Below are 72,089 nucleotides of genomic sequence, written 5' to 3' on the forward strand. Positions count from 1 at the left end.
GCAATTACCTGCTGTATTCACACATCAGCTTAATCGCACATTTGAGTTGTCATGTACAGCTCCGCCAGCTGATGTCTGGAAAAAGTCCAGAGTGCACTGCATGTGTGAAAGGGGCTTCAGTGTAGCTGAGGCAGTAAGAGATGGTCAGGAAATTTAAACTAATGAAGAAAGTGATGAGAGCAAGAAGAGGAGTTGGTGTGCCTCCTTATGTTTATGCACACAAACAACTGATATGCAGACACCTACCATCCAAAAGTAGCTCCAAATCACAGTCCACCTTCGAAACGTTCGTACGTGGATCTCCTGGAAACTTTCGGACACTGACATCGAGGTGTTTGTTATTGAGGTGGAGAACGATTTTATGGGACAGCAGTGATGTCACTAATGAAGAAAATACACTGATACTCTGCCGCTGCTGTCCTCTTCGTCCTTCCATTCGCATGCACACATCACGCTGAACCCTGCACCACTGTCACGGCAGTATTTATTTATTTAGAGCATCAGACCGATTCCATCACATCAGTGGATCCTAACCTCCACTCTGGGATATTATTTGGAAAGTCTCTGCATTTCTTGTAATTGATCTCCTGTGGCCTCTGTGCGCTGGGTCGCTCTGTGCGCTCCTTTTGCTCTGTGCGCCTGATGGGACAGTCATGTTCACTGCAGCGATTTGATGATACACGCACAGTGTTAGAAGATATTATTAAAAACTATTAATGACTCGGCTCTGTAACGCCGCTTTTAAATCGAATCTGAACGTAATTAGCTGTAAGTTGTTTTATATATTTTTTAATCAAAACTAAGCTGTTGGTTTTAATGTAAATGATGAATTGAATCAATAATCTGGCTTCGGTTCAACACCTAACGTCTGTGTCGCCACTTTCCCGTCTCCAAAATGTTCTTACGCGTGTGTCAGAGTTTGCGTGGAAATACGCACATTTTCCCGTCAAGTTTTTTTTTTATAAATCTCAACGTTTGCGTGAGAAGTGGTGTATGCAAGTTTCAGGCCCCGTTTGGAAGTACGCAACGGTTATAAATTAGACCCCTGATGTGGATGGTACCTCACCATGTTGGACATCACAAGACGTCCCTCTAGATTTCTGGAGATTTTCATAACAATATATTGTATCAGTGTCTTGTGTGTCTGTATGTGGCAGTATATTTGTTTTTTACTACCTTTATGACCTGAGTACCTTACTTCTCCTCAGCCAGTCTGAGTCACCATAATGATAGGTGATCTCCTCTCCTGGACCTATGTTGCGTATTGCAAACAAACACAAATGGGGTTTCCCTTGCACAGTTAAGTACTTCATCTTGGCATTAGGGTTGATAAGGTCATCATTTACAAGTCTTTGAGTGACCCATCCTCTTTGCTGCATCAACACTACAAAAACAGTAACCATTAATTATAAATCTTTTAATTTATTCACATACAAGAGCAGTCTATATTAACCTGACTTAAGCGCCCTCTATCAATAATTAGTATATGTTCAGCAACAACAGCAATGTGCCATGGTATTTGGGTTAAGACGAGTTAGCACTGAAATAAGATACTTATAGGGCACCACAACTTATCATTAAAATGGAACTCAAACATGAACACCTTAAGGCTGTTATGGTAAAGTCTCTGTCTCATTTCACATTCCTCCTTGGTTATTAGTTCACCCGATATTCCAACAGACTCTCCAGACGGAGCAGTAATTCCTTAACAACATATTCCTTGAAATGAACCGGCTGTCTCACAGCTCTCCCAGAACGGGACACAACTTGGAGTGGCTCTCTCGTGCCGGTGTCACTACCCGCCAGCGGTTCTTCGGCCTCGCAGCCTCCTTCGGGTGACCCCTGGTCCTGTAGCGATGGAGCATGAAGAGGAGAAGCCGGGGGACTACACGCAGAACCCACCGGCAGTGTATTAATAAGAGTCACTAAATAAAATGGTTTAAAGAAGCTCTCCAAAGACATCTGTTTTTTTACTCGTTTTCGCTAGTTTGGGCGAGTAACGTTTCATGGGACTGAGACAAGCGTCTTGACGTGTCAAGAGGCTCAGGCGATTGTTACGTCAGAGGAAATCCGGTCGTTTTTCAAAATAAAACGAAAGACTCTAATAATCAATTATACAGGAAATTATATAAATCATTTATTCTTTCTGTGCGGCCCGGTAACAAATGCCTCACGGTCCGGTACCGGGCCATGGCCCGGAGGTTGGGGACCACTGATCTACCCTGTTTGCCTTATGGGTTCCATGTCAGTGTCTGTTTTGTTATTGCTGTTGTGTTTATTCGTAGTGTGTGACCAATCCAGCTCCATTTTCACCTTAACAGCTGTACATCTACTGTTTCTTGTTTTGTGCTTTCCCACAGGTTGATGTTGCTAATTGTGTTTGGCCAGAAGACTCCAAGGATGTGTCTTAGGCAGTGGTTTATGAAGGTTTGCAGTTTGTTTGTGATGTCAGTGGTGGTTCTCCAGGTTTCCGAGCCATAGAGCAGCATGGTTTTACTGTTGGAGTTGAAGCTTCGTCTTGAGGGAGATTTTTTTTACTTTTCCAAATTTAGTTTAACCCTTGTTTTGTCCTTGCTTCCCCCGGCATATTATGATACACACGTAGGGCAATAGAAACGTGAGCAGCCCTTGCAGACGTATTTGTTACACCGGCAGCCCACGGTGCAAGTATTACAGTCTTTTTTCGTGGAGCATATCTGACGCCTCTTCCTCTTATTCGCCCTGAGCAGGACTGCTACTAGGGCCGTGGAAGAGGCCGGACCCTAGGGTCAAGCGTCTTTGTGGACTATAGCTCCCGGTGCGGCGGCGGCTTTTACAGCTTTCACAACCAATGAAAAGAGAAACAAGAGCCTTTCCCAGCTGATCTAGGAACATCCTCCGTTTGTTTAGCTTGCCCAGCATCCAATCTGGGTTGATCTCTCTCCATATCACAAAGGCGTTGTAGGAGGAGATGTCGATAATGTTGTGAAAGAAAACCAGGGGCCAGCGAGCTGTCATCCTCCTGCAGCTGTATGTTCTGATCACCTTGTCTAGGTTGTCCACGCCACCCTTGCTGCGGTTGTAGTCCAGGACAATGACCGGTTTCCCATCCGGGTGGTCGCTGACGTCGGCCTTGGTGTGCAGCGTGCTCAGGAGCAACACGTTCCTGTTTTCTTTGGGATGTAAGACACCAGAGTGGCGGTGGGCGTGAATGCAAACTTGGATGAGAACACTCTCTTCCCCTGACAGTGAGCAGCCAGAGCTCGGGCTTGTTCTTCCGAACTGTGCCGATCATGGTGATCTTCCTCTCTAGCAGTTGCCGTGCGAGTTCGTAGGAGGTGAAGTAATTATCGCATGTGACTTTACGACGTTGTAGTCCCTCCGTTACATCAAGCACTACCCGCAACCCCAAGTTCCATTCTTGGAGTCCGTTGCCTGGCTTTCCGGTGACACTTGCATCTTCCAAGCATATCTGGATTTGCATCGCAGCTCACCCACGACTTGATCCCATATTTCGCCGGCTTGCTGGGCATGTACTGACTGAAAGGACACCGGCCTATTGAGAAGAAGGAGAGGAGAGGAGAGGAGATGAGGACGAGGAATAGCAGCTGCTATGTACATGACATAGTAACATAACAAAATAATATAATAATAATATAATATAAAGACTAACCTCTGAACGGAACCAGTTGCTCATTTACGGTCACTTCGGCTCCCAGGGTTGAAGAGACACAGTAGCTGCGCCACCCACATGTCCCAGACTTCTCGCACCATGTCCATGGCTCGTCTCCAGCGTCTCGTCTCGCGGTCATCGAAGCGCTGCAGTCTGGAGTACGTGTGCTGCTGGCGGCGGCCTCACCCCGGAACCTGTATACGCCTGCTAAGATCAACAGCCCTACGTAGGCATGCTGGTCGGTCTCATACATCCCTTTCCATTCGTCACCGTATTTTTGACGACCCTCCCGGTTCGTCATCTCAAGGATGATGTCCTCTACTGTCGGCATGATGAACAGGCGGAACGTTGAGGCTATGTCACCGGCGCGTGCGTCGTGCCACGGGCACGGGCGTGCATCATGCCACGGGCACTTTGCGTGCATCGTTGGGCCTGGACAGACCCCGCTTAGAGCCGCATCAACGGCGGAGGACGAGCAGCGGCTCCCCTCTCGGCCGTACGCCTGCGATGCCCGTATCATTTTCCAGTTTCTTGACTTGAAGGTCTCTCTTTCCGTGAGTCCAGTGGGGGTGGTGCTGCAGCCGTGGTCTTGTCCCTCTTCTTCTTCGTCCAAGGTTGGCAAATCTGCAGAAGCATCACCCACTGGGTTGTATTCCTTTTCGTCTCCGTTGGTCTTCTACCTCATCATCCAAGTTATCCTCCACGTTGTCCTCATACTCAGAGAATTGCTGTTTCAATCGGGGAAACACGCCGACGTGATATCGAGGCATGGTCAGGCAGGGTGATACACGGTGTTAGGGTTGATATGGTCTTCATTTACAAGTGTTCGAGTGACCCCTCCTCTTTTGCTGCATCAACACTACAAAAAAAGTAACCATTAATTATAATAATTTAATTTATACACATACAAGAGCAGTATATATTAACCTGACTTAAGCGCCCTCTATCAATAATTAGTATATGTTCAGCAACAAAAACATTTCACATTCCTCCTTGGTTATTTGTTCACCTGATATTCCAACAGAGTCTCCTTTTTTAAACGGAGCAGTTATTCCTAAACAACATATTCCTTGAAATGAACCAGCTGTCTCACAGCTCTCCAAGAACGGGACACAATTTGGCGAGGCTCTCTCGGGCCTGTGTCACTACCCACTACCTCTTCAGCCACGCATCCTCCTTCGGGTGAACCCTCATCCTGTAGTGAAGGAGCATGAAGAGGAGAAGCCAGGGGGCCTACGCGCAAAAAACACCGGCAGTGTGTAAATAAGAGTAACTTAATAAAATAGCTTTGTCATCTACAGGATGATGTTCTCTACCGTCGGCGTGATGAACAGGCGGAATGTCAAGGCTATGTCACCGGAGCATGACTTTGCGTGCATCGTGGGGCCTGGACAGACCCCCCTTAGAGCCGCATCAACAGCGAAGGAGGAGAAAAAATCTTGGATCTTGAGTCCTTGGTGGTGAGGAGTCGTCCCTCTATGTCCCTGATCTAAGTGTTTGTCTGCCTAAACTTTCAAGCTTGTTTCATGGTGGTCATATGGAGGTCTTTGAGGTTGTTCTTTCCAGCTGCTTCCTCTGCCAAATTCTCGTTCCGCTTGTCTCATTTTGCTCTTTTCTTCACCTCTCTATTTGCGGTTTCATATTCTTAGTGAGCTGCTGCCTTTTTTGCTCGGGTTTTGCTTTTGTTTTGTGTGTCTTTTTTGGCCCTCCTTTCTTAAATTTTCTTCAGTGTGTTTGTTGATAACCAAGGTTTTCCTCTTTAGCTTGTAATGTTGGAGTGGCTTCATCTCCCAGGTTGCGGGGTTTCTTTTTTTTCATAAATTTTTCTGTAATCATTTGTATCCACTTCGCAGGTGATTGGCCTATGAGCTTCACCAGTGCCCTATTGGTCAGCATTACCTGCTTCCACCTCTCACAACAAGGATGTTAGGCTTGGTCTTCTAGAGGCCCAGAGTAACATAATAAAATAATAAAAAGAAGATTGTTGTTAGGATTATTATGTACTAGAATTCTATGTACATGTGGCATCTGAGCAGAAGCCATATTCTGTGCTCATATTTAATACAAAAGTTTTCATTTTTTACTGAAAATCATTTATTTACGTATGCAAAAATGAAGGGAGATTACTATTTAAAGTCTCTTCGTTAAGAAACTCATTAAATCACTAGGTGTGGAATCATCTAACTATAAATGAAGGGGTACTGTCTATTTGTCCATCCTTCTCATCTTAAAGGTAAATGTTTACTATCAAAACCAAAATCATCGGTAAAGAGATGCAAATACAGCAGGTGATGATTCTCAAAGGGTTTGATGTCAGTGACTTTCAATTGATATGTTCTCTGCTTCTCCTTTCCCAACACATTTTCAAGCTCTTCCACATACTTTTCCACCTCTCTCTCAGCTTGTAGTTGTTGGATATCATTTGAAGACATTTGTACCACAAGTCAGAAGCCTGTCACTTAGAGAGCAGAAAGACTGGTGTGCTTGATGTTCATATGTTAGGCCACATATGTAAGATCCAGTCTGACAAGAGGTGGCACTGGATCTTACATATATATATGGAAGAAAGTGGCAGAGATTCTAGGTTGAGCAAACACTACCACCCTGTGGACAGTCGGCTGTGTGTGTGTATGTGTGTGTTTGCTCTTGTACAGCTATCTTTTTTAGGATAAGTTTGAGCCTACAAGTCCATTTTGTCCTCACTTTCTGACCCACCTTTAAGGGACGGTTAAGGGGGTTAAGGCTTGGTTAGTTTAGTGTAAGGGTTAGAGTTAGGTTAAGGGTTAAGGTTAGTTATTTAGCTTGGATGGTTACGGTTAGGTTAAGGGGCTAGGGAATTTATAATGCCAATGAGTATCCACACTAAGATGTAAGTACAAACATGTGCATGTGTGTGTGTAAGCATGCACTTTTGCACATGTGTGTGGGATGGCTGCTCAGAATGAGTAATGACTAAACCACTGCTTGGTTAGATGGGTTTTTAATATCCTAGAGAGACAGGAGGGTGTGTGAACAGTAGTGACCAATTGAAAACAAAAAAAGACAAGAAAAGGTAAAACACTGCTACGGCGTCATCACTGGCATCAACAACCTGCTCTTTTTACAACAGGATTAACAATTGCCCCTGCCTTCCCTGTGTCTGTACATAGGCCTCTGTGTCAGGAACTTGGGAGTGATCTTTGATCCTGATTTATCCTTTAATAGTCACTTAAAACAAATTTCTAGGACCGCTTTTTTCCACTCACAAAAAGATGCAGAAAAACTAGTCCACGCCTTTGTTACATCGAGACTGGACTATTGTAATTCATTATTATCAGGCTCCAGCAGTAAGTCGTTAAAGACTCTACAGCTTGTCCAAAATGCCGCAGCACGTGTCCTGACGAGAACAAAGAGAAGAGAGCACATTTCTCCAATATTAGCATCGCTACACTGGCTTCCAGTTAAATCTAGAATAGAATTTAAAATTCTCCTCCTTACCTTCAAGGCCCTTAATAATATAGCGCCTTTATACCTTAAAGAGCTGTTAGTACCTTATAAACCCACTAGAGCACTCCGCTCCCAGAATTCAAGCCTACTTGTCGTCCCTAAATTCTCTAAAAGTACAGTAGGAGCCAGAGCTTTTAACCATCAAGCCCCTCGGTTGTGGAATAATCTACCACTTTCAGTTCGGGAGGCAGTCACCATCTTTTCGTTTAAAAGTAGGCTCAAAACCTTCCTTTTTGATAAAGCTTATAGTAAGAGCTAATTAGTGCGCCAGATCGTTACTTGTTGTATTTTATGACACATGACACACGGAGTTTCTCTTTCCAGCTTCTCCTCCCTCTTCTCCATCCCTATCCCCCTTCCCCGGAATCCCTTTGCTTCATCACCCGCAGATCCAGGGCCTCTGTGGCCGCACCATGGATTGCAGTTTGTGGATCGCGCACCGGGGGTCGCGGTGTTGGATCGCGCACCGGGGGTCGCGGTGTTGGATCCAGCGTGCCGGATTCTGAGTCATGTGGGCTGATCGTGGTGCTGGTGGCGGACCCTGTGTCGCGTTGGCATTGGGCACGGGCGGTGGACCAGGACCGCGGTGGTGGCTTGTGATGGGTCCTGGTGCGCGGCGGTGGACGGTGACTGAGGACTGGAGTGGCGTCTGGTCTGGATGGTGGATCGTGGTCGGATGGTTGCTGAGCATGGACTGTGCTTGCAGCGGGACTGCTTGGCATGTCATGTTGGGGTTGTCCTTCGGGATGTCTACCCTCATCAAATGCTGCTAGAGACTTTTTGATGGTGTTTTCCTGCACGTGGCATCTATTGCACTTCTGTCCGTCCTGGAAGAGGGATCCCTCACATGTGGCTCTCTCTGAGGTTTCTACATATTTTTACCCTGTTAAAAGGTTTTTTTGTAGTTTTTCCTTACTCTTGCTGAGGGTTAAGGACAGAGGATGTCACACCCTGTTAAAGCCCTATGAGATGAATTGTAATTTGTGAATATAGGCTATACAAATGAAATTTGATTGCTTGATTGATTGATTTCCCTTTGTCCTCGTCGGAATGTTTGTTGTACCATGGTGATGTCCTGTCCTTCTCTCTTGTCATGGGCATCTGCATCTCTGCATCTCCTGTGTAAGCTTCTGGTGTTTTCTCCTGTGTTTTCTCCAGTGTGTTTAGTGTTTATCCTATTTTCTCCTTTAGTGCTTTAGTTGTCTTGTCTGATAAGAAACTTGTTTCATTAAAATCACTATTTTAGTTTATACTCTGGGTCCTACTGAGTCACCTCACCCCTCACCCCTGACAATAAAGATTGAATTGTGTTTTGAATAAGTATGACGTAATAGCTGCTCTCTGAAGGAACCAACTGATCAATATATTTTTGTAAAAGCTGGGTGTTATATATGCTGCTGGCAAACCCAAAGTGCAGAACACAAACAAAGTAATAGATGTATAGACTGAGGAAAAGTGGAGTTGACGAGGAGATGAAGCTCAGCTTCAGAGATAGACACGCACAGGAAGAGAGACGGACCACAAACACTGGGTTAAGGGAAAACAACGGGAGAACAGAAGACAAGAACATGGAGGTAGAAGTCCACTTAATTAGACTTGCACTCTCTGTTTCACTCAAACTCAATCGGTACATAAATCCAAGATCATTTACACTGAGCTTGTTTCTCAAAGTCTCTGACTCAATGATTTCCAACCATTTGTATTTCTGTCAAAAAGAGAGGTGCAGATTTATAGAAGATGCTCCAGAGAGATACTCCGAGAAGATGGATTTTAGGACAGGGTATTATAATCTATGTTTAATACCTACCTAGGTAATACTACTAATAATAGAGTGATATAGACTTAAAGAATACAATGAATATTTACCGATTGAGTTCTATGTTTATAAAGAAAATTATTTGGAGGTATCAGGAGTATTTAGTTGAGTATTTGTGGCTTTGTATTGGGAATTGAGATTTCAACTTTTTTTGTGACACTTCTTTTAATAGTAATAATATAAAACTAAATCCAACATCACTATTTAGAGGATTTAGAAGGATTTAGTAAAACATATTTATCTATGACTAATCTTTTGCCCCAAACGCAAATATGTATCGCTTTTGGGGCAAAATTATGTTAAAGTAGTCAGAATACAACACAAAACTCAAGACAACGTTTCATTATTTCAAACACATTAAAAGAGAGGTGATATGTTGTTAATCTGAAACCTTCCCTTCTTCTTGCCATGTCTAACCTATTCACTATGTACAGTCTATCATCACCCCCATCCGACCACACACACCAACAAACAACATTGTCTACATAATTGATCTTCATCATCCTTTTCTTTATTCTCATGATGCTGGAGAGGTCAGACAGACCATGTTGTGAAAGGAGACACTGAATCTTTCATGATCTTTTGATTGGCTAGTGCAATGCTTTTATTTCACACAGGCATGGTGTCTGGTCACTGTGTGTATGTATGGCCAGTCTAAACACACATAGTCTACAGAGGTTGGACAGGGCCTGAACAACTCTGTGTTTCATATGGCTCAAAGGGAAACCTTGCTTTGGTCCGCTAATTGGAAATATGTCTATTATGTTTACACAATGATTATGCTAAAATACTTTGCTTCAAAGACACAATTAACATGGTCCGCAGCCTCTGGTACTAAGTGTTCTAGCAATTAGACATAAAAGAAGATTGCCAACGGCCTTAGCAACAGACGTTAGATAGTTAGGAGCACACAAAACTTGAGATGGCTGCTCATTATTTGCTCTAGAATCGAATGGACATTTGTATCACTGGACTTAGTAAGCGAAGCAGGCAGTTACATGCAAGCTTATATGAACCATGTTTTACTTTGTAGCCACACTAACAGAGTGACTGATGTTGGGACATGGTTTTTGTGCAAACCACAGGCCTCCTTTCAGTCAAACTTGTAACAAACATGCCGCATGTGCTGGAGTGGACTCAATCCCCCAAGATGCAACAGGTTCCATTGATCTTTGAAAGTCAAGGAACTCAGTCTCCCAGAGGATGTAACAGGATGCTGCATGTCCTGGGGTCTGGGCAATGTCACACAAAGGTGTCAAGAACCACCAGGGTCAACTCCTATTGGTCACTCTGGTCCAAGACCTGTGAGGTCACCGGGGCCAATATAAGGAGAAGTCTCCCCAAGCTCTCTCTCTTTCTACAATCCTTCGAAGGCCAGCAGGCTGTCCAGCCTCTCTTCTCCTACATCGCCAAGGGGGGGGGGGGGGGGGGGGGGGGGCCTGGCTGATCCAGCTTCCTTCTCTATCCAACCCACAACCGGAGGTCAGAGGTGCAGCTCCCCTGCTCACCCTTCAAGGAAATCTCCTCGCCCTTCAAGCTCTACAAAACTCCTCGTAGCGACGCGATGTCCTGCAGGAAAACTTCAACCAGCATCTGAGCACACGGCTCGACAGAATCGCGAATGCAGAACTCTACGACCACAAAGCCAGGAGACGTCACAGAACTTCAAACTGAACAGCTACTTCTTTTCCTCTTTCCCTCGGACTGGTAACATAATCTGGGCTTAATAATTATACATGCTAAGCAAGACTGTTTACTCAATTCTGTGTGTTTACAAGTTTGATATATATGCTGTGATGTTGTAGGTATAAGTTAAATGAAGGTTAATGGCAGTTAGGCTCGCCACAGGCTTTGTCCCTGACTATCATTATCTGATTAACATACATACAGACACGCATAGCATCTCACCAAGTTAAACCTTCCCCCTAAAGCGTAAAGCGACGGCCATAAAGCAACCTCAGAAGAAGGGGGGGGGGGGGGGGGGGGGCTCTTACCTTAGGGACCATTCTTTAAAGCATGCTAATTTACATTCACACACACACTTACACACCTCCTAGTTAGTTAGTTTGATTGTTTATTAATTTGTGTTTTTATACTTTATTATGTTTATAACAAATTATCTTTCACAAATGTTCTGTCATTAATATTGCATAAGTGAATCTTGCCAACCGTTACACTGTTAAGAACTCCATAACCTTCATTGTTCATTATATAATCTTTAATGGTAAAATATTGAGATTTCTAATTGAACTAGATCTAAATGAGACTGATCTTAATCAATAAATTGGCTATCTTTTCCCTTCTATGAAGGGTGGTGCCTCGCGATAACTTTAACCAGTTAAAGTTATCCAGTTAAAGTTATGATTTAATATTAATATTTTAAATATTCATGTTTTACATTTTATTTTGATAACCAAATTTATTGAGTGCCTAAAGGCACACAATTCTATGGTAACTCTTTTTAAGCACTATTGCACAACACTGAAAGGAAGTCAGTCGGACCAATAACCTTGGTCCGGACTAAAATATCTCAACAGCTATTAAAAGGACTGCCATTAGTATGAACTGACTTGTAACCCCTTCTTACTTTGGTTTATGACTGAATACTGCAAAACTAAAAACATTCCCATCAGCCTCAGATGTACTTTCTGTTCAGAAAGTATCGAGATAGCATGTCAGCATGTGGCACTGGGCCTGTACTGTCGCTGCTATCGTAGGGGGGAGATTTTACAGAATAACATCAACACGGACAACTCTGTAACCAGGTTTCAATCCAATAACCAAATTTTTATACCAAATTGAGACATTCAAATAACTCAAAAAACTCAAACAATCAGAAACAATATAGAACACATGATGCAAATACAGTATACATGTTTTTCATGCAAGCTATTTCATCTTTGGACATTTGTGATGTTGTTTGCTGCTGCTATTATTTGTTTATGCAGCACAAAATAACCTTCAGTGGATGTATTGAGATCACATGGAGAGAAGAGGCCATGCAACTACTGTCAGAAGAGACTTGGGAGGTGAATTTGTGATGGTGAAATTTTTTACTTTTGGCCTCAGTTGAAGGCAGCTTTGTGCATGTTACAGGTGACTGGCTCAGAACAGAAGGGCACTTAACTTCAGACAGTGGTTAAAGGGGACATATTATGAAAATTCCACTTATGTAGTGGTTCTACACGTTAATTTGGGTATCTGGTATGTCTAATATCCCAAAAACTCTTGAAAAAAACAACTCCCGCGATTTGTTGTCGTTCCTCTATGTCAGAAACAAAATAAACGTCATAGTCACATAATGCCCATGTAGGAGTCTCTATACATGGCCTTGGACGAGCGAGCTAATGCTAGCCAGGCTCAACCGGCCCGGTTAGCTCGCAATCTCGCGAGCTAACCAGGCTGGTGGAGCCCAGCTAGCGTTAGCTCGCAGCTGCTACCCGTCAGACATTTAAGTGGCCGCATAAACAAGGGACCCCCGGGACACCTCTAATCGTTGACTCAACAGTGTGGAAGGATGCTGCTGCTGCGCCAGCTCAAGCTCCCACTGCTCCAACTGCTCCCACTGCAGGGCTGTGCTGGGGAGCTGGGGCTCTGGCAGCCTGGCTCACGAGGTTGAGGGGGGCGGGGCAATCACAACAGGTCAATCTGAGGAGGGCTGTTTTAGACAGGGTAAAAAGGGTGCTGTTTTAAATGATCCTTGTGGTATTTTGATCAAAATATGTTACAGACATTTCATTAACACCCCATGGAACCATATGAACTGTGGTAAAATGGGCATAATATGTCCCCTTTAACATCCACAGATAAGTGCTAAATCTGAGCCTTTTGGGACAACCAAACATGGACCAGATCTGAAGTTAGAAATGTTATCACAAAAGCAGCCGACAAATGGGATGAACACCACATATTTAACATTAAATTACAATCAAAGTCAAGATGTTTTTATTTAGTGATAATCAAGGTTTTTGGTTGACTCATCATTATGAAGTAAATGTTATTGATGCACATTGCAATGACTGTAGAACAATGATACCGTCTGTTTTTACATTGGTTCACTGTCAGCCCCATTCTCGCTATAAACCTCTGTCACTAGGCACAAAAAACTGTATTTTGGGAAAGTGAATTAAGGCTAGTTTTACTGGCCCTATACACAATGTACAACTGGAGAAAAAAAGGAATCTCACAAATAGTGTGTAGAATTGATTGTATCAGTCATTTATTTTGTGTAAATGGAGTAATACACACAAACACATTTAATTGAATTGGGATGAAACTTTATTCTTCCATTTGTATTTCAGTACAATGAATAACATGGTTATATTAGTTATCCAGGTAATTTTGCAGTCACTGTGATTTGCTGGCAGTTATTTACTTTGAATGGACAAAACTGGCCATTTAAATGGCTTTTCAAATTTGTTCTACTTTTCAGACCTTCTTCTCCTCGGTGAGTTTATCAATTCAATTTTATATGTATAGCGTCAAATCACATGATCCATTGTCTTAGGGCACTTTACATCGTACTTCCAATTCAACATTATTTAAGTGTGTAAGCCTGCCAGCAGATATAGTATTTTGCTGTATATTTCTCAATCATCTTGTATCTTTTTTTTTACAATTTTTTTTCAGCCCTGTGTAGTTAAGTCTGAAAACTAGATTACATTTTGCCAATTGAAATACAGATTCAACTTAAAGGGCTACTGTGTTGGACTTAGGGCCGTCTAGTGTTAACATTGCAGATTGCAACCAGCTATTGTAAGTCACTTTGGATAAATGAGTCAGCTAAATGTAATGTAATGTAAAGCTGAATACACCTTGTTTTTTAAGCGTGCAAAGCATACGGTGACCTTTAGGTCAGTGATAGTTTGCAGTTTGGCTGAGTTGCAACATGGCGGACTCCATTGAAGAGGACCTGCTCCGGATGTAGAGATGAATGGCTCATTCTAAGGTAGCAATATACAAAAATAGTTTACACTAGCGAGAACTATTAAAATGATATTCCATTTCTGCCAATAGATCCCCTGAAATCATACACACTGACCCTTTAATAGGGGCAGTAACTGAAAGGTGCATGTCTGAGCTAATTTTGTGTTGTAGCTGCCTGAAAAATCAATGTGAGACCATACACAAACCAGAAATTAGTCAGAACTGGTAAACTTGAGAGATTGTGGACACTTCCAATCCCTATCATTTCGCAGAATTAAAAAACACAACAAATTTGTGAGCAAAAAGAGAAGGGAAGAAATATTGACACGCTTGCTGAGCTTAAAGTTAACACATATATTCCCGAAAAATTACAGCAGAATAAGTATGAGGACATTGAACCGTAAATGCAAAAAAAATAATGATTTCCTGTTGAGAAATGGTTCTTAGCAGAAAACATCATCCAAATACAAACTCAAGCTAAGTAAAGTCAAACAACCTAAAGATTTTTCTTCTTTGTTCCTGTAAAGCTGATATGTTGCAGGCTTTCATTAGTGAAAATACTTTTATGGAAATAATAAATAGCTTAATGATACCAACAAGAATATTAACTGTGAACCTGAAAGTTTGACGGCATGTTTGAAGTTTCTGTCTAGAGTTCAACTATTAAGAACATATACAAATAACTAATAATCTCTTCAGCTCATTTCCTTAGTCCTGTGTGTAGATCCACTGCTGCTGTGCATTCTGGAAAACCTTTTCGTCCAATCAAATATATCTCATGTCAGGCGATTCCTTTGTCAAAGTCCCGGTAGAGAGCAGCGCATTTTCAGTCTTTCTCGGTAAAGAAATGCAAATTCCTGTTGAAGAGCAGTGTCCAGGGCTGCATAAGCACACCGAGGAGGCAGAAAATACATCAACAGACTCAATCGTCTATCTCGTTGGTTACAGATAAAATCTCAAACAAAGAATAGCAGAAACACAGGAAGGAAGACAGACTAACGCTTTAGTCAAGAAAGACATCAGCTAAAACAAACAAACAAAACCAGAACAAACTCTATATTCACTCCTACAAGCCTTACTGCTATTTACTGTATATGTAAAGCATAGTGTCCATGAGAAGTAAGGATAGTTTCCACTGAAAACACATCTAAATCTGTATATCTGCACCACCTCAGTGAAGTCGCGTTCCACTGTGGTCATGTGTTGTGCAGTGGAAGAGAGTGAAGCCAGAGAGGCCTGCACACCCGACTGGGTGCTGTCTTTACTCAGATTCAGTCCAGTTTCCTCTCAAGACAGTGGCGATAAACCTCAGACCCTCCGGTCCTGATGCTGAATAGGTGGGCTTTCCTGACCGTTCAGCTTGTGCTCAGGTCAGATTTGGGCGGTGGCTCGAGGGTCTCAGCGACTTCACCCAGCTCATCCAGCAGCTCTGTGAAGGCTGGCCGTCTGAAAGGCTCCAACTGAGACAGGAGAAAAGACAAGTGTTTGAGGATGCCCATGCCAGCTACATAATTAACACGGTGCACACTATGGTTTCATATTATTAAACTGATCAACAGGTTGCAGTTATATCCAATGATATTTGGCAATGCCCAGCAAAAAAAGGCAAGAAGAAGACCAGTAAGCATACCACAAATTCAAAATACTTAAATCCAAGTATCCACTAGGGAACACAATTGAAGTATAAAAAGGCAAAACAACATGTACCCAATATAGTGTTGAACATCATCGACCATCCTAACCTTCACATATCTCCTCTTTCCTCGAAATAACTAGTTTAAATGATCATGGTGATATACAGTACAGGTTTAAACTTAGACTATTATTGATGATTCACCAACAAAAACTTAGAATACATCTTATGGAGTGCAAATTATACTCATCAATGCTGTGGCCTTGTTTCTTTGTTAACCTGTTTCCATGAATGTAATCCATCCTCTATCCACCTACCATACAGCAGCTGGCTGCCAGGTCCAGGAGTCGCTGAGGACAGTCGCTCACTATCTCCTTGAATGTGTTCACATTCAGCCCATAGTCCTGAAAAACACAGACATCATCAGACAATGCAGTGTGGACACAGTATAACACACATTTACTGGGCATCTGTGCTGTAAGTGGAACAATGAACATTTGTGTCCCTTCCACAGCGTGGGACTAGCTGAGAACAACACAACATATGCTGCTGCTCACACACTGATTCTGTGAGCTCTGACTCAGAGGTGTTTTTGGATCAATACATGAGATTAAAAAAGGCTAAGGACTTGATTAAACTCAGACAAAACAGAGGTTATAATACTTGGCCCCAAACACCTTAGAGATGCATTATCTAATGATATAGCTGCGCTAGACGACATTGCCCTTGCTTCCAATGAAACAGTCAGGAACTTGGGAGTGATCTTCGATCCTGATTTATCCTTTAATAGTCACTTAAAACAAATTTCTACGACCGCTTTTTTCCACTTGCGTAATATTTCAAAAATTAGACATGTCCTTTCACAAAAAGATGCAGAAAAACTAGTCCACGCCTTTGTTACATCGAGACTGGACTATTGTAATTCATTATTATCAGGCTCCAGCAGGAAGTCGTTAAAGACTCTACAGCTTGTCCAAAATGCTGCAGCACGTGTCCTGACGAGAACAAAGAGAAGAGAGCACATTTCTCCAATATTAGCATCGCTACACTGGCTTCCAGTTAAATCTATAATAGAATTTAAAATTCTCCTCCTCACCTTCAAGGCCCTTAATAATATAGCGCCTTTATACCTTAAAGAACTGTTAATACCTTATAAACCCACTAGAGCACTCCGCTCCCAGAATTCAAGCCTACTTGTCGTCCCTAAATTCTCTAAAAGTAGAGTAGGAGCCAGAGCTTTTAGCCATCAAGCCCCTCGGCTGTGGAATAATCTACCACTTTCAGTTCGGGAGGCAGTCACCATCTGTTCGTTTAAAAGTAGGCTCAAAACCTTCCTTTTTGATAAAGCTTATAGTTAGAGCTAATTAGTGCGCCAGAACGTTACTTGTTCTATTTTATGACACATGACACACGGAGCTTCTCTTTCCAGCTTCTCCTTCCTCTTCTCCATCCCTATCCCCCTTCCCCGGAATCCCTTTGCTTTATCACCCGCAGATCCAGGGCCTCTGTGGCCGCACCATGGATTACGGTTTGTGGATCGCGCACCGGGGGTCGCGGTGTTGGATCCAGTGTGGCGGATTCTGAGTCATGTGGGCTGATCGTGGTGCTGGTGGCGGACCCTGTGTCGCGTTGGCATTGGGCACGGGCGGTGGACCAGGACCGCAGTGGTGGCTTGTGATGGGTCCTCCTGGTGGGCGGCGGTGGACGGTGACTGAGGACTGAAGTGGCGTCTGGTCTGGATGGTGGATCGTGGTCTAGATGGTTGCTGAGCATGGACTGTGCTTCATCATTGCTGCTAGAGACTTTGATTATTGATGATGTTCTCCTGCACGTGGCATCTATTGCACTTCTGTCCGTCCTGGGAGAGGGATCCCTCACATGTGGCTCTCTCTGAGGTTTCTACGTATTTTTACCCTGTTAAAAGGTTTTTTTGTAGTTTTTCCTTAAGCCTGAAACATGCTTCTGCGACTGCGTCTGCGTCTTTTCACGCCGCTGTGGCGCAAGACTCGTTTTCATTCATGCTTCCCCAACCGTTGCGCGTCTTACAAAGCAATTCCGCGCCAGAACACTAGGCGGAGTAATGCTTTTTGTCGAGACGACCTTAGAGACGCCTTCTTTCTTCTTCGTCGATTGTTTATTTACATAGCCACTGCGGCTCCTCGTAGCCTTTTTCTGGCGGACAAATCCGCCAGTCAGTGACAGGTTATACAAGTGATCATACTATCGGATATCTTCTGCCAAGTGCTCTTCTATATGGTCCATATTCGTTCTTCTAAATCTTCCGTGATTTCTGCCGGTTTTATGGGGCATGAAACCGGAAATGCAGCTCCAGAAGGGATGTAGAGCAGACCAATCACAGCCTTGCGGGCTGAGTGAGCTTGCGGAGCTTTGCCGTAAATTTTAGAAAAGGGGGTCGACACCCGTCAGCACGTAAGGAGGGATACATAAGCACGTAAGGGACCCGGAAGGGCTCTTGCGCTTACGGGCCCGTGAAAACGCAGAAGCATGTTTCAGGCTTTACTCTTGCTGAGGGTTAAGGACAGAGGATGTCACACCCTGTTAAAGCCCTATGAGATGAATTGTAATTTGTGAATATGGGCTATACAAATAAAATTTGATTGATTGATTGATTGATTGATACATGTAAAATCCATAATTGTTGTTATTTCCTTATCATTGAGTTTCTTATTTTAAATTATTAGTTTTGGGAAATAAGTTCAAATTCAGGCTGTGCATGGCGATCACCTCGCTGAACTGCTTCACACACACCCTGTTATAACATTCATTGAGTTCTGCCATGACGTAAACATGTGGCTTCCACTTTCACTTCTCCAGTACAAACAGATTATAGCCAAATGAATGGCTGCTTGTCAGGGGCAGAAAGCAGAAAAAACTGAATTGGAAAAACAAGGGGAGATATTAGCTGTTACTAGAACAATTAATCGTCTCATCAATGTTCAGATACTTAATCAACAACAACTTTGGTGTGTGAAAATATTCATAACTTACTACAACTACAGCTGAACATAATTTTAAAGAGTATTCAACTAATTGTGATCATTGGAGTTATTACAGGTAAATACAAATTGCTACACACTGGCTGGTGAAGGTTTTTTAAATTGAGCTGTACCTGAGTCCTGGGTAGAATCTCTGGGTCAGCAGAAATCCTGGCCAGAATCTCACAAAGCATGATGCCGAAGGAGAAAACATCCACCTGGAATCAGAAATGACAGACATGACTTAGGTGCAACTTCTTACATGTAGGTGTGTGCTGATTGTCTTTGTCTCTCACGTGACAGTAATTTTATAATTTGGGGTTCTGAAAAAACAAGCTTCGTGACAGGAGACCTTTTCAGGGTTTTCTTATAAAATGGATAATAAATGAATTAATGAAGTAATCAGTAGATAAGTCAACAGTAAAAATCATTAACTTCAGACCCAAGATGATGTGTACATATATTCTACGTTGGTTGCATGACACTTAAAGAGCAAAGTAGTAAATGCATGTTGTATGAATTCATGTTTACAACGCATGCATCTCATTATTTTCACATAGTAAATCTGCATCCAGCCGAAACACCAGTGATAGTAGTTTATCCTCTACCTTGCGGTCGTATGGCTCCCCTCGGAGCATCTCAGGGGCCATCCAGAAGGCTGAGCCCACCAATGAGAGCTTCCTGCCGGGATCTTTAACTGGCAGATCCACCACCTCCCTGGCGAGGCCAAAGTCCGTCACCAGGGCCTCCCGTCCCCGAGACGACACCCGGATCAGACAGTTCTGCAGAAACAAAAATAGGAGATAGATGCATCACAGGTTCATGAAACTGCAATGTAATATTTCGTCAGCAGATGGCAGTGTAAGGCTGATGATGCCTGGAAAACAAATCAGTCAGCATCAAAAGCTCCTTTTACCATTTTGTCCTTAATTAAAACTTAAAACAATTTAGATCTTTTAATGTGCTTCCATTAAGTGTGCATGTGTTCCCTGGAACAAAGTGAGCATCCAGCTGCCAGACAAACAGTCTTTCTTCAGTCTCTCCACTTATCAATGGGCTCATTAGAGTCAATCAGCACCTTTCCAGCACACTAAATAATTCAGCCACACCACATGTGAAGAGAGTCCGTTTGGCTGCCTGTGTGGCACAAAGGAGCCTCCATCACAGAGGCCACGCTGACAGGCTGATATTTGACTTTTGATTAATTACATTTTTGTATTAAGTTAATCTCTTCATGGATCACTGAGTTTCCAGGCAGAGATGGAGGTGCGATGAGGCACCGGCAGTGGGAGAGATGTTGCATAACAACAGTGGGTGGCCTGAAGTGTGTGTTTGTGAGTGTATAACATATACAGTATGTCCCTCCAGAAAGGGAATGTAAGTGCATTTAATGTCTCTGAAGTCATGGAGACACAACTGTTTATGTGTGTGTGTACGTGTACGTGTTTGTGTGTGTGTAAATGGCCTGTATTTATAATTCTTATAGCGCTTTTTACAGGACATATTCACCTATTCACATTGCTTTATGTGTGTTGTATTTATTGTGTTTTTATGTTTTTATGTTCATTGTATGCACCATAACCAGAGCAAATTCCTCATAGGTGTAAACCTACTTGGCAATAAATACATTCTAAAATACAGTCTGATCCATTCATACAAATATCTTTGAAAGGACCAGCTTTATCAACCTGCAGAGTGAGGACATATTGGCCAGTCCTCAAATTGTGACCCACTTTTAATGGGTTTAGGATTAGAATAAGGTTTAGTTTAGGGTCTGGGTAAGGGTAAGGCATTTAGTTTTGAGGGTTAACGTTGGGGTAAAGGACTAGGGAATGCAATCTGCCAATGAGTGTCCTCACTAATATAGATGTTCAAATGCGTGTGTAAGGTACGGTAAATCTCCTAGCGTGTGGCTCTCATTGCACCAGAAGCCCTTTCCATCCAGTAGCCTGTCATTACGAGGCTCTCCTGGGAAAAACTCTAGTCTCAGACTTCTCCTCTAAATTTAGCCAGGGCCCCTCATGTCGGTGCCAAGGAAAGCAAAGGTTTGGGGAACAGAACTGGAAAGCTCTTGTAGATTACAAAGAGAAAAAAAAGGCAGCTTGTAAACACTCATTAAAAGGGGCCTCAAATTTCCATAGCTTCAGCTCTAATTCAAGCTAACTTGCAGAGTTACTGAGGCATATTCACAATGACTGCATTAGTCGAGGGGGCTTTGGAATGTAAATTGCTTTTTGGACTTCCTGAAACAGCCAGAATCGTCACATGTCCAGCCACTGGTAAAGTGTGCGACTTAATCCCAATGAGTTTTCTATTCACACTTTTTAGGAGGGGATAAAACCGAAATGGGTTCAAAAGAGCAGAAGTACAAATGCCTGCTTTTTGGATCTTGATTCAGTTATTGGTTGTGGCTGTTTACATTATAAAGAGATCTATTACAAACATGGAAATGTGTGATCCAGTCCAAGGATGTTGGCAGGACAGTTTCACATCCTGCTTCAGACACAATTTACTCATGATAAAAAACAACACAAAAAAAGACATTGAAATTCAAATTCATCTGACAAAAAAAACTCCCTGGTGTGAAAAGACCTAATGACATTATATGAGTATGTCAGACAACAGGTTTTCATGTGAAATATATTTTGTACGCTTTTTAAATTTTATTTAACCCATCGAAGTACTACTTTTGTATTTTCTCTAAATGAGGTGAGATCATTATGTCATCTAAAGACAATAGCCTCTATTCTACTAGGTTCTGTAAGTCAAGGGCTGCACAAAATGGCAACAATGGTTTTGGACCTGTCAGGTTCACAAATGTTTAACAAATATGGCGACGCCTGCGAGCTAGTTCTGGCAGGCAACTCGAGCTGCGCGGCGCCAATCAAGTGACATACATCACGTGACATACATCACGTGACATACATCATGTGACATACCTCAATCTCCACAACCAGCTATAATACACACCCACCTTATCAGGTGGTCTATTTAACCAGAGAGACATTTCCCATCAGCCCCTCTTTCTCGCACTGCTGCTGCAGTATTGCTACCTGTTGCTTCAGCGTCTCAGTTGTTGACCAAGTGACCGTTGTTCCTCCGTGGGTCGTTGTCTCTCTCAATCCGTGATTCCTCCTCCGAAAAAGTTCGCATTATTTCCGTAATTTCGGCTCGGTCCTTTAAGATTCACTACGTGTGAAACGGACGTCAAGCGTCTGCACCACGACTCCCGCGGGCCTCTCAGCGCGCACCACATCTTGGAGGAGCTGCGCACCCGAAGCGTTTAATTCATCCGGTCTGAGCCACGAGTTAGTTTCAACTACTTCTTGACTGAAGGCGGTTCCGCGAGGCCGAACAAACGCCGGTGGCAGCGTCACTGACGGCAGCTTCGCTGACGGATTCTTCCCGGGACATCTCTGCTCTACCAACTTCTCCCTCACCGCGGGATGTTGTCCCTCGGAGGCAGAGGAAGCGCGCCTGGATCCGCTGGGGCTTTCATCCTGTCTCCTCTGCTGAATGAAGTCTGCACTGAACGGTATGAATGAAACAATTCAGTCTCGAATCACACGCCATCTTCCCTGCACGTGATGTAAACAACGGTACCGGCTTGTGCTATAGTACTTCCTGGTACGTCACTCCAGCAGGATTATGGGAGTTGTAGTCCAATCTCCAGCCATGGGTTTGAAGCTCCTGTCTCCTGACAACAGTACCTTTCCCAAAGGTATCAAATGCTGCAGGTAAAATGTTTTGTTATTCCTGAAAATTCAATTATATAATATAATATATATGTGGGTAGAGTGGTCTTCCTCCAACCAAAGGTTGGGGTTCAATCTTGTGCAAGATACTGAACCCTCAAATGGGCCCTCATAGATGTTGAATGCAATAATTGTAAATAACTTGTATATATGACTTTCTTATGACTTCTGGCATGCGATGATTTCGCAACGGACGTGCCATGTGCTATATTTGTCCCATTGCACATGCCCGAGTTTCAGGGATAGGAAGGGAGCGAGATGGCTCACTCCTCAGCTACTTCCATCAGCACCTCCGGTAAAACAAAGTCTATTACAGCTGCGCGAATAACACGCGCTATGAGGTAACTAACGAATGATCGAATATTAAATTCACGGGCAACTATTTTGTCTTCGGATTGTCGACTACAATCTGGTGCACTTTGAGGAAGTAAATATGTCAGAATCTACTGTTGGTGGTCATAATCTACTTGTGGTGTGAGAAACAGTTCATAGACACACTGAGCAGTACCCGGGTTTTCCTTTCCGCATATTAACGTCTTGGCGATGTCCGTCTCGGGAAACCTTCTTTGAAAATTTCTGAACATCTTTCATTGGACGTGAGAGAGTGGTGGTTTACTGTTGTGTCAAGACACCACAACACTTCTGTGCGCAGCGTTGTCGTAAGGCCTGCATGATTATGGCCAAAATCATAATTACGATTATTTAGATCAATATTAATATCATGATTATTAATACATCTTAGGAACAACATCTTTTTTTTTATATAGCGTTTTTATGTTTAAATGCACAAGAACACTGCTTTCACTCCCATGTTGTGCTACATTCCAGCTAATGTACACATCTTTCATTAGGTCCTGGGCAAATCGACTCTCCTGTCGGTTCTTATGGGAAAAATGACGTCTGTAAGCATCGACTCTTCATTGCAAATTACAATCGATGCAGTGAATTGTCAGGGACATGTACGGCTCCATTGTTGTGCTTGATCATTGCTCACAGTATTTATGGGACACCTGTCTTTGGCCAAATGAAATGCGATCGCATCCGTTATTCCAGTGTGTCTTCGGGAATGGGGATGGATACGCTATATGTTGACGTTGGACATGGACGGAGATTCAGGGAGGTAATGTTAGCTTTGGCCTTGATGCACTTGTTGTACTATGGTTTGTGGGTTGTTTTTTTCAGGTGGTTAAACAAGGTAGTTGTATTGCTATGCGGCGCAAACACAACTCTAAACGCACTCTGGCATGATTTGTTCTTGGTTATCATCACTTGCCCTAAATTCCAAAACTACCAAACAATGGATGATGATCCTTTTCGAAGGACTTGCTCCTCGCCTTCTGCTCCTGATAATTGATTTACCTTTCACACGACACCGTGACTGGCTACTCTCTGTCTCTACTCTTCTAAGAAATACCGGAACTGGCTGCAGACAAAACGTTTGTTCTGGTTACCGCTGCATGGTGCGTGCATGACAACTCCCATCTTGTTCTCCCTCTGGTGGTTAGCGTATGTTAGTCGAAAAAGCGCTTGTAGCAAATCACGCATTATAAATGTCAATATTGCTGACGATCATGCAATTCGATTAATTGTGCAGCCCTAGTTGTTGTGGCTCCCATTGTCACTCTGAGGTCTGTAGAAGTTGAAGCAGAGGGAAAAAAAAAAAAATAAATTGTTGCATTTCAGGTGGTTTGCTGGACTTAGAGTGTTCAATTCTGGGGTATAGGTTGCCACGTGCCAAGTTCACAATATATTCTCCTACAGCCAGGGCAGTTGGGGGGAACCTCACCAGGTAGTATATATTCTCTCGCGACAATGTGCCTACAGCGAATGACCACACCACAGGGGTGCATGGTAAGCATCACAGTTTCACAGGTAGCATATTCTCCTGCAGGCATGCGCCTATGAAGAATGCCTGCAGTGGCAGTGGCATGGCACACATAACAGGCTCACTAGGTAGCATATTCTCCAGCAGGCATGCGCCTATGGAGAATGCCACACCGCAGTGGCATGGAACACATAACAGGCTCACTAGGTAGCATATTCTCCAGCAGGCATGCGCCTATGGAGAATGCCACACCGCAGTGGCATGGAACACATAACAGGCTCACTAGGTAGCATATTCTCCTGCAGGCATGCGCCTATGGAGAATGCCACACCGCAGTGGCATGGAACACATAACAGGCTCACTAGGTAGCATATTCTCCAGCAGGCATGCGCCTATGGAGAATGCCACACCGCAGTGGCATGGAACACATAACAGGCTCACTAGGTAGCATATTCTCCAGCAGGCATGCGCCTATGGAGAATGCCACACCGCAGTGGCATGGAACACATAACAGGCTCACTAGGTAGCATATTCTCCAGCAGGCATGCGCCTATGGAGAATAGCCACACCGCAGTGGCATGGAACACATAACAGGCTCACTAGGTAGCATATTCTCCTGCAGGCATGTGCCTATGGAGAATGCCACACTGCAGTGGCATGGAACACATAACAGGCTCACTAGGTAGCATATTCTCCTGCAGGCATGGGCCTATGGAGAATAGCCACACTGCAGTGGCATGGAACACATAACAGGCTCACTAGGTAGCATATTCTCCTTCAGGCATGGGCCTATGGAGAATAGCCACACCGCAGTGGCATGGAACACATAACAGGCTCACTAGGTAGCATATTCTCCTGCAGGCATGGGCCTATGGAGAATAGCCACACTGCAGTGGCATGGAACACATAACAGGCTCACTAGGTAGCATATTCTCCTGCAGGCATGGGCCTATGGAGAATAGCCACACTGCAGTGGCATGGAACACATAACAGGCTCATTAGGTAGCATTTTCTCTGGCAGGCATGCGCCTATTGAGAATGGCCACACCGCGGCGGTGTATGACACACACATAGCAGATACCGATTCATCCGTCAGGCTCCAAATCTGTGCAGTGTTGGGGGGCTACAGTGTTAGCTCATCACTCCCATCATTCCTGTGTTAGCATATGGGGAGTGATTAAGTTGGAGCCTAGACGCCAAACACAAACCTGTTCTACTATGAATAATAAATATCGTAATAAATAAGATAAATAATCAAACGTAAGTTGTCTGACTGAAATGGAGCGAAGCCAGCGAGCTAGTTCTGGCAGGCAACTCGAGCTGCGCTGCTTCAGTCATGTGCCATACATCAGGTGACATAAATCATGTGACATATATCAGGTGACATACTTCACTTGCATGCTGCTACAATAGAAAGCTATGAATCCTCAATGATGACAGTCTTACCTAACATTTACCTTGGCTTTATATTTCTATATTACGGAATTGTTGTCAAGGTGAGTCAGAGTATACGATAACGGAAGCAGTATAATAGGAAATCTGACAAGGACGCTTATTTTAATCCTCTACATGACCTTATCCTCTCTAGTATTAGAAGAACACATGTTCACAACAAGTCTGATAGATCTTGTCGAGACTTCTGAATTATCATTGCTAAGAATAATACTGCTTTCTGTTCTTTCTGCTCTATGATCAAACGCTTGCATCCCTCCCTAACCCATCTGACGACACCCTTGCCTACCAACAATGGTTGAAAATGCATGACGAGATCTCCTCAAAGCTTCGCCATCCCTGCCAGAGCTGAGGCCTAACACCTGGATGCTGTCCCCGCACTCACTAAGATGTTGCACCACTATGACTGCAACACTCCATCATCAATGCTACTCATGCTATGTTGGACACCACAAGAAGGAATATTGACTCTCAAACATCATCTGCAGCCTTGATGTTTTAATGTGTAATCTCCGCTGCATAAATCCTTTGTTGCATGTCAGATCTCGGGATCCATCACGTATCCGCGTCCGGGGTAGTCACAGGCATGTTTCGGCGCGCCTTTATCCCCTCAAATGGTGACGATACAATGCGAACGATGCCAAGGGATTCATTGCACCCTTGCCATGGCATACATCTGTTCCTGTCCATCCTGGGAGAGGGATCCCTCACATGTGGCTCTCTCTGAGGTTTCTACTTTTTCCCCTGTTTATGGGGGTTTTTTTGGTAGTTTTTCCTTACTCTTGTCGAGGGTTAAGGACAGGATGTCGCATTTGTTAAGCCCGATGAAACGAATCATGTTTTGGATATTGGCGATACAAACAAACATGTGAATGAATAATTTGTATGTGTTTTGCAGACTGATTATTTTATTGCATTTCAGGTGGTTTGCTGGGCTTAAAGGTGAAATTCCGGTGCATATGTTGCCATGTGCCAAGTTCACTATATTCCCGTATAGGGAACCTCACCAGGTAGTATATTCCCCCGCAGACAATTTGGCTACAGCGAATGACCACGCCGCGGCGGTGAATGGCACACATAACAGTTCACTAGGTAGCATATTCTCCTGCAGGCAATGCGCCTAGGGAGAATGGCCACACCGCGGCGGTGAATGGCTCACATAACAGGTTCACTAGTTAGCATATTTTCCTGCAGGCTAATGCCCCTACGGAGAATGGCCACACCGCGGCGGTGAATGGCGCACACATAGCAGATACCGATCCGTACGTCAGGCTCCGACTATGTGCAGTTTTGGGGGGTTACAAGTATTTGCTCATCACTCCCATCATTCCTGTGTAATCATATAGGGGAGTGATTAAGTTGGAGCCTAGACGCCAAACACTAAATCTGTTGTAATAAATATATTACATGATCAAACGTGAGTTGTCTGACAGAAATATGGCGACGCCTGCGAGCTAGTTCTGGCAGGCAACTCGAGCTGCGCGGCGCCAATCACGTGACATACATCACGTGACATACATCACGTGACATACATCATGTGACATACCTCAATCTCCACAACCAGCTATAATACACACCCACCTTATCAGGTGGTCTATTTAACCAGAGAGACATTTCCCATCAGCCCCTCTTTCTCGCACTGCTGCTGCAGTATTGCTACCTGTTGCTTCAGTCCCTCCACCACCCCAGCATCCACCTGTAGGCCCAGCATCCACCTGTAGGCTCCAAACGGGGGGTTACAAGTATTTGCTCATCACTCCCATCATTCCTGTGTAATCATATAGGGGAGTGATTAAGTTGGAGCCTAGACGCCAAACACTAAATCTGTTGTAATAAATATATTACATGATCAAACGTGAGTTGTCTGACAGAACTTAAAAAAAAATACTGCTTCGTTTAGATTCATGTCAGGACACTGGATTTGAAGTCAGGAAAAATATCATCAAAATAACAGATGTTCATCTCTGTTAGCCAAAGCTACAGCTAATTTATTGTTTTCGACCATCCTCCTCCTTCTGCGGTCTGTGTCTACCTCTACCTGTGACTCCATTTAAATCTGAAAACAGAAAGGAGAATGATTCAAGCCAATTCTGAAAACTGTCATCAATCTTAGTATTAATTATTTTTATTCAATTACAGTTCAGACTCTATCGTTGATTTCTTTACCTATGTTGGATGTTTCAGGTCACATATCAGTGCAAGTTATTAAAAATCTTATTAAGACAGTCTCTGGTGTTATACTTAAAGGCACTGAAGTGTTTTTTAAGTCAAAAAATGTAGTTCTTGAGCTGTGTTAGTATCAGCAACAGTGTTTCCCCCTGTGAGGTCTCTGTGGGTTGCAGTTGTGATAGCACATAATGAGAGATGAGATGAAACTTTAATGAGCCCTGTTGGGGTAGGGGGTGTGGAGGAGGCACACTGGACTGACACAGGCTTTAGTGAGACAGAGACTTGGGGTGAATGGGTCTTACCTTTGAGTTGAGGTCTCTGTGGTAAATGTTCTTGTAGTGCAGGTAGATCATTCCTCTGCTTATGTCACAGGCCAGGTCCACCTTCTCTCTCCAGCACAGTGGCACATCTTTCCTGGCCAGAAGCTCCTCCAGACAGCCACCGTTGACGTACTGACACACCCAACACACACAACCATGTTTACACAGTTTCAAAAAATGAAGCTTTGCATAGTCATCACAGCCATTCTCACTACAAGGCGGTCCATTTAAATATGACGTCCACCTGAATGATCCCTGCCTCCGCCACCCGAGGCTCCACCTTTCCAGTTTAGAGTCTTAACCAGGCTCAACCAGGTTTAACAGGTTTAAAACGTTACTCAACGTCTTGATTTGGTCTCGTTCTTGTATAGGAGGGTTTCTGACGTGTTCAACAGAGCTCTCCATCACTAGCATTGAATCACCAAATGTAGAATCAATGCAAAGGCACATTTAAGCTGCCCTGGCAGCACCTGGACGTCCAATCCCTCACTCACATGCTTTATGTTGTTTTTTCCCATACTCTGTCACCCGTCTGTATATTAATAAAGTTGAGTCAGCAAGACAGTGTAAAAATATAAGACTATGTGAACGGTCTTATCATATATGCCATTATTTCTGAGGTAATGACCTATCCACACCTTTATGATAAGGTGTAAGGTTTAATATCACTGCCAATGCGGCTGGGTTACACAAGACACACCTGACTCAGCTCACTCAACATTACTTTGTCCCTATCAGCTCACGAAAATGCAATCGGCTGGGGTTTTATTTCCACAAAGCTAGCCTGGGAACATCAACAGTAACAATGACTCACCTCTAGGATAGGATACAGTTTGTCTTCTTTGACACAGATTCCCAGATATCTACAATGAGAGCAAAATACATTCAATTAATTCTACATCAACTTTATTACTGACATTTATTTTCCAAACAAAATTTGTAGATAAAGTACATATTTTGTATTTATTTTAATGTTTTTGTATATGGTATATTTCTAGATTTTTTATTATCGTGAGAGCAGTCATTTTAGAAAAAGTGTTTGTGCTAAATAATGTGTGAGTCCATCTCTCTGTACATAGTTTCCAACTCTGTCAATGGCTCTCCACCACAAGTCTAATAAATCATGTGAACTGCAGTGTTTAACCATGGAGCTCTGTGGCACAGAGGAATAAGAAACATTAGATTTAAGGTGCTTGCAGCAGACTTAGTTTGTAGTAGTTTTAAGAAAGTAAAATATTTGCAGAGAGATGCTTGAATATTAATAAGGTAGCCGAATAGAATCTGCTACACACATTGTTTTCAACAAAAACAAAAATGTCAGATTGAATAATTAAAACATTGAGTAACCTATCCCTTTTCTGTTTTACATTTTTCTAAACCAATGTATTTACATTATTATACTGCTGGACTGACTTTTAATAGAACTCATGTTGCATCCTGAGAACATTGGCTACAACAAACTTCATTAACACAAAGTGTTTTTTTGGATTTGGTGTATGGCAGGTAATCACAGTTACACAGTATGACCTCAGCAGATACAATTTGCCACACTCTGATAAACCTTCTGCCATGACCTTGCTGCAAGGCTATAATAAGATTGCTTAGGCAAACATTATGTCTGCCTTATATAAATGCTGTAAACGACAGCACCAAGGTCTCGTTTCCTTAACGGTGACTGTAGCTGCAGCAGGGCCAAGCGTCAGTTATGGTACATGCACCTAAATGAACATTCTATTAACAAGCTATTTGAGTGTTTTCCTGCTCATTATTTTAGTTTTAAGAAAAACTAAGTTTTGCTTCACTCCCACTGCTCCCACCCACGTTGCTTTAATCCACTTGTCTTCACAAGAAAACTGCCTAATAAACCCACGTTACATTGCCAGCCTACTCAGCATCATTCTTCAGGGAACGTTGACAGCTAGTGTACATAGAGGAGCAGATATACTGTAGGACCAGATATTTTTATCAGAGGTTAGTGGAGAGAGTAACAGAGTCAAAAGAGGGTGAATATTGGACCTCCATCAATCAAGTTGTATCTGCTAGAAAAAACATGTTACCTACATATACTTTATATATAGAATATTGTGATGCCCCCTTTTTTTTATGATGATGGTAGAATAATTTATAATAATGCATATCATTGCATAATTAGATATTCTCATTAAGTTCCTATTATGGCAGGATGCCTTTACTTGTGACTAATGTGACATGCTTGTCAATTTTCTACGTTGCTTAGTAAATATGATAAGAACAATAGTTAAATTATTTGACATGGTTTACATAAGTATGAAGGCCTTTCAATGGTATTGCCGTTCTATTGCTTTATAACTATAGACGGTATAAATACTCTTCCCACGTTACAGACGGTGAAATTGAGACGTAGGGAAAACAAGAGTGAGAGTGTGATATGTGGGAGGGTGTTGAGTCTGTACCAACAGAGAAGAATGTGTTGTGATGGAAAGCCACAGTCACTTTTTTCTGCTGTAGCAGACAAATCTTTAGTAAGATGTGGGACACGAGCAGACACATACCTGACAATGTTGGGGTGGGAGAGTTTCTGCAAAAGGCTGATCTCTCGTACGATGCTGTCCTGGTCCACGTCATTTTTGTAGATCTTGACCACCATCACCTTCCGACTGGTGCTGTGCATCACCTGAAGGACATTGGTGGAAGCAGAAGTAGCAACAGCAGTGGAGGGTGCATCAGAGGTGATGGAGAGACTAGTAGATATACAGTGGACACAGTCTGACAGCAGGCTTTAAACTAACTAAATTAATAAATTAAAGTAAAGAAATTTGCTGCTCGTGTATTTATTTCATTTGAAGACCAAGAGAAAAAGATACTTTCCTTAATCTCACTTAATATGGACACATCAAAGTGCTGATTTCCCCAATCAGTTATCCATCCTGTGGCTTTTTTCTATCTTAATTCAGGGTGGACCAAGCCTACACATTTGAAAACCAGCTCTTCTTGTAGCTCTGCTCCAGCAGCGGTATCACATTGGAAGTTATATAAGATCTCAGCTCGTGATGAGTTTGGTACTGCATCCCCATGGTATCCAAAGCATGTGGGCCAATCACAGAATGGCAAGAATGTTCTAATTAGTTACTGAAACAAAGCAAGCTTTGATAGCAACTCCCACGTAGGTAGGCAACAGGGGGAAATGGGGAGAGGACAGGGAGAATACCTTGTAGACTTTGGAGAAAAAGCCACTTCCAATTAGCTCGGCAGTAAAGTTTTCCCAGAACTCCAGTTTACGAACAGCAGTGCGGAGCTTCTGCCAGCGGTCCACATTGTAGTACTTGTCTGAAGACTCTCCGTACAGGGTGGGACTGGTGGGCTCTGGGGACACATCCACATCACACATACTGGAGATGTCCACTGGAAAAGAAGGGACACACAATAATCTATCTATCTGTGTGTTTGTCTGTGTCTTTAATTGCATTATCTGTAAGTTAATGTTCCTTATAATTAATAGTAACTACACTGAAGATACAGGCCAAAAGTTCAACCCTTTCACAAGGTACTTGGTGCTAAAAGCTGCAATCATGAGAGCTGCCATGTCTATGTGTCTTAAGATAAAGATTAAGATACATTTATTTATCCCAAACACATGCACCGACATGCACACTCATGCAATTGTAGGGTAATTTAACCTCTGCTTTTAACCCATCTGGTGCAGGACACACAGAGCAGTGAGCAACCATGTACGGTGCCCGGGGAGCAGATGTTGGGGGAGTTAGGTGCCTTGCTCAGGGGCACTAGACAGGGCAGGGAGAAACCTCTTGGATTTTTGGACAGATCAATCCAGGTTCGTCTTTTTGTTTTTTCTCCTTGGAGTCGAACCAGAGACGAACCAGAGACCTTTTCTGCCCATAGTCCAAATTTCTGCCACTAGTCCACTGCCTCTCTTTTACTGTCACTAGCTTCTTCAACCACCCCACAAATGTGTTTCTGAAGTGAGATCGTAGACTGTAAATAAAAATGGTTGCCCCCTAAAAGTAAACCCAAAGCATTCACCATCTGGTGGTCATGAAGCCTGTTTCCTAAATGTTAATGAATGGGACATGTACCAGGTTAAAAAAGTCATTCACAAAGGTACATGTTCAAAAATGTCTCAACAAAACCTTTTTCAGTATTTTTCAAACTGAGGTCACTACCGCGAAGACTCTGGCTACCAGTGCTCCAAATATATATATTTCTAAATTAATTTCATGAAGGGCTTACTGTTCTTGAATATCAATCTGATTGAGTTTTATCCACTTGCAGTTTAAGCTACTGAAGCTCATAAACAAAAATCACAGTCATTGCATGACATCAGTTAGCTACACAGCAGATTCATATTTATTTCTTGATCAATATCAATCCAACAAAATCTAAAATAATTCCATTGTGCAATGCTGCTACGATGATAAACACATAAGACTGGATGACCCTCAAAAGACCAATTTATGCAGCTAACTACATGAAAGCAACCCCTGGATGAAAGAGAAGCTCACAAAAGGTCTAATCTCACTCTGCCACTTATTCACTGCACAGATGAGATTAAGGGCCTCCACTTTACAGACTGAAACAAAGACAGAGAATGGAGCGAGGGTATAAATAGAGACTGGATGGATGGATAACACGGCTGGACACTGAATGCACACTGTCCAGAGTAGTCAAGTGAGATGTTTTTCCTCGACACACAATGTAGGTTTAATCTCATTTCTGAAAAGGTGTCATTGAAACATACTGTTATTTTAATGAGTTTGATGGTCAATGTGCATTGAAGGTGGACTTCTATACAGCAATAAGGACCCTGTATATGTATAATAATTATCATTATTTCATTATTCAGCCTATTGTATTGCATGCACATAATGCCAGTTAATATTATACCCATCAACAGGAAGGCAACAGTAATTCAGACAAACATTCTTTAAAACTGTTTAAAACCTAAAAATAAACGGTGGTGGATGGTCTACAGCAGCAGAGATCAGGTCAGGTTCACTCCTGTCAGCTAAGAACAGAAATGTGAAGCTGCAGTGACACTGACTCATCAACACTGGACAGTTGAAGACTGAAAAACATGGCCTGGTCTGATGAATCTGGATTTTTGCTGAGGCTGCAGATGTAGAGTCACATCTGGAGTCAACAGCATGAATCCATGGAGACAAACTGCTTTTTGTGACGGTGTGAGGAACGTTTTCTATACCATGATTTGAATATAACAATCATCAGAGTATTGTTACTGACCATGTGGTTTTTTCATGGTCACTGTTTATCATCTTCTAATGGCTACTTCCTGCAGGATAATGCTATATGTCCCAAGTAAAGTCTCCACTGGTTTCATGAACATGTTTTCAGTGACCTCCTCAATTACCAGATGTGATTCCAGTAGAACCTTTGTGATGTGGTAGAACAGCAGATTGGCAGCATGAATGTGCAACTGATGAATCTGGAGAGAAGACTAGTATCCGTATCAGATGCATCTTATAAAGACCTGGATGAGTGCAAGCTGTAAAACTATAGCTGTCTAAATGATGTACATTATTGTGAAAATAGTAATATTACATGGACAATTTTTTTTAAAATATTTAACTAGCTGCATATGGTTTAAAAGCTGCAGTCTATCATGTCCAGAACTTACTCATATTTAAACTTAAACATGCATTTTTCTTTGGAGCAAAAACATTTAATTTCTGGGAGTCAAACTCGTGGTGTTGAAACTGGACATGTCCCACCCTTCCCCTTGGTGTGTTCGCTTTTGCAGCCAAAGCAGGAAATGGGAGCTGGCTCGCTTCTGAGTCATATTGGCCTGCTTTTAATAATAGTGCTTCTTTCCAAAATATACCTTTTTAAGTTGGAATAAGAGTGCTGGAAAATTATTATGAAGCAGTTAAGATATATGCGTTGTATGTTGGTCTAATTTAATTCAAGCAATGAAAAATGTATCAAACATGAAATAAATTATTTTATTTTAGCTGTAAAAATGACCTGAAACTGCCTTTTCTGATGATTGTTGTTATGATAGTTAGATGATAACACTAACTATAACCTGTCGTTTTTACAATCAGAAACATTTTCATAAATCTGACATGTTGGTCTATGTAACAGTGAAAAGTGGAACTGTTCCTCATGAATGGGAAGCATGAGGCCAATCTGCTGTAATGGTTGCACCAGACCAGAAAACGAAATGCCCTGCATGTGATATTGTTACGGAGCTGTTGTGATAGTTTGTCATTTTTGGAAATACACTTGCCAGACTTGCTCTCTTGCCGAATACACCCCTACCAGCAACCTTTATTTGACTAATTAACAAACTGTATCCTCATTGTTTATTTAATTAATAATCAAAATTATTAAACTGACAATTTGTGGGCTCAGGAGGTAGAGCAGGCCGTCCACTGACCAGAAGGTTGATGGTTCTGATTCTGTGTGTGTCCTTAGGCAAGATACTGAACAATGACTTAAATTCACTGTGTTTAAATACATTTCAAGTCCTGTACGTGTCCTAATAACTTCTGCTTAGGGATGTTGTTTATCGTTAACATGGTCAGCGGGGGAGTGAGGAGGGAGGACATGTGGCACAGAACATTCAATGCACGCATCGGGGAAAGTATGAAACGAATTAGCCGACATGAGCAGGATTAAGTCAGTTAAAGGTTATAAATATCTATATTTATTTAGATACATTTTTCGGTTAATTACCCAGTCCTATTCTGAACCCCAAATCGCCTTTGACGGATGTGCCAGCACTGTGAGTGATGTGCAATGGAGAAAGTACTGCACATAAAATCACTTTATGAATGTGTGTGAAAGGGTGGATGGCAAATATGTACTTTAAAGCTCTTTGAGTGGTCATAAAGACTAGAAAAGTGCTATATAAATATAGGCCATTTATCATTCGTCAACAGGGACCTTATTGATGGAAAAATGTCATGGCCAGGCCAGAAACTACCTGGAATCTGAACTAGTTATTAAACAACTTCACGGTGGTGACAAGACTTCAGAGGAATATTCTTGGTATCCCTCTGCTTGTAGAGTTGTCCTACACTAAGCTGACAGTCAGCTGGCTATAGCTCCATAGTTAATGCAGAGATAGTAGTAAGAGTATTTATTTAACTGGGCACCAAACCAAGTACAAATATTCTTTAACTGTTATATGCCTTTAAACACCGACTGTAGTCCAGTGCATATAGTCCAGGAGTAGGTCTGTATTCTGAAGACAATGGGACACTGTAGGTTCCAAGGCGAGAGCTTATAAAATAAACATGTCTTCCTGAAACACAGGACAAATCGGAGGCAGATGAACTACAATGGCACAGAGAGCATATAACTCTGTCAAGGCCCAAACAGTCCCCTTATGAAACCACATTTAAATTCATTAGATCCGGTCTTTCGTAGATCTGCACCAATTTGGACACATTCGTAAATATCGGTCCCCAAAATATGCAGTTTTTTGTCATCAGGATCCATTAATCCTTCTTTCAGAAATTAAGTAAAATGTAAAAAAAACAGCCTATTTCACCAAGTTCAAGGCAGTAAAAAAGAAATTCATGGATTGGCAGTATGGGTTCTTCCCAGACCCATACTGCATACTTCCAACAAGTTTCGAGGTAATCCAAAAAAACACAGATGAAAACGTAACCTCTTTGGCAGAGGTACAATAGTCTGGCTCGGCATCATCAGTTTAAATTATTTAATTGTTTGAGGGTAGCTTCAGTTCCCACAGTCAATCTTGAACCTTGTTCCTCATAGAGCAGGTACTCCTGACCTAGTTTCCAGCACAGAGTGCTGGTGTAACAACACCAAAGGTCAAAGTTTATGTTTTCCATGACAACAGCCTCTCTAGCCTTTACAATGACGTTGGTGGAAAGCACACGCTGACACGCAAACACAATTGGCACGGTTTCGTCAATCAAGCTGAGAGAATCAACCCCGGCTATTCAGGCTGCTTTTGTTCATTCGGCTCCGGACTAAACAATCACGGCACTTTCAGCTTTGACACTGTCAGAGAGGAATGCCTACAGTGCAGCCCTATCATCCAGCTGTCAATCATTCTCTGTCTAATTCTCCAGTCTGAATCTCTCACTACTTCTTTTCTCTCTGCACTGGAGAAAGAATGACTGTGGTTCACAAACTTTCTTTACACCTCCCTTTGTGATCTAAAAAATAATTGTTACGACTCCAAACATGTCCATTGCCTGCCTTTTTTTTAATAGCGATACATCACACAACAATATAAATTAAACAATACTGTGACAAGCTGCATTTAACTGAATGACATAATGCACTGTTTATCAGAGTTCCTTTTATGTATGGGAAAAATGCTCTGTTAAAAATCAAAACTTAGAAGCCACTGGACAGGCTTGTGATATTTCATATATGATTGATGCACTTGTTTGATCAGGGTCTTATTGTTCTCTTTCTGTTTACCCTGTTCCTACCGGACTATATCATGTTGTTTTTCTCTCTGCATAAATCATACAGTCATCACTCATAAAAACACTGCTCTGCTTTACCTCGCAGCCGGGTCACTAAAATGGGATGCTGAGAATAGTCCACCAATAAATCCCATTTTTAATCTTTCTGAGCATTGCCCAGCTACTTTTGGATATTGCATGACTTTTTCAATGACACTGCATATTTCTAACCAATATTTATTACATATACCAGATTTTTAACTTTTAATTCACTTTCACCAACTCTATAACCCTTACTGGTGGACTAATGGTGTGTGGAGGAGAGAAAACGTCAGACTTCCTCTTTGATGTGGGTTGATCTGTTCATACTAGTGCACAGCAGCAACATAACCTTGTGCTGTTAAACCTTGTAGCAACACCACATTTTATAGTTTATAGGCTACACACATCACAGCATCCCATGTCATGGGACTGAGCACCCAGAAAGTAGGAGGGAAAATAATAGATTAATGATTTCAGGATGTTTCTGCCATCACCTCCTTATTCAATACCCATAGTCAACTCTATCGAAACTGCAATTAACTCATTAATTATTTTGTGGTGACAAGTGACACTTATTTTTACATCTAATATTAAGTATTGTCCATGGCATGACAAAGTTGTTGTATGGACAATGTCTGAGATTCAGATCACAATCATTGAGAGTTTCAGACATACCCAGAGGTTTTCCCTGTGAAACATGTTCACACCAGAGTACGTCTGTACTCACTTGCTGTAAATTCCCCGGACAATGACATGCTCTATTCACACATCGGCCCAATCAGTCATTAGATGTACTTTGTAAGAGGGAGCTGGTTCTGACATTGGCGTTCCCATATATAGTTCATCTGGAAAGGATCAGGCTTGTGATTTTTGCTTGTAAGCTGGTTAATATTCCCTCTCCTTTACCTACTGGATATATTTACTAGAAAATGGTTGATTGTTGTGTCTGGAAACAATAATACTTAGAGCTGAGAGACTGAATTCAAACAGTAAAGCTGAAGGCCATATAACCAAAGCAATGAGTTAAAACCCAGAAAAAAACATATTCATATAAATATACATACAAAGCTCTGACTGTTATAATAAATAAAGTCAAAGTGTGATTCATTTTCCAGCTTCTAGCGCAAAAAAATAATTCTGCATCTTGCATCTCATGAATTTCAAAGGAAGGCAATAATGTCACTGGTAATGTTGCTGCTCAATATAGACACACTCTGCATTGTGTGTCTCACTCTCTATTTCCCACTTGTCTGTTTTTCTTGGCTCTTGTGTTGTTAGTTCTTCCAAGATCTGATTCTTTACCAGCACTGACTCTTTTTTTTTTTCAGAGAGTGTGAAAGTTTGAAAGCTGCAGAAGCGACATGCAGGAAATATGCCTATGTTGTGTTGAAGGTCACTAATCACAACCCGCTGTGAGTTTAACCTACGTCTGACCACACAGAAAGTCAATAGAAATATCAGGGCTGGCGGCTGCCTGCTGACGTCCCCTCAGCTGATAAAGAATGTTTCACAATAAAAATCAGTTTGCGCCAAAGCGAGATTTCCGTCTGTCAACACAAGGATTCTCTCTGAGGAATTTTCAAAAGATTGTACAGGGATGTGATGTTAGCTCAGAGCAGAGGGAATGTTGTGTATGTGTGTGTTTTTATGCGCATCAGGACCAAACCCTTCTGTGCATTGAGGAGCTTCCAAACAAGGGGGATTTACGTCATTAGGTGACATCAAGGGGGTGACTCACTTATGAGTTCACACTTGAAGCCAGAATGATATAAGTCACACTACGTTAAATAGGAGCTGGCTCAGTCTGCTGTTTTCTTTTATACACAATAAGTGATAATGAACTAGATGAATCACAGGAGGTTCTTTCACAAGGACATGCACTGCGCGAGACCCATTAAAATATCCACTCACACACACACACACACACACACACATGCATAAAGATATTTTCCAGTTGCAGCTCTATCAAGAAAGTGGAAAAGAATCAAAATCAAGTCTTAAATGGATATTCTAGTCAGAGTTCAGTTTGTTAACAGAATATTTAAAGCCTCAGTGACTTTGGGCATAAAGTATGTAGACAAATGCAGCTTAGCAGAACATTGGTTTAAATTAACAGCCCTCTGGTCACAAAATTGTTGGCTGTAGCCTGTGAATTAGAGCTGAGCCAGTAAAGTGGCCTGTGCCATACCACAGCAGCTGTAAACTGCTTCATGGATTTTCCTAAGGGACTAGAACTCTGCCTTCCTCTGCAGTTTTTGAAGGCAGAGGTGGCAGCTAGGGGGGTATCATCGTTTTATGTTAGATGACAGATCAATGAAGGATGCTCAGAGCTACATCACACATAGCTGTGGCTGGTGTTGTTAACCACAGTCTGTGGTGAATGGTGCAATGGTGGCCTATGTCACTACTGAGGAATGTAAGGAAAAGTACAGTGGTTAGTGAATGTGCCATTTAATTCAGAGTTATAACACTCACTCTAATGAGGGGAAGATCGAGAAATGCAGCTCTTGGGATGTATACATGCGATTCATAAGTACCTAAATTAAATTGTTTCTCATTTGAACATATCTGCATGTCATATAGAACTATGAGCACATATACAATAGAACATATGACATGAACATAACATGACATAGAACTAAATGAGTAATGACTTGCTCACTATAACTTTAAACTGCAGATAATTTTATATACTTATATAAAATAATTGTGCATACACTTGAAAAAATCCAAATACAGCGGCTAAGGTAGAGGTATATATCAGTGTGTATCAAGTTATGACATCAGGATAAAACGAGCTGTGAAATATTGCTTTAAGTTGGTATCAATTTAGTTTTCAAAGCTGCATTTTTTGTTTTATTTACACTTCTAGAAAGCAGAAAAAACTGTAAACATAATACTGTCATTTCATTTTCCTCCAAGAGGTTTATCCGCTATCGTAGCAAACAACTGCTCAAGCACTCCCAGCAAATATGGAGTAAAATTAATGTGGCAATGTCCGATGCCATCGGGGTCTCACCACAACAGCCAGAGACAAACCATACGCTTTTCAGCATTTTATTTTGTCCTTCAAAACAAGTGACAAAACATAAATATAACTTCATCTTAAAGTGCCAGCACTTTCTGCTATTGTCTCTCAGTGTCTCTCCTGTGTCTCTCCTGTGTTTCTCCTTGTTTTCCTGTGTCCCTCCCACATGATTCTCCCTATCTGGCAGCTATGGCTGGCAGAGTTAATTTGTCAACTAGTCTGAACTGTGCCAATCCCCTCTCCCTGGTTCCCTTGGAGCTGCTCACTGAGCCACCTCCATAATTATAATTGAAGTCATCTTTTTGCTCCTGTGAGTGTAGGAAATCTAATCTTTACTCTCCTTTTGGCTCTATTTTGTTCTCCTCCAACTCACTTAAATGCTCCACTATGTTCACAAAGCTGTGGGACATAAAACCAAAAACAACGAGCTTTATTTATTTTGTTGATTTGCTTAGCTACACCCAACATCGATTGCACTACTGTCCATCCTGGGAATGGGATCCCTCACATGTGGCTCTGTCTGAGGTTTTTAATGAATCTTTGCCCTGTTAATAGGGGATTTATTGGTAGTCAGGATCTCTGCCATATCAAGCCCTTGGAGACAAATTGTGATGTGTAAATATTTACTGTACAATAAAATTTGAATGATTGATTAAATAACCTCAGTTACGTCAGCAGCGGTGCTCAATAACCATTTCATTAGCTGGCAGCCACTGACCTATCATCATTGTGTTTGTCTGAAGTGCACTGACGTCAGTTTGGATGTGTTATCATTGACGCATTACCACATTATGACAACAAAACGTTGGTGAAGCCTTTTGGTAAACCACATCCTAAAGCTGATGCCATCCAAAAATCCTACAGCATCAGTAATTCTGGTGACAGCTCTATTAATAGTGATCCTCCTGGTCCGCGCTGTGAGCCCGAGGCCCGAGATTGTGTGAGGGGATTCATGGGAGATCGATAGATTTTAATCCATTTCCAACCAACCCAATATTGAATTTGTCTACTTAACATTATGCAATGGACAGTAATGACAAAAGCTGTTTGATAACTCATTGTTCCTGTACTTCTACACAGCACCAGTCATAGAGTTATGTAATCTTTAGAGATGAGGAAGGAAAACGTGATTTTAAGATGATGAATGAAGAATGACACTGTCACAGGTTATGCAATCACTGCTACTATATGTGGTATAAGTGTATGCTTCCAGAAAGGCTGCTGTTAGGGTGCACTGTAACATTATTGTCCTCACCAAAAACCATCAATCTTACCTGTCAATTCTCAACAACATACAGAGAAACCATGGCACTACTGCAGTAGAACATATTTGCTGATGTTGAGTTTAGTGCAAGAAAAACCGCTGCAGCATCAAAGAGGTTGTCACATTCTATGAGTTTCTCTATAAAACCTTCCGCCACATTGTGGTGATCCAAAACTGCCCTACGTTCTGATTCTACCCCCACTGGGCATGTGCTAAATTGCATCCCAGAGAACCAAGGTGTTAATTACTGAGACAGCAACGATGCATGTCCAAATTATATTTAAACATAAGTATATTGGTGATTTGAGATGAAAGGATCCATACCAACACATGTTTGTAAGGTCTTGGTCAATATGAAACTGTTATCCTGTTAGCTTAACTTAGCTTAAAATCCTTATTCACAGTTGCAGAAGAAATATTCAGACTCTCCTGACTCGTCTCTAACCCTCTTTTGCTTGCACATGCCGTATTACACACACACACACACACACGCACACATAAACACACATACACACACACACAAATCTAACACACTTGTGACACTCAGATTGGGGAAAAACAATATAACTTGGTTTTCGTGAACAGAGTTGACGTACGTGTTTGTTTGTATAGAACAGGGATCTGAGATCACATGTTAATACCAGGTGTGTACAGGGCCATAGATATGGATTTTGACTGTTGGTTGTTACGAAAGCAGCTTCTGTAGTTGTAGTGTAGTTGCAGTATCTCAAGGAGCCAAAAGAGATTTGTTCAGTCTGTTAGCATGCAGCTGAGTTTGCTGCTGTAAATCTCGTTGTAAAATGCTGCAGTCACAGTTTAACAATTAACAGGGAACTTCTTCATATGTTTACACACATTTTTTTTACTCAAATCACTTAATTTTTACGCAAACACATTTGTATTGAGCTAATGTGAAGAGACAGTATCAATCTCTTGCAAATATTTTAAAGCTAGCACTTAAAAAAAGTTATTCAACCAGAGTTTTAGATGATACCTGCTCACTTTGAGGTCTTTACGTCAAACAATCCATTATCACTCAGGAAATAATACATTATACATTACTTCTTGTGTTTCTTCCACGCCACTGACCTCATGCACTATCTTCATTTACTGGTTTAAGCTAAGGTTACAGGTTAGGTTTTGTTTTTTCTTACCTGGACAGTATTTCTGTGCTCACCTCATGAGCCACTGTGTTTTTCTCTTTCACTTTATACTGGAAAGTGTTGAAAGTACCAAACCAAACAAACAGGTTTATATAGTGATAAAAATTATTAGGAATTTGCATTACATAACAACTAAGTCATAGGCATCATGAGGATGGAAACTCTCTGATACAACAGAAAGCTGTTATTATGGTCTTGACTGTTCTGTGCTCTGCCCTGTGGTATACCATCTAATACCATGGGGAAGTGGTAATGTGGTAACTGTCCCAGTCCCAGCACCAAACTCCAAGGAAGAAGACAAAACAGGACACCGACTGAAGAGTGATCTCTTGAAAGTGATGTGCCAAAGGGCTGGACAAAAAGGTCAGGAGGTACTTTTCTATTTTGGTGAAGGGAAAGTATAAATATTCAAACAGGGGCATCTTTTCAACTTCATAAAGACATTTGGGGATGAAAAATTGGCAACAAAACAAAAGTAGAATTTCTATGGAAATTATCATTGTTAGGGCCCTGTGGTGTGCTGAAGCGCATAAGCCCCTTAATGTCCTTTGGGATGGTGCTTGTATTGGAAACAGTCATGGCCTATTAACTGTTCTTTTATATAAGCCATGTAAGTGGCTCTGTGCGCCAACATTGCATCCCTAAAATGTTTATTTCAACATGTTCATTAATAATGCTAAAATGCCAAGTGATAGTATGGTAAAATGTTTACAATATTCATCATCTTAGTTTTGGAAATATATGATAATTAGGCTTAAGTACAAGGTACAGGTGATGTTGATGTTGAACATTCCTATTCATGCAGAGCTTTTCTATTCCTGATGACCTCTTCACGGTGCAGGTTTGCCATCCACTCATTGACACACAAATTTAAACAGTGCCCTTTCTCTATCACACATCATTCACACACTGCGGGCACAGCCGTCGTTGGCCATTTGCGTTAGAATCAGTATCTACCCAAAGGACACTTAGGCCCGTGGAAGAGGAGAGACTGGGATTATCACATGAATTACAGGGAATGTCATTAGCTTTGCAGATATTAGGTCATAAACCAAAGTACCTGACAAAAAAAAATATTGACAATAAATACACTTTGTGACACTTTGTTATCAGGGGCCATATTACATGTCTGTAAGAAATGAAATGTCACTTCAACTAATGTAAATGTCTTGTTAAAATATTTATGCCTGGACGAATTTAGCAGACTGACATACTAGCATTGCCTTCCCTAAAGCTAATAAAAGTAGACAATGGCTGAAGTCTTTGGTAAACAGGGAGAACATCTTTTATTTATTTGCTAGAATTTACCAACTTCTGCATACTATAAAATATAAGTATGCCATTATAATGTTTTACAAAATTAAAGTATATGAATAAAATAAAAGTCATCAGAGAATAGTTAAAGCTCTAACAGCCATATCATGTAGACACCTATACAATTACTGAGATAAAAATAAATCTAAATTAAATTAATCCCATATTCAACTGAAAAATAATCTGAATCACTTCTTCCCCTCTTGAACTATTCAAATGCATTAGTTCGGGTAATGCTGAGGTTTTGAAACACTGTCAATGCTTGACTGTAACCATATATACCACTGGTACATGGGGTATTTATGAAGTATTTAGTGAATGTTTAACATGCAGGGAGCTGCAGGGAGGGATAGTAAACATCTTGATACATCATCTAAATTAAAAACCTGAAGTAATGTTCGTTGCTGTTAACACCTTCAATTATTGGATTATATAAATGTGATAACATATAAGTCTGGGCATTATAAACGTGGTTCCATTTTGTAACTTGCTATAATAACCCACACCTAACTGTAACTGAATTCAAATATTGTATTGAGGAGGAAAACAAAAAGGACATGACTAGGCCAGCCCTGAGGTTATCAGATTTAAATTTGCATTGTTCAAACATTTGATGTGATCTATCAGTGGTAATGGTCTGATCTTCTAAGGCGGACCCACCCGTCAAACGTAATCAGTTTAACAAAAGCTGGATCCGTTGCTGATGTGTACCAGCTGCAAGATTGCATTCATTAAAAAGACCAATGTGGCCTTCAGAAGGTTGGTTAGATTACTTTCAGTGAAGCCTGTTGTAAGCATCAAGTTCTTTTTCAATCTGACTCAAGTGATTAAAACAATTACATTTCTGACTTGTTTAAAACATTATCTAAATAAATGAATATTTCAATTATTAAAGGGCTATAGGTCCGGCACAATTGTGGGCCTGAACGTGTTTAGTTGGCTTTTAACATGAGATCCCTGAATGCTGAATGAAGAGAAGTCTTACACTCTTTGAATAGGCTTCCAAGTAGTTTGCATCTTATCATCAAGTTCATTTACATGAATTAACCTGTACTTGGGTCCATGGATGGCAACATAATTCAAGATGATGCTGAATCGGACATCAGCCTTTTCTTTCTCTAACCAGTTTGAATGATCACCCATCTCTGCCCAAAGTCACGTCTGAGTGAACAACGTAGCCAGTTGTGTTGGACTGATTGGTCAGAAGTTGAATGCCCCGTCCTCTCCTTCTTTCACACTAGTTCTTTTGCAAAGCTCTTCATATGACACTGTAAACCTTTCAATGGTTTGTGGGCACACACACACACACACAGGTTCCTTTACCTCTCAGCTTGTGACTGCGGGCCTAAAAATATTTTGTACAACTGTAAAACATACACATGCTAACAAAATTAAGAATATGTTTCATATAGTCCTCAGTGAGGAATAGAGGTAGACCACACAAATGGCTCAAAGGCCTGCACCAACCTACGCAGCCACTGCAAACATTACATTACATTACATGTCATTTAGCTGATGCTTTTGTCCAAAGCGACTTACATTTTGAGTACACTCAACATTTATGAGGGGCCACTTAGGGGTTCAGTATCTTGCCAAGGATACTTCGGCATGCAGATGGTGAAGAGTGGGGTTTGAACTGGCAACATTCATGTTGAGGAACGCCCGCTCTACCCCCTTGGCCACACCGCCCAAACATGAACCTTGTAGCCGAGTAACCAAGCTTCCCAGGCGGTAGCAGGCGGTAGCTTGGGAAGCTTGGTAAATAATAGGTGGTAAATCAAACATTCAGCCAGTGCTCATAACAACCAACAACGGAACTAACAAGAAATTATACTGACATATTTCCTCATGATTTACAGCTGCTTGACGTTACTATGGATGCACATGATTTGACTTGGGCATTTCATGAACTTATAGAGGTCGATTATAAACCAGTCATAAAGAAGACATCTGAGTTAATGTATTGAAATGAAAAATATATATAAAACAATGATTTTGATCATAACAATTTAAGATATTTTAATGCTCAAGTTATTGTTATATTGTATTATTATTATTATCCTCATTATAAGGTGATGTATTCATCGAATTCTTCCTACATGAATCTCCAAGTTGAGCTCTAGCCTAAAACAGATTTTCTGAACAAGAGGACAATTGTAAAAAAACATCAGAACATGAAACTGTGATGTGACACATCAAACATACAGAGGTACAGAAAAATGACAGTGTTGTAGTTTCTCAGTTGACAGAAATGCAATGTAAAGGCAGAGTTGAAAAGGTGTTTGAATCGCTCAGTACTTACTCCATTGATTTAATAAGCTATTCATATGCATCCTGTGGACGATGGAACACACGCTGAGGTCTCTGTGCAGAAACTGAGGAGGAACCACATACAAGCAGCAACAAATGAGCAAGAACACAGACACAGGACAACACATGTGGAATGTCAAGCAAGCAACATTGAAAGCTGAAGACTGGTATGACATGATGAGACAACATTTAATGCTTGTTTCAAAACAATAGCCCAATACGTTTATTTCCACATGTGTTTGGGAAACAACATGCATTGTGAGAAAGCTTCCACCTGTTGTATTAAACTATATAAGGTTCTTTCAATAAGATTACGATAATATATTTGAAGAAAAACATTGCAAACAAGTATGCTCTCATGCCATATAAACAGTATATGTATAACTTACAGGTACTTCACTTCATATGTTTTTAGGCCCATGGCAGTGGGTCCCAACCTTAAATCCTCATGACAGAGTTATTTTTTCTTCCATTTTTTTCCCTTTAGAAGCCTGAAGATGTGAAGTATCCAGAGTTCTCTCACTTTCACTCTCTTCAGTAATATTTCTAACCAGAGAAGGCAGCTGTTTTCAAGGGAAAACTCTGATAAAGCCACTGTGCAATCCCTGCCCAGCACAAAACTGCTTTAAGGACAAAGTAAGCTACTATCTGATGAACACAATGAAGCATTTGGCATCTTGAGAGCCAGATATATCTGTTATGGAGCTGGTGGAGACCATTTAAGAGCTGAAAGAGGGGGAATTTTCCTTCAGGCACCAAACAACAAATAATTTGTGACGTTATTCATGTCACAAAGTTAAAGATGAGGCAAAATGCAGGAGCTGCACTATAAGCACCTGTGTCGACAAGCAGCTGTTTGCATTGTCTGCATCTTTTGTTTCACTACAACCTACAAAGTTTAGGGTTGAAATAACTCAACGTCCTCAGCATTAAAACTATATGCAGCAGTAGCTATTTTATGCACTACTTACACAATGCTTTAACTTGAAAACATTTAAACCTTCGCAGCATGAACATGCTTGTCGCACTTTCTCACTAACCAATCAAAATCAAAAAGAGTCAGGATTTACGATATCAATAACGACTGGTGTAGAACTAGCTGATCCTGGGAGAACCATTTTCAATAGTTTATCAGCTGTCTGGTGAGATGCTGTCTCATCTCATTTTTCTGCCTCTTTGTTATTACTTTAATCAGGGAAAAGGGAGTTTATCAAATCTGAATCCAGTTGGGAATGTGCTTTTTTAATCCCAATCCTTTCAAATCCTGTATTAGATCTTTTAAATTATTTGTTTGGATTAAGACTTTAATGAAAAAAACTTTAATTTTTATTTTACTCAGCTTATTAACAAATAAATTACTGCTTTTTTGTGTTAAAATAGATTGAACGTACACAGTCTGTAGCTTCCTCTATTGATATTAATAACAGTGACATTTTTAATATAGATACTAAGCACCTGACTTAGTTACAAGTATGGTGCATTGGCTTTGATATCTAAACCATTGACAATGTGCTGGCCTTTTACCACATATTTTATCACCATCTCACTAATTCATTAACTCTGCCCTACTTCATGTTTTGCAACAGCTGTAGAAGCTTAAGTAAAAACAACTTAGATATTATTTCTACTTTATTATTACATACATATGAATAAATTAACCCCTGGTATTTACTTAATATAACTTAATGTTAGCTGTGGGTAAACTATACTAGGTCACAGAATATAGTGTATCACCAGCAGGCTGAGCATTCGTCCTTCTGAAGTAATAGAACATCCCTGAGATATAGCAGTTTTAGTCAACTTGAGAACTTATAGGCCAGTGTGCCGTGTTTATTGAACAGTGTTGCTGAGTTATCGCTTGTTTGTTTTCGTCAACATTCCACTTTTCATTGCATGACAATAAAACACACTAACTCAACAGAGGATACAACAAAATGCAGCATCCAGGTTGGGAACCACTGCATATGTACAGTCTTTTGTCAATATAAAGACTGTACTGACTCGTCTACGCTTTTTGTACCTGGAGTTGCAGAAATTTCCCTATAAATGAATGATGAGTTTGGGTTCTTTAGTCTTTAGTAGTACATTAAGAACACTTCTGTGCAATCATATCTCAAAGTAGAGTTGAGATGTTGCCCTCACATGAGTCAAATTCCCATGATATGTGTCTACAATTATCTATACATCAGACGTTATCGTTCTTTACATGTGCAGCAGACAGTTTAAAAAAGAGGAAAAACAATAGTGTACTCACATAGATTAAGTCCCAGGTGCTGTTGTGGATGGAAGAAAGAATAGGCTGAGTTTTAAACTGCTGAAGAAGTATGATGCATCATATATCTGTGTACTGTGTGTGTGCAGGAAATAGAAAACAGCTCTCTGTGCTGCAACTCTCTGTGCTGTGGGTGTGCAGTGAGTCCAGGCTGCTGATCCACACGAGTGCCTGTTTGGTGGGTTGTCTTAGGAACCAGCCTCACCAGCACAAGCACGTAGGTGGATGCAGCTCCACCCACGGGAGGAGGAGGGGGGTGTGGTGTCGGAGCTGTGCAGCAGGCAGGCAGGCAAAGTCTGTGTGATCAAATATATGGGGGCTTTCGACTTACTTATTTCAACCTCCCCTAAAACATATGGCCTATTATTCTAAATCATTTCTACACATACTAGGACTCATCATATCCTGGAGAAGTATATCATGGGTTTGCAAACAGAAAAATAAAATTGAGAAGCCGAGTTGGCTTATGTGCTTTGAGTTACTGAGCTGTAACTCTGCAGACTGTGATGGATCTGTTCACACTGTGCATTCACATGCTCCTCTGAAGGTCCCAATTCCCAAGTTGTGAGGTCATTCTTTAGAATTCTTTGTTCGATGTTCTTTGAAATCAGGATGTGAAATAAAAACATGGCCTGTTTGTGTTGTATTTATGTGTTTGAACATAACAACACATTAACACCTCATTTCAATATCTGCATGATAACAAAGAGCAAAGAAAAAGGATTATAAATTACATATACAAGTTAAAAGATTAAAAAGTATGCTTGCTAATCAAAGAAATGTCTGTATTGGCTAAGAAAGTTAAATGCTTGTGCGAGATTGACAAGTTGCCGACTTTCTGAGTTGTCGCTTAGACTTGATATGACGTTGACAAACCTTTTCCAAATTGTGAATTAATTTTCACGATTATTCCGACAACACATGAAAACAAAGTCAATGGCAATGAAAAACACAGCTTTTTATTGGATGTGCAGATGCTTGTCACCATGTTAATTTCATTAAAAACATGCAGAGATATTTCAAGTTCGTTTGTCATGTTGGAGGACATTATCATATTACTGCACTGGCAATAGTAATTATTATTGGATGGCATATAGATATATTATTTTTATTTCTGAACCCAGTGGATCCTCTCAGGACCCCATCAGGCTCCCACTCAAGAAATTACAACAGTAGCGTCTCCATTATCATCCAAACATTAGTATTTGCCTCATAATGAAAATAATAAATGAATCGCAGTCTGCTCTGAAACCGTTTGTGCTGCTGAGAAGTATCTCGATGCGGCACGACACAGGGTGGGAGTTTTCTGAACAATGTGGAGCTCGGGCCCCGAGCTTAAACTCCCACTCAGGCAGTGTAGGGAATGAATAGACTCAAACAGAAGGCACAAAAACAACAGACAAATGGATACAGTATGGAGAATGGAGAAGAGCTTTACATGGCTGAACACAATAGTACAGGCTAATTTAAGCTGCAGAGCTATAGTATGTACTTCAAGTAAGTGCACATATGCATTAGCATGATGGAGCTGTTTTTATAACTTCAACTAACATATGAGTTAAACAATTTTCAGGCAGATTTTCCAACACAATATTAAAAATGATAACATTGAAAATAGCTTTTTATACAAAACAAACTTCACAAATCACATTCTTCTGACCCATACAACAATGTCTAAAACAAATTTAAAGTGCAATATTTAAGTTCATCAAGTAGAACAAAATTCCCTGAAAAGAACAAGCCAATAAATCCACTTGGTCAAACTTCCTGTTTCTTGTGTAACTTTCCATGAAGTGCCCACACTCATGAGAGTGTTCCTGTCCCCTGTTTTCTAATAGAATCACTGTTGTTCTTTTTGATGAGATTTCCTCAAGACCCTTCCCTCTGTATGACCTAGAGCCAATGCTATTCACTTTGACCACAGTCAACTCAGGGGAATACAGGTGTAGACACAACATAAGCTGTGTCACAGTATCAACCAAAATCTAAGATCATAGTGTTATTCAATGATGGTAGGCCTAGTTTGGTTTAATGACTGCAAGACCTTTTGCAGTCACTGATATTATTTAAATAGATAAATACTTTCCCCTATCATGTACACTCAATAATACACATGTCTTTTTATGAATTTTTTGCAAATGTATTAAAATTGTGGTCAAGTTACTGTTGTTTGTTGTAATTATCTCGATCTTAACGGGAGTTCTGTGATAAACCGAACTTTGCAGATCAAAGCAAGGTATAAACCATTTCAATGCTCTGAGGACCAGATGTTGGCCCAAGGATTTTGTGCCACGTTTTCAGGGACTTATGTGACACATTTAGCCACTAAAGTGGACTATACTTGCAGTATATATCAAACAGTAGTTATAGGATGGAGTCACAGTTTGTGTCTTATGTTTTTTAGTGGACGGATGCTCGACTTGAAATCAAAGTGTCTATGAAACACCACTTAAAAAAAACAACGTTTAACGTTTAGTTACATTGACATGAGAAACTTATCTTGTTTCCAGCCACATTGTTGAACATGAAAATCCGTGGTGCAAGATGGTGCTTTGTGTTTGATCTGTTTTTGATGAAGGGCCAACACTGGCACAACACACTCTGTCAGTCTGGTCTGTGTGATTAAAGACACCAGCAGCTGCCATGACGCTCAGCTTCACTTTAAAATCATTTCTGAGTCATCAGCCTGCAGAGCAGACAATAAACTGCATCTAATGTAATTACTGCATTTTCTGCTCTCACCCAATTGGATAATGTCATATGCAAGTCCTTATTTTAATAAGAATTAAGTAGATGACTATATTAAGAGCAATCTAATGTTACTTTAAATTAAATTCAGATGTTTTTTTTATTTAATATTCTACTTTGAAGTTAAATATTATTGGCCCATTCTCCACAATCTGCCCATCTTTTGCTGTGGCTCGTTTCAGAAGATATGGTTCTATGTGACATAAAAAATTAACAGTTAAGCATTGATATGTTTATCCTTACTGCACACTACTATAATATACTGCTTGTATGTAATGAGATTTATAAGCATGAGCTATATTAATGACTTGCCTTAAAATGTCATTTCCCTGCAGCCATTTTACTGAGTTAGTAATATAAAAATCAAGTTTCAACATTTCAAATAAATTAAAAAATCTGTCGATATCAAGTACTGAAGGTGCTTAGTTTTATCATAAGCCTACAACTTTAAAGTTACTAACCCTTTGGATGCATACTGTAACGTGTTGTGAAAATACTAATATAAATGTAAATTCATGTTGGAATAAGTCTCATGAAAAAGGTTTTCATAATTTTATTTATTCTGGAGGGAAACAGCATATTCTCCTGGCATGTGGACAATAGCAAAAACATTACCAGCAAGAAATCTATAATAATCAAACATTCATATAGTCAGATGCTGCGTATTTTCTCATTCATAACAACAAATCTGAGGTATCAATCTAAGAGGCTCTCGGTGCATAGTAAAACAAAGTGAGCAGGATCAGTCTGCTGTTGAGTGAAAGATGTAAATAAAAAAGTTCTCTTATAGGCTTTTCTGAGGGCTCATTTTTGCATACCAGCACTAGAAATGATCTCTGTGAAAAGGTCATAGTGTATCTGCATTTAAAATGTGTACTAAGTTTACCTCAGCAGTTGACACATACTGCCACCAGCTGGTTCTCCTTTGTAAGTACAGCACAAATATATATAAATAGCCACTTCGTCATAAGACACTGTAAATAAATAGGCACAGTAACACAAAAAATATGCTGCGGGTTATTTCACGCCCAGATGGACGGATATATACAGATATACAGATAGACAGACAGATAGATAGAGGGATTTGCACATTTGAACATTTGCACCAGTTATTTTTTTCTACTACTGTATTATCCCAGCTATCCCACCTATAGTGTATTCATATTTATATATTTATCTTGCTCATTGTGTATTCATCATTCTTATATCATACCTTACCTCTTAATACTGTTCATATTCCATTTATATTTCTAACTGTACTTCCTATTACTTTACATATTCCACCATGCACAATACTCTGCACTTTTACTGCCTTTTTTGCACTTCTGGTTAGATGCTAGACTGCATTTCGTTGCATATGTACTTGAACTGTGCAATGACAATAAAGTTGAATCTAAAAATCTAATATGTTTTGCCGGGTAATGTGGCCCTTTGTAAATTACTGTCCACGTGGAGCCCAAACCCATCAGGCACAAACTGAGGACAAGGCCAATAAAATGAGGTCAACCTTTGAACAGTCTTTGGTGTATATTATAAATTCAGAGGCTACATGATGTCCTATTTACAACTCTACAATGACGTAACTACTGCACAATACCTATTAAATATGACTTTGAATAAAGAAGTTGGAACTGACATGCGGTCAGTAAAGCTACTCAGCTTCTCAGTGCAGGTGATTTGCCACATTGTTTGAATAAAGTATTTTTCCACAGCAACTTTTAAAACCAAGGCGCTTAACAAGTACACAAATCAATAACATCAGGGATATGAGTGCATTACTCAGTAATTAGTGTTATGCACCAACATTATCACCTGTTTTATAAGGCAAATAATTCATCAGTTCATTCACTGGAAACATTTTTGAATGTCCTTTTTCTTTATAAAATAACAGTTACTCATTATGATGATACGAAACACAAAAAGCAGCTTATTACATTTCATTTACTTGCTAACAAAAAATGATCAATTATACAGAAAATTGTTGATGTGTCGATTATTTGCAACTATTTTTTTTTTGATCACTCAAGCCATAATCTTTGGTTCCTGTTTCTCAGTTACAGCTTCTGCTGCTTCTCTTATGGGACAGTTAACTGAATATTTGTATAGCTTTTGGGATGGAAATTTTTCTCAAACTGATTAAGGCACATTCTATCTCTATACAATCTCCAGCTGCTCTAGTTTGCATTTTCTATTATTAGGTCAAATGTAGTGGTAAGCATTAGAAAATTGGACATAACTTGAAAATGTCCACCACTGTTTCCAAAGTAATGTATCCAAATTGCCTGTTCTGTCCAACCAGCAGTCCACACTAAGATACTGAATTGACAATATTATAGGAAAAGAGACTAGCAGCAGATCGACATGAGAGGTTTTCTTTGAGCCTGAGGTAACACGTCAGTGATTGTAAATGAACGAGTTGAGGTTTAACTCTGGAGTGAAGATATATTCTCTGATAGTTTCATTTTAATATTTGAATAATGTTTGCATAATATAATAATACTACTTTACCCACAACCCTGTCACCCTTGAACATGAACATCCACACTAATGTGTGTGTGTGTGTGTGTGTAATGGCTTCTTTCCTTAAGAGCAGGACACTGATTTGATAATATTTAACTTTGTTGAAGTTCTCATGTGTGTCTGAACAGTGAAGCACTTGGTAAAGTTGACCCTCAGCAGCTGCTGCGTCCTTTGGAGAAATCCTGCCAGACCTGCAGCAGCTTTGACGCCTTGAACCCGTTCACAATGATGAGTTTGGCGAAGGTGCACCTGTCATACTCCAAGTCTCTGATTTCAAAGAGATTCCTGAGGGTGGGCAGGCTGAGGGCATACACAGGCTGGACCCCCAGCACACGCAGACACAACCCCAAGTACACGTCCTCCATTGAGATCATGCGTACGAACCTTGAGGCCCAGGAGATCCTGGCGGCCAGGTCTGCAGAGAGGACATACCCAGCTCCAGATACATATGGGGGGAAGCTGTCTTCAGGGTACTCCTCCTCTGACACATACCACTTACTGTCAATGTCCCTCCTCGGCCTGCCGTCGTTTATCACTGACCCTGTGATGAAGGCCTGACGTGGGCAGCTCCTCAGCCACCGCAGGAGGTGGAACACGTTCACAAAGATGTCTGAGTCCACCTTCATGACGTAGGAGGCTCTGGGGCAGTGGGTCGCAGCCCAATTCATCATCATCACAGTTTTGATTGTCAGGTTCTGGTAGCTGTCCAGGAAGTTCATCTGGATGATGTCTGCATGTTCCCTGCTCTCCTCCTCCAGCTTGTCCTGTAGGCTGGATCCCTGCCCCCCCTCGGGGACCCCCATGTAGAAGACAGTGAGGGTGTCCTGACCTGGAGCTCCCCATGTTTTCCTGATGGCCTCCCTCGCTGCATTGTCCTGTGGAGCAACTGGGACCAGGAAGAGCAGGAAGGGGCTGGTGTCCCTGCACAGAGGCTGGTTGAGTACGTACTGGTATGAGTGGGGGGACAGGAGCCGGTGCTCCTGCTCTGGCAGGGGGCTTGTCTTTACCTGCTCTTTACTCAGGACACCGACTAAGATCTGAGCCGACAGGACGAGCACAGCGGACACGGTGAGTAACTTCACTAACCTCCACGACTGACATTTCCTCATCGCTACCACGGTAAACGAATCTGCTCCCGTCCCTGTGGAGCGTCTCGTCTTACAGTCCACGGACCCCACACGAGAAAACAACACAGGAGGAAATCCAGGAAGTACCGCTGCAGTGAGGGGAGGGGAGGGGGGCGCCACTCCCGACATGAGGGCGTGGACCCGGAAATCAGACAGAGAGAGAGCTTACTTCAAATGTTGTTAAGAACACCTGCTGTGGTTGTTGTTTTCTCTCCTTATACATTCATGTCTGTGATTTGACATTAACATTTGATATTTGTGCTTGAGCAACATAATGTCATGCCAATAAAGCTTTGTGTATTACAAATGTAATAAAGTCTGAAACAGAGGGATGTCAATGATTTTATAATTATAATCAGAGGTGTAAAAAGTGCAGAAATATTGTACTCAAGTAAAAGTACCTTTACTGTGATGACATTTTACTTAAGTACAAGTAAAAGTACCCATCTAAAAATCTACTCAAGTAAAAGTAAAAAGAAGTTCATTTAAAATGTACTTTCAGTAAAAGTTACTTAGTTACTTCCAACAACTTAATGTGAACCGCTCCTATACGGCGCAACATTTCAACACTTAAATTCTGAACTGGTTCATGGTTCAGTACATTTCCTAGTTTTAAGGTGGAAAGTGAGAATGAAAAACTTAACTTTTTTTTTTAAGAAAACTTTGTCCATCACTACCCCTTGCCTTAAGTTGTACTTTTTATGTATCAATTACTAAAAGAAATGTTTTTTTTATTTTGATTTGTTATGCTAATTTTGCCTGTTTATTTATTCATACCCTGCAAACAAAAGGCACAACAAATCAAACTTTTGATACATTTATCTTGAAATGGTTTCTTTAATTTGAAAAGGCACTTCCTGAGAAATACGGAAAAGATCGCTATTGGCAGGTGTGCCTCGCTGGTGGAATGAACGCGTTCATGCACAAAACTGTCCACCACTTTAATGAGAATTGCCTTGCGCCTTGAACTATGTTTTTTTTTTACTCAGTAACAGATGTTATTTCCAATTTAGTGAAGGACAATACTTCAGTCAAAATCGACTTAAGTAAAAGTAAAATTACCCATTCGAAAACTACTCAAAAAATTATAAAGTACACAAAAAACTACTCAATTACAGTAGCGTGAGTAAATGTAATTGTTACTTTACACCTCTGATTATAATAATTATTGTTAATATTCTTATGTGTTTATATACATCTATATATACACAACAAGTAGTTTTAACTACATGTTTATTCTACATGGATGAAACTGTGAATTATGAGTCAACAACTCTGGACAGATTTATACGTTAAACATGTGTAACTGGTCGGAATCAGCATGTGATAATTGATTAACACCATGTGGAGTTGTTATAAATTGAGAATACACACATCTCATTATGTAACACACACACACTCACATGACAGGAGACATCGGGAGAGATAGAATAACATTAAAGTTTCCCTTGTATCAAACCAGGGACAATGTGCTGTAACTGTTCAGTCACCAAAGTGCTCCAAGTCTTTTATTGTTATAATCATGGTCATTTCGACAATCATACTTAATAAAATAACTGATTCTTTGGTTTTGTTAATTTGCTCTATACATTTAAGGAACAGGCACAAAATGTCTCCAGGACTGATTCACTTTAGCAAAATCTATAAAACGCGTATATCATCAATATTTTGAAGTAAAAGGCATCGACGTGATTATTCAATAACACCTGCCTAAAACTTTTGCACAGTACTGTATATATACATAATCTATCAAATTGTTGTTACACTGACATTCTGTGACTGTTCTTCCTTTTTGTAGGGTTCACCAGAGCTTTGTGTACATTATATAGCCCAAACCTGAAGGCTCTGCTATACCAAATTGTGAGAAAACGGAGAATCCAGAAAAAGTATTTTCTATATTTTAAATACAAAATACATGTATTGTATTTCGTTACATTTTCTGGCACCAGTATTTTGTATTTTATTTTGATACATTTATTCGAGGGGTATTTTGTATTTTGTATCAAAATACATTTTGATGTATTTTTTTTTATTTTGATACATTTATTCGAGGGGTATTTTGTATTTTGTATCAAAATACATTTTGATGTATTTTTGCCCATCCCTATGTGTAAGTAAGGACACTGTCACAAGCCCTCTACAAACAGAAGAAGGACTGAACTCACATCACGATGAGAGCAGCTTCTCTGGAGTAAACCTGCAGAGCCTCGTTCAGACGTATCTGATGGAGAGACTGAATCCCACAGAGAAGTTTAACAGAGGAGAAGAAGACAAACTTCAGACTGACTCTATACGTGATGTGTCCATGTGTGTGTCTGTGTGTGTGTGTGTGTGTGGCCTTGTTCCTCTATACTTATTGTACTTATTGTAAGTTTCTTATTGGAAGTTAAAGGAACTTATTGAGGTTTAATAAGATTAGACTAGAACTTTATTTAGACCCTGATCCTTACAGAAAACATGGAAACACACATGTTCCTGCAAATGTAAACTCTCCATTTTGCTCTTTGCATATTCCACATTATTTTAGTGTTCTGCATCTCAAGTAACTGAAATTACAGATGTTTTAAATCTAGATCTGATGAAGGGAATCTTTTAATGAAAGGGCCGATCAAACTAAACCTGCATTAAACATCTCAACATGTCAGTGATCGTGGTGAAGCCTTCTCCCGGTAGAAATGTTAAAGCAGAGAGGCACAACGCTTTGACGTCCTTTCTTCCTAGGCTGAGGAGGCTGGTAGATGTCAGGATGCACCTTGACGTCATGGAAAGCAAGACGGAACATCTTGATCAGCGGCAGCACCCTGAAACAAAGTCCATCTGATGTATAAACAGGGATTTTCACAGAAAGAATTTGACTTGTCAAAGCAGGAAAAGCAGGAAAAGCACAGGTGTAGTTAATAACACAAATTAATATCAACCTTCACTGTCCCAGTTCCAGGCTACTGGTGTTCTTCATACTGGTTCACTGACACGACTCACTTTAACAATTCAAATTTCTGTGGAAGATTGGAAGTCTGAGCTTAAGACTTAAAGCTCTGAATATAAGAACAAGTAGGTTGAACTATATAATATAAATTTCAGGTGATAATAAATCCAGAGCTGGGTCTATAGCTTTATAGTTTCTGTTTCCCTAAAGTGGCCAAATGCAAGAATTGAATCATGAAAATGTTGTTGCTAGTTAAACCTGCTGCTGTTAATTAGTTCATATTTGTTGGTAATTAAAGTGTTTACTCATCTTTCTGCACTTACTTCTTGTCGGTGTCTCCTCCCACAAACACTCAGACCTTACATCCGGCCTATTGCTTCCTGCGAGTCAGCAGGTAGGGCAGCAGCAGAGTGAGGCCTAGATAATAGAGAACAGATAATATTCAGGGTATGGATCGAGATAATACAGTTGACAGGAGAAAAGAAGAAGGTGGAGGATGGAGGGAGGATCGCACCTCCATCGTCAGACACCCAGGTGATGTCGATTGTCTTCTTTCCTTGTTTTATCTGGCACACTGAACTTGGCTGAGGGTCTGGAGCGATGGACAAAGGCGCTGCAAACACAGATAACCTTGTTTTTACATTTTAATGACATTAAATTAAAAGATCTCTGGGTGAAGTTTGAATAATATGTGATAGAAAATAACGTGAAGATGAATGTGCAGACTTGATTTGCTGATTTGAACGCAGGCAGCAGCACAGACGGTATTTATACTCTCTGGTCCTCCATTAAAACCCGGATACACTGAGGGAGAAGAGCATGAATAAACATAAAGTCAATAATTCTGACAGTGATGGATGATTATGAACTACACTTCCCACCATGCTCTTTGTTAGCTGTTGGTTATGTCGCTGCAGTCGATTAATTAACTTACTGTCACCCTCTGTTTTGAATTAAGACTCTCACCATGAGACTGAGATGGATGAGAGACGTCCAGTCCCTCCTTCACTCTCAGCACACACACACTGTAGTGTCGGTCAAACGCATCACTGGAACACACACACACACACACACACACACACACACACACACACACACACACACACACACACACACACACACACACCATTCAAAATAATAATGATAAACTGTATTTATAAATCCTTCGTCTTAAGCATATAAGGCGGTTGACTAAAAAGGACAATGGCCACATAAGAGATAAAGCCGTAAAAATGACAATATAAAACAATTAAACACAAATCAAACCGCTTTAAGAACTGTGCTTGTGAAGTTTTACTCTCCTCTGTACTCACTGCAGTATTCCGATGTAGTAATGTGCAGCCTGAGGCGAGCCGCAGCGCCAGTCTTTCTTAAAACCCATCAGTAAAACGTTGGGTTTGATAAGACCCAGGCCTGCCCCCTGGTGGACACACATCGACATAAGTAGGAGTCAGGTCAAGTTGAGTTCAACTTCACAAACGTCCTCAGCAGAGAAATCCTGGATTAACCCTTGTGTGGTGTTCGTGTTTTGGTCACTCAGCCAATGTTCGCGGGTCTGGTGGACCCACCGCATATTCAGTCTTTCAATCAATACAGCTACAACGATATATGTAAAAATACTTAACAGATTTTAACTTTATCCCAATTACAAGCAATATAAACAGCATATATGGTTATATTTGTCATTTACCCCTGTTAAATCACATTTATGAATAAAAGTGATTTTCGTTCTTTGTGATAAATGCAATTAAACAAAGAAACATCAATTACAATCAAGATATGATTGGAAAAAAACGATTATGAAACAAGGTTTTTCATCAGTATTGAGGTCTTTTTCTTGAACTTAGTTAGAAATTGAACACACTCATGTCAGTCTACATGAGAAATGATTTCTGAAGAGAGAAAATCTTTGGAAGACAATGAAGGTGAAGAGTTTAGAGAATAATAGATCCTGTTTCTATCAATTCAGAGTCTGACAGTGAGTTTGAAGAAGAGGATGAGATTGACCATCAGCCAGCTACGTAAAAAGTTAATCTGCAGCCAGTCCCATTTCCAGGCCAGGCCATCAGCAGCCAACATATGGATGTCAAAAAATGATGAAATCGCATGGCTACCAATGTAATAAAGTGCAACCAGGGCCGACAAGGATAGCAGTGACTCATGTGCAGGAGATGAAGCCTTCTTACGAACTTTTCATTATGAAAATCATTCTGGATTGCAGTAATTTGGAGGGACAGCGTGTTTTCGTAGAAAACTGGAATGAGATGGAGTAGAATCCACAGAATCCTTGTAGGATGCAGAAACTAGCAGAGAACTTTGTCATCAAATGTGCAGGAATGTGGGAGCAGAGGTGATTGAAATGTACAATTTAACACTTTACGTAGTCCTGGGTCCAGTGGACCCAGACACCACATATGTTCAGGGGTGTACAGTCACGGAAAATGTTCTTTTATATGTTCATCACAGAAAATGAGCCAGGGCTAATGAGTCTCAGGTTAAAAAAAACATTTATCGCATCATTTTTTTTTTAGCAAACATTGAAAACAGGTCCCACAGACCCAAAAAACATATGAGGGTTAAAGACCTCAACAGAGTGTGAATGTGTGAATTTGAGGCTGCAGTCCACCTCCAGGTTGTAATCCTCACCTGCAGCAGCATGTTGACCCCCGATCGCAGGTCTGCAGCCACCACTCCTCTGTAGATGACTTGACCTTCCGTTGGTTCAACCAGGCAAATTAATTGGCTTTTTGAGGTCTTTAAAATGCCCAAATTCTTACCAAACTTTGCAGAAAACTCAAATACATACTAAATGTATATTTGGCACATGGACTATATTCTGTGTCTCTTTTATTTCATAAATTCTTGATTAAAAGTACAGTTAGAAGGCATGGGAGGGGGGGTAGTGTTTGTTGAATTTATATAGAGAAATTATATTCTCTAGTTTAATATTGTGAAAAGTCTTGAAGTGATTTCATATTAGGTGCCATGCTGGATGATTTTGTATTTTTTTTTTACCTGGGTTCATCCGACATGGAGACGTTTGACTGCTCAGGAGACAAAGTAGGTTTGATTTTAATCAAGAGAAACTTCAGGATAAAATGCTTTTAATTTTAAACCTCTTCAAAACATTATTGCTTTTTATTTTGTTTACCTTACAGTAGCTTTACAGACTCTAAAATCATAGGTGTGTAAATGTCTAAAATTCATTCAGCTCTGTCTCTTTGAATATATCTGAAGTTAGGATGGGACTGTGTTTTACTGGCCTGGATGCCAGACGAACTTAGCCCCGCCCACAACATTTGAGGTCGGGAAGTTCGGTCTGGAGTCGCTCCGTTGAGGAGAAATTATGCCCGACCGGGCCAATCAGATTGTCAGGGCGGGCTTTATACGATGATGGACAGATGATCAACGGTAACGTAATCAACCACGTCATCAAAGTGCCCTTGGGTTGAATTTGTTTTCAACAAACATGCCTGCCGCTGGAGAGCTGAGATGTGTAGAGGCTGCCATTGAGTCTGTTTTAGAAGACATCGACAGCACATTCATTTTGAAAGAGGAACAGAGAACATGGAGGCGACGCCAAAGCACCGCAGTAATCCCTATTGCTCCGGCGCTTGGCTGTTCACACCGGACACTGAAGCGACGCTGAACCGCCGGGCAGCGCTAATAATATCACCCGTTGATCCAGTAGATTAAAAGCATATACTTACTTGTTGCTCCAACATTAAGCAACAGCGTCCCAACATTTGTCTTTCTTGGTGTTGTCTTTATACAACATGTTCCGAGGATCATACAACTCACTGTACTTCTCCACTTCAATTATTAATTTAATGTCATCCATGTTGAAGAACTTCTCCGCTGTTTGCTCCGTTAAATGTCGGGTGTTGAGGGTAAATTATGTATTCTCCACTCAAGCCTATGTGGAGAATACGTAGTCCCCCCCCTCTCTCTCTTTTTATCTGCATCACTGCTTGTGTGGCTGTAGTGGATGGGCAGAGGGGGACATTTAATAATGTCATTGGTCAAATTAAAACTCCAGGACAACAGAAGGGGACTTCAAAGTATGGGATGCATATTTGATCATTTATATCATATAAAATATGTCATCAATATAGTTTAAAATCGTTTTTCAGTGTGTTCCCTGGTGCGATACACTCGCGGCAGCCTTGGCGCAGGGCGGCGTTTCAGATTCCGGTGTGACCCGCACAAAGTTTTAACATGGGAGTGGATGGGAGCCAGCTGTTATGTAAGGCTTGGCACTGCGCTTAATCATCTCTTCGGCATCACTTCAGCGTCCGGTGTGAACACGGCGTGAGTAAATAACTCACAATGCGTTGCTTAACATATGTCACATACTACGTTGCTCTGATTGGCTGTAGGTCTATCCAATTGAGCCAAGAGGATATTTATTTCCTGGTCAGTTGAAACACGCCCCATAATCACAGCCCAATGGAGTGGTCTCAGACTCACATTCTGACTAGAATTGTGAGTCTGACAACGTCAGGCTAGTGTTTTACATGTTATCTGTATATTTGTGTCTTTCAGTCACTTGGACATATGCAATCTGATGATGCTGCCCAACATTACAGGGTACAGTGTCACCAAAAGCCTGCAGGCCCTCCACCGAGACCTCCTGGGGGCTAAACTGAGGAGCCAGGCAGCAGAACAATCGTTTCTGGCTGCAGATAACATTGGTCTGAAAGAGCAGGAGAACTCAGCTTGGCTGCAGAAATCAAAGCTCTGGCTGCAGAAAACACAGCTCCGAAGCAGCAGGCAGCACAAAAGGCTGCTCTAGCTACAGACAACGCTACTCTTAAGAAGCTGACTGCTAAGAATGCAGTTATACAGAAGCATGTGGCAGAGACAGCTGCTCTGAAAAAGCAGGCTGCAGTAAGCGCTGGTCTAGCTGTAGTAAACGCTGCTCTGAAGAGACTGCTGAGTACAAAACTCTGCAGGAGCACATGATCTCTACTACCTCACAGCTCGTTCAGGCCAGAGACGAATGTGTAGACATGTTATGAAGACGACAATGAAAGAGAAAGTGGTAGAAAACATCTCCCTGACCACTGATCTTCATCTCCAGCACTTGGAGAACCAAAAAGTCCTAAATGACTGGAAGGTGAAATTTGCAGCTCTGCAGGAGAACTTCGAGGAGAAGCTGAGGTGCAGTGTCCTGGAAGAGGAGGCCAGCTTCCAGCAGAGAGAGTATCTGGAAAACAAGCTCAGGAAGACAGAGAATGGGTTTTTCGATGAGGCGAAGGAAGCCCAGAGCCTGCTACTGAAGAACATTCAGCATTAGGTACATTACATCAGATCATTATAGATCTTAAAGATATGGATTTTAAGTTTTTTTCATATTTAGACCCTGAGGAAGATTGATTGATTTTATTTTATTTGGACATGGACATGACAATGTCATTGGACGAACCAGATGCATTGTTTACAGTGTATTAGCATAAATGCTAGTTTACAACACCTGTCCACAGGAGGCTTTTTGAAAACAACAAAAGAAACTGAACAAGACAGAAACAAGATCAATTACTGATAAAAAACTGATAGTGATAATTAAAAAGAGTAAAAATGCAGTATACAGTATAGTACAGAGCAGCAATATAATGAGTTGAATATATATATATAGGCTACGTAGAGAACATAGGCAGCATGATCAAACAATAACCAGTTGTAAATTATTTGTGTGAGCACTGTTGATTTGATTTGAGCCGTTGTTTTAGTTCTCTGTTAAAAGTGTTGCTGTTAGTCTCTAGTTTTAGAATAGTGGGCAAGAGGTTCCATAGTTTTGCCCCCTTTGCAGAGAAGACAGACTGACCGAAAGATGTCCTGTGCATGGGAACAAGACAATCACCATTGATGGAGGCTCGTGTATTTGCCCGACGAGAGCTCTGACGTCTGATGGCCAATTCAGACAACAGTGGTGACACATGGTTATTTACACACTTGAAAAACAATTGAAGATGACTAAAATTAATAAAGTTATCAAAGGTGAAAAGGTTGTGTTTTTTTAGAATGCTGCAGTGATGCCATCTCATGGGTTTCCGATCCATGACTTTTATTGTCTGTTTGTATATTGAGAAGATAGGTTTTAATGCAGTAGAAGAAGCTTGTGACCATGATGTGATACAATATGACAAATGAGAAAATATCATAGCGTGCATAAATAATTTGGCCGTTTGACATGACAAGTCCCTTCTTATGAAACGGAAACAGTTTAGATTTAGTTTTGCCTTTTTTGCAACATACTTAATTTGCGTAACAAATTTTAAATTCTGATCCAGGATGATGCCCAGATATTTTACTTCATTTACTGATTCAATTAATTCATTTTTGATCCGTACCTTGAAAACATCGGTGATAGGCCTATTACGGATGGAGAAGCACATAGAGACGGTTTTCTTCACATTAATGGTCAACTGAGACAGCTCAAGCCATTTTGAAATGCTGAGTAATGCTTGTGTCAGGTGCTCACCTGCTAAGCTGGGTGTTTTACTGGACACATGGATAACAGTGTCATCAGCATACATTTGACATTTGAAAATGTTGACACTTTTGTTGTGTCTCTTTCTTTTCAGAATCTCACCTTTGAGACCGACTCGGACAATGTGAAGGTCGAAAATGAGAAAAAGGAGAAGAAAGAGCAACTGGAGAGAGAGAAGAAGGAGAAGATGGAGAGCATAGAACTGAAGAAGAGAGAAAAGAAGGACAAGAAAGAAACGAATAAGCAGGAAAAGAAAGCGCAACTGGAGAGAGAGAAGAAGGAGAAGAAGGAGAGCAAAGAACTGAAGAAGAGAAAGAAGAAGGAGAAGGAGGAGAAGGAGAAGTGGGGAAGTATGGGGAGGAGCAAGTGGTTCTCCTATTTTCTCCTATAAATCCGGAGCTAGATCTGTAGATATTTTCTTTAATCTACAAAAGAAAAGTTTCATCTAGAGCCAGAAGCGTCACATCTGAGCAATAGAAATCAGAAAAGCAGCGGGGAATGTTAACTTTTTTTCTACAGTCTCTGCCATTAATCAAAACCAAGCAGGAGCAGGATGTTCTTTTCCAAGGCTACAGTGGGAAGACAAATTGGTCCGTCTGCCGTTTCTGAGATCCATTTCTTCCTTCATGATTGTTGAATGTCCGTTGGAATGGGGATGAAAAGAGGGAAACGAACACTTGCTCTGTGATCGAGGGAACGACACTAAAACAAGTTTACTACGGACGGCAATATTCTATCGAATCGAGTTTTCCAAGTCAACAGCGGCGGAGATTATTGGGTGGAGTTGCAGCTAGGTCAGTTAATGACAGCTAACAGCGGCAGCGGCCTCAGAGCTGGCAGATCCACCGGAGTCAGCTTTTGGAGCTTTGTTGATCTCATCCCTGGAAGAGACGGATGATGGACATCACACCAACGTACACGTGGCCGTCCAAGTTGGTCAGAGCAGAGAAAGTGGTTAGAGAAGGAATAGTATAAAATATTAGTTTGAAGTCATTTATCAATGGCGTCTTAATGAAAGAAATATTCTGTCGACATATCTGCATTTAAGGACAAAATAAAGAAGTCATCTTTTGATAAAGTGTAAAAAGTTGTGGTTGTCAGGTTTTTGATTTATACGATAACCGGTTTTAATTATGACACAGGACTTGACAGTTGAGTATTTTATTCTTTTGTTTTGCTTTTTTCCCCTTTAAAGCTGTCAAGTTTTCAAACTAGTGATTTCTGGCTGGCTTTTTCCACATTTGCAACTCATGCAAGTAATTTCCTCTCTCAGGAGGAGTCGACTGTGATCCACCCAAGCGTTTCAGCTTTCATTTCCTTGGTATCCCAGATGAATCCTATTCTTTCGAGGGGCCTACCACATGCTTGAGAATGAATAAAACTTGTTGTACTCATGGTGAAACAGCCGACCAGATCCACCAGAGCTGGGGTCTCATTTATAAAAGAGTGCGTAGGATTCATACTGAATACGTACGTACAAAAGACGGAAATGGCGTACGCAAAAGATAATTCCGATTAATAAAACTGTGCGCACGCATACCTGACCAACAATGTTTGATTTATAAATCACAGTCCACCTTGAAACGTTCGTATGTGAATCCGTCTCCAAATCTGCCCTTCACACGCCCACTTTCAACCATAAATGGTCAATGCAAAGCACATCATGAATATCAAACGATGCTGCTGACCAATGGGTTTCCACCGTGAGTCCTGACGGAGTCACGGCATCAAGCGATGAGAAGAGGAAGTGAAACTTTCTGACACTGACATCGAGGTGTTTGTTCGTGAGGTGGAGGTGAAGAGCGACTTTATGGGACAGCAGTGATGTCACTAGTAAAGAAAATACAATGATACTCTGCCGCTGCTGCTGTGGATAACACAATGTGTGAGATCAGAAATCGCTGAACCCTTGCTTCCAGGGCCGGCCCTAGCACATTTGGCGCTCTAGGCAAGCTTCACTCCTGACTACACAATGTAAAGTAAACAATATACTATCGCGACCCACCTGCAAGACGACGAGCAGGTAAAATAAACACCTATACAGGCGAATGTAGCCCCGCCCACCTAGTGCGCGAGTGTCTCCCCTCACTGCCCAGCGGAGTTTCTAAGTTTTACCACTCTAAGTAGATAATCAAAACAACATCAACATGTCTCAATGACACTCGTGGTGATCAAGCGAAGCTTTAGGAGCTAACGTAGGTGACTCTCACCCACTACTGACCTGTAGAAGACAGGATGGAAGCAGCAGCAGTAAAGACACGGAGCATTCACTTCCTCATCCAGACTGCACCTGGCCAATATGGAGGACCATACATGACATAAGTAAAAGTAAATAAATAAATAAATGTATAAATAAATACAGAAATAAATGAATAAATAAAAATGGAAATGAATAAATAAATACAGAAATAAATAAATAAATATGTTAATACCAAAAGAAATGTCAAAAGAAATGTCTTAAATATATTTTAACATTTATTTTTTCCCTGATACATTTCCTTTGCATTTGCAGTGTCCTTATGCTAATGAGAAAGGCGGGCCTAACCGCAGTCTCATGCAGGATTGGTCACAGGAGTGTAATGATCCAGCCCTACTACTTCTGCCTTTCAATGCTGGTGTCCAGTAGCTGTTTGCAGCGTTGAGCCAGTTCACACTTAAAATGAACTAGTTCAAGTTCAGAGGGTTAGTTAAGGTTATTTTTTATTGGGATGATTTAGGTGTCAGTAGTCCTGACTGTGAGCGTCACGTCTCGTGTTGTACTGAGCACAAGGAGCGAGCCGAGAGGAGGAGGAGGAAACAGAAACTCCAGCTCGGTACAAACCACCTGCCGCCTCTGCTCTGATCATGAAGCCGCTGATCTCTGAGCAGATGTGACCAGAGAAACTCTGTGTTTCCACTGTTTCCACTGTTCCACAGAGTCACTAACTGGCTGTTTCACGGTGAAGAGCTCAAGTCTCAGTTACTGCCTGTGTCTCTGAGCGAGTGTGTGGCACAGCGCAGGGGCTGTGTGTGTGTGTAGCTCAGTTGACCAATCCTGCTCGAGACTGAGGTTAGGCCCGCCTTTCTCATTCGCATAAGGACACTGAAATCGAAAAATAAAAGTTGGAATAAATGTGGAAATAAATAAATAAATATGGAAATAAATGCAGAATTAAATAAATCAATGTCTTAAACTTATTTCCACATTTATTTATTTATTTCCACTTTTATTGCAACTTTTATTTATTTCCACATTTATTTATTTCCACATTTCAGTGTCCTTATGCTAATGAGAAAGGCGGGCTTAACCTCAGTCTCGAGCAGGATTGGTCAACTGAACTACACACACACACACACACAGCCCCTGCGCTCCGTCACACACTCGCTCAGAGACACGGGCAGTGACTGAGACTTGATCTCTTCACCGTGAAGCAGCCAGTTAGTGACTCTGTGGAACAGTGGAAACAGTGGAAACACAGAGCTTCTCTGGTCACATCTGCTCAGAGATCAGCGGCTTCATGATCAGAGCAGAGGCTGCAGGTGGTTTGTACCGAGCTGGAGTTTCTGTTTCCTCCTTCTCCTCATGGCTCGCTCATTGTGCTCAGTACAACACGAGACGTGACGCTCACAGTCAGGACTACTGACACCTAAATCATCCCAATAAAAAATAACCTTAACTAACCCTCTGAACTTGAACTAGTTCATTTTAAGTGTGAACTGGCTCAACGCTGCAAACAGCTACTGGACACCAGCATTGAAAGGCAGAAGTAGTAGGGCTGGATCATTACACTCCTGTGACCAATCCTGCATGAGACTGCGATTAGGCCCGCCTTTCTCATTAGCATAAGGACACTGCAAATGCAAAGGAAATGTATCAGGGAAAAAATAAATGTTAAAATATATTTAAGACATTTCTTTTGACATTTCTTTTGGTATTAACATATTTATTTATTTATTTCTGTATTTATTTATTTATTTCCATTTTTATTTATTCATTTATTTATTTATTTCTGTATTTATTTATACATTTATTTATTTATTTATTTTTACTTATGTCATGTATGGTCCTCCATAGGCCAAAGAGACAGTACGGGGTGCAACTGGTCCCGTGCCAAACGTTCCTCTTGAGAGCTGCTGTCATTCACTGATTTCTCTAATGAAACTACTTAAATTACTGTTAAAGTAATTAAATACAATATTTTTGGCCATACCACATATAGAAGGGGGCGCAAAAAACTCTGCCTAGCAAAAAGTAAATAAAAAACTTTTTTAATTTTTTTTGTTCGGCGCAGTTTTTGGCGCCCCCCTCTGAGTAGCGCCCTAGGCAACCGCCTGTGTCGCCTGTAGGAAAAACCGGCCCAGCTTGCTTCCTCCCCGTCCTTCCATTCGCATCCATAAAATGAGCAGAACCCCGCACTGGTATCATGGCAGTATTTATTCATTTACAACATCAGACTGATTCCCTCACATCAGTGGATCCTCACCTCCAGTTTGGGATATTATTTGGAAAGTTTCTTCATTTCTTGTAAGTGATCTCCTGTGCGCTCTGTGCGCTTCGTGTGCTCTGTGCACCTCGTGGCACAGTCACGTTCACTGCAGTGATTTGATGATACACGCACAGTGTTTGAACGTAATTTGCTGTTAGTTGTTCTATATATTTTTAAATTAACCCTTGTGTGGTGTTCATGTTTTAGTCACTCAGCCAATGTTCGTGGGTCTGGTGGACCCACCGCATTATTCGGTCTTTCAATCAATACAGCTACAACAATATATGTAAAAATACTTAACAGATGTTAACTTAATCCCAATAACAAGCAATATAAACAGCATATATGGTTAATATGTCATTTACCCCTGTTAAATCACATTCATGAATAAAATTGCTTTTCGTTTTTTGTGATAAAATGCAATTTAACAAAGAAACATCAATACAATCAAGATATGATTGGAAAAAACGATTGAAGTATTGATGTTCATTTATTGAATTTAATTAGAAATTGAACCCACTCAAGTCAGACTAGACACGAGCCCCAATGAACAGAAATTAAATGATTTTTGAAAAGATAACATTTTTGGAAGACAATGAAGGGGAAGAGTTTAGAAAATATGAAGATCTGGTTTCTGTCAATTCAGAGTCTGACAGTGAGTTTGGGTTAGAAGAAGATGAGATTGATCATCAACCAGTCAGAGGTGATTGAAATGTACAATTTAACACTTTACGTAGTCCTTGGTCCAGTGTGTGTGTGTGTGTGTGTGTTGACCTTGTAGTAGTTCATGATGCCATGTTTGCATGTGCTGTTCTTCATACACTCGCTGAAGTCAGATCAGGGGAGAACATACCATGACTCCCTGCACCCAGAAATATTCAACCCCCTCACCTCAAAACACATTATAGTAATGTGGATGACAGATAATGACAATAAATGACGAAAAACCTCATTAAACAACAAAAGATATTTATTGATACATATTTATAATTATTTTGACAACAGAAGTTGACTTAACTTTGAAGTTCAAATGAAAAATGTAACCCTTTTAACACATGTGCATGTGCAGTATTATTCAACCCCCAGCTTCAGTACTTTGTGACACATTCATTTAACTTTTATAACTTCTAAGAAATGTTTTTGGTAAGTGCTGACAAGCTTCTTACAGCTCTCAGTCAGAATCTTTGCCTATTTTTCACGTGCAAAAGCCTCTAGCTAAGTGATGTTTGATGGCTTCCATGCTGCAACTGCCTCTTTAAATCCCACCAAAGATTTTCAATCAGATTTAAACCTGTTCACTCTGAATGCAACTCCAGGACGTTCCAGGATCATTTTCTCAACCAAGCTTTGCTTGACTTGGAGGTGGGCTTTTGATCATTGTCTTTCTGGAAAGTCCAATGATCACCAAGGCTTAATTTGTCAACAGAAGGCATCACATTCCTCCTTAAAATGGCCTGGTATTTATGAGAATCCATGATGCCAGGTACAAGATTGCCAGTTCTTGCCTCAGAGAAACAGCCCAACATCATCAATGACCAACCTCCAGGCTTGACTGTGGGGATAGTATTCTTCTGGTCATAAGCCTGGCCTTTCGCATGGCAGACATACCGCTGGTCCATATGTCCAAACAGTTCCAGTTTGGTTTCATCAGTCCATAGAACTGTCGTCAAAACTCAGTCGTCCAAATTCCCCCTGGAATATTCTAGTCGACTTTTGATGTTCCTTGTGGTCAAGAGCTGAGTGCGTCTTGGAGTCCGGCCATGAAGTCCTTGTTTATTCAGTGCACGTCTTATAGTTGCCACTGAAACACTTGTACCAGCCTTCATCAGGTCATCCTGTAGGTGTCTTGCAGCGACACAGGGGTTTCTCCTAGTTGTTCTGACTAAGTTGCTGAGGGCCCTTGATGAAATGCTGTGCTTTCTTCCACGGCCAGGCAGGTTTGAAGCTGCTCCATAAGTTTTAAACTTCCTTATAATGCTCCCAATTGTGTCTCTTGGAATATACATTTTTGTAAAATCTTCTGATACCCAAGGCCCTTCAGGTTTGATGAAATAATCTCCTCTCTCAGCTTTTGTGGAAGCTCCTTTGTCTTTCCCATGATGCACCTCACCTTGAATACCTTAATTATGTTTCAACTCAACTTTAGGCCATAAAAACGGTCAGTGAGCTTTAAAAACAACTATATTATATATGGGTTGAATGATTGTGACATGGCTATCTTAAAATATACTGTTACACACAAATACTACATCGTGGATTTTTTTGTGTTGATGTTAAGTATTACTCAACTCATAAATAAGTAATCCGAAGCAGAATCTTGCTCTTTGATGGGGTTGAATATTTCTGATTGCAACTGTACATGGGAGGTTTGGAGTGATCCTGCTGAAGTTCAATTATCAAGTTTGGTCAGTTTTCAGATTCTGTCATTTGACCATCAGACAAAGAAAGAGGAAAAAACAATGATTTCTAAAGTCAGGGATTTATTTGATTCGATACACATACAAAATCTGCCAAACTTTTTAGAAGTGATACTTAAACTTGACAAAAAAAGAGTTATTCAATTTAAAATAATATTTCATTTAGTTTTATTTTATTGTATTAAAATGATCATAAAATTACCTTTCTAATGCTCAAAAACCAAAAAGTACTGACACAGGACCAGTGATAATTGTTCATCTTACTCAGTAGGTGCACCAGTGATATAAATCTATTTATGAATGGAAAATTGAAATTGATTATTTGATCATGACCTAAAACAAATGAATGGAGCAAAATCAAAAAGACCCGTGGACCCTGAGTTGGGATGTTCTTTGTTTTGAATGCACCTTTATCTTCATCATGGACATGAAATAAATAAATCTCCTGCACATCTTCCTTTTTAAACAAACTGTTTATTGTAATACAGCTTACAGAGAAACACTTGTTCATCCAGTTATAAACAAACAAAACAATAAAAACCGACTTAATTTACACAGGCATTCTTTAGAAGGTCAGTGGTTTAGTATCCTGCCATAGCAGGGGATGGGGGAAGGGGGCAGGGGGTAGGTGGGGGTGGGGGGGGGGGGGGGTAGAAACAGTAACTAGTTCTCTAGTTTGGGCCTGTTCAAACACTATTTATATCAACATAAGCATAGAGATTTAACCATTTCAACTGGAATTCAAGTTGGCCTTTTTTCATGTTTTGAGCATCAACATATTTTGTGTGAACAACACATAACATTCTCTTGTTGCACATATACAGTATGTACTGTATTCACATTTTGCAAAAACAAAAGAAAGAACAACGTAATCACCGCGTTTCATTACATACTCAATAATAGGTCCTGCCTTCGGATTCATGAGAGAAACGAACAAATTGAAAACACCTCTGCTTTTCTTTTTCTCGGTTCTTTCGGGTTTTTTTAAACACAGCACTGTGGCTGTAGCATGAATCGATACATTGCCGTCCAGGTAGACATGGGATGTGGCCAGTAAAATACTTTGATATAGATTTTTTTATCCTCTTTACACTTGCATCTCTTATCACTTCAGATGTTGGCTTGTGTTGAGGGAGATGAAGGAACCAGGGGAGGATAAAGTGACACTGACACAAGTGAAGTCGCACAAAGACAAACAAATGGCAAGTTAGATGGAGATATCTGACATCTGAATACTGCCATCTGAGGAATATCCCTTTTTCGAATGTTTAAATCAGATGCATACATGTACCGGACTGTACACGGAACAAAGTGATAATCCTTCTAAATTATCACTCTGTTATCAGTTTTAGCAAAGACACCCTGAACCTAAACAAGACCACATTGTGCCATAAACAGCCTCTCTGAAATACCCCAAACGTGGCTTGGATGTGACATGCTTAACTGTATAGAAAAAAATACCCGAGCTGCACTCACGCCTGCCCACAAATGCTGCAACATGAGAGAGAGGACCCGAATCAGGTGAGGTGGAGTTGTTTCTGCTCTCTTTGGTGCGTGAGTT

General features: G+C 40.9%; 3 protein-coding genes and 2 long non-coding RNA genes across 6 annotated transcripts in view; all 5 read right to left on the minus strand.

Moving 5' to 3' along the window:
- Positions 1-11,511: 11,511 nt before the first annotated feature.
- Positions 11,512-47,985, minus strand: zgc:162952 (PKc_LIMK_like_unk domain-containing protein). Of its 2 annotated transcripts, XM_062384965.1 has the most exons (10): positions 47,814-47,985; positions 45,552-45,624; positions 31,218-31,411; positions 30,562-30,683; positions 28,845-28,893; positions 28,013-28,162; positions 19,118-19,291; positions 18,644-18,727; positions 15,831-15,917; positions 11,512-15,340 (listed from the first exon to the last, which is right to left on the minus strand). In XM_062384965.1, exons 2-10 carry the CDS (start codon positions 45,580-45,582, stop codon positions 15,236-15,238), a joined length of 996 nt encoding a protein of 331 aa, XP_062240949.1. In that variant the 5' UTR covers positions 45,583-45,624; positions 47,814-47,985; the 3' UTR covers positions 11,512-15,235. The 2 variants fall into 2 exon arrangements, with proteins under 2 accessions (XP_062240949.1, XP_062240950.1); XM_062384966.1 differs by lacking the exon at positions 45,552-45,624.
- A 3,140-nt stretch (positions 47,986-51,125) lies between these two features.
- Positions 51,126-54,303, minus strand: b3galt8 (beta-1,3-galactosyltransferase 8). The gene has a single exon (XM_062385058.1). The coding sequence runs from the start codon at positions 54,206-54,208 to the stop codon at positions 53,252-53,254; it is 957 nt and encodes a 318-aa protein (XP_062241042.1). The 5' UTR covers positions 54,209-54,303; the 3' UTR covers positions 51,126-53,251.
- A 1,921-nt stretch (positions 54,304-56,224) lies between these two features.
- On the minus strand, positions 56,225-58,192 carry LOC133950736 (uncharacterized). Its single transcript, XR_009920409.1, has 5 exons — positions 58,119-58,192; positions 57,879-57,956; positions 57,667-57,765; positions 57,476-57,569; positions 56,225-57,027 (listed from the first exon to the last, which is right to left on the minus strand). It is a non-coding gene; the product is annotated as an uncharacterized LOC133950736 (long non-coding RNA).
- Positions 58,193-62,522: 4,330 nt separating this feature from the next.
- LOC133933343 (uncharacterized) lies at positions 62,523-65,922 on the minus strand. Its single transcript, XR_009912055.1, has 2 exons — positions 65,867-65,922; positions 62,523-64,526 (listed from the first exon to the last, which is right to left on the minus strand). It is a non-coding gene; the product is annotated as an uncharacterized LOC133933343 (long non-coding RNA).
- Positions 65,923-70,982: 5,060 nt separating this feature from the next.
- LOC133934095 (tenascin-like) overlaps positions 70,983-72,089 on the minus strand; it is a gene marked incomplete in the record, with an annotated part of 5,777 nt that continues 4,670 nt past the window's right edge. Inside the window, 1 exon segment of the mRNA XM_062381149.1 lies at positions 70,983-72,089. This exon segment is cut by the window's right edge and continues 366 nt beyond it.

The sequence above is a fragment of the Platichthys flesus genome, chromosome 3 (genome assembly GCF_949316205.1).
Source record: "Platichthys flesus chromosome 3, fPlaFle2.1, whole genome shotgun sequence".
Taxonomy (NCBI): Eukaryota; Metazoa; Chordata; class Actinopteri; order Pleuronectiformes; family Pleuronectidae; genus Platichthys; species Platichthys flesus.

Excerpts from the sequence above, each read along its gene's own strand:
- b3galt8 (XM_062385058.1), bottom strand. The coding sequence starts at position 54,208 with ATGAGGAAATGTCAGTCGTGGAGGTTAGTGAAGTTACTCACCGTGTCC.
- zgc:162952 (XM_062384965.1), bottom strand. The coding sequence starts at position 45,582 with ATGCATATGAATAGCTTATTAAATCAATGGA. Across the intron at positions 28,163-28,844 it reads AACTGTATCCTATCCTAGAG|TACGTCAACGGTGGCTGTCT; the intron begins GTGAGTCATTGT and ends TGGGTGTGTCAG. Across the intron at positions 15,918-18,643 it reads AGATTCTACCCAGGACTCAG|GACTATGGGCTGAATGTGAA; the intron begins GTACAGCTCAAT and ends TGTGTTTTTCAG.